General features: G+C 51.5%; 5 protein-coding genes across 9 annotated transcripts; 4 read left to right on the top strand and 1 right to left on the bottom strand.

The window, feature by feature from the left end:
* Nucleotides 10,557-20,342, top strand: HDGF (hepatoma-derived growth factor). The gene is made up of 6 exons (XM_018046307.1): nucleotides 10,557-10,923; nucleotides 17,047-17,123; nucleotides 17,260-17,398; nucleotides 18,089-18,274; nucleotides 18,550-18,773; nucleotides 18,971-20,342. Exons 1-6 carry the CDS (start codon nucleotides 10,837-10,839, stop codon nucleotides 18,975-18,977), a joined length of 720 nt encoding a protein of 239 aa, XP_017901796.1. The 5' UTR covers nucleotides 10,557-10,836; the 3' UTR covers nucleotides 18,978-20,342.
* On the top strand, nucleotides 21,544-26,586 carry MRPL24 (mitochondrial ribosomal protein L24). 3 transcript variants are annotated; one of them, XM_005677334.3, is made up of 6 exons: nucleotides 21,544-21,618; nucleotides 25,130-25,378; nucleotides 25,460-25,555; nucleotides 25,781-25,884; nucleotides 26,122-26,252; nucleotides 26,349-26,586. In XM_005677334.3, exons 2-6 carry the CDS (start codon nucleotides 25,196-25,198, stop codon nucleotides 26,483-26,485), a joined length of 651 nt encoding a protein of 216 aa, XP_005677391.1. In that variant the 5' UTR covers nucleotides 21,544-21,618; nucleotides 25,130-25,195; the 3' UTR covers nucleotides 26,486-26,586. The 3 variants fall into 3 exon arrangements, with proteins under 3 accessions (XP_005677391.1, XP_017901795.1, XP_017901794.1); XM_018046306.1 differs by having other exon boundaries at nucleotides 21,552-21,618; nucleotides 25,173-25,378; XM_018046305.1 differs by having other exon boundaries at nucleotides 21,559-21,618; nucleotides 25,135-25,378.
* RRNAD1 (ribosomal RNA adenine dimethylase domain containing 1) lies at nucleotides 26,888-34,226 on the bottom strand. Of its 3 annotated transcripts, none has more exons than XM_018046301.1 (8): nucleotides 33,461-34,226; nucleotides 30,815-30,939; nucleotides 30,471-30,663; nucleotides 29,942-30,004; nucleotides 29,553-29,696; nucleotides 28,619-29,103; nucleotides 27,661-27,845; nucleotides 26,888-27,228 (listed from the first exon to the last, which is right to left on the bottom strand). In XM_018046301.1, the coding sequence occupies exons 1-8, from the start codon at nucleotides 33,569-33,571 to the stop codon at nucleotides 27,107-27,109; spliced, it is 1,428 nt and encodes a 475-aa protein (XP_017901790.1). In that variant the 5' UTR covers nucleotides 33,572-34,226; the 3' UTR covers nucleotides 26,888-27,106. The 3 variants fall into 3 exon arrangements, with proteins under 3 accessions (XP_017901790.1, XP_017901791.1, XP_017901792.1); XM_018046302.1 differs by having other exon boundaries at nucleotides 30,471-30,623; nucleotides 33,461-33,797; XM_018046303.1 differs by having other exon boundaries at nucleotides 30,471-30,578; nucleotides 33,461-33,796.
* On the top strand, nucleotides 34,170-39,352 carry ISG20L2 (interferon stimulated exonuclease gene 20 like 2). Its single transcript, XM_005677337.3, has 4 exons — nucleotides 34,170-34,282; nucleotides 34,879-35,724; nucleotides 37,542-37,742; nucleotides 38,441-39,352. The coding sequence occupies exons 2-4, from the start codon at nucleotides 34,993-34,995 to the stop codon at nucleotides 38,552-38,554; spliced, it is 1,047 nt and encodes a 348-aa protein (XP_005677394.1). The 5' UTR covers nucleotides 34,170-34,282; nucleotides 34,879-34,992; the 3' UTR covers nucleotides 38,555-39,352.
* CRABP2 (cellular retinoic acid binding protein 2) lies at nucleotides 53,023-58,706 on the top strand. Its single transcript, XM_018046300.1, has 4 exons — nucleotides 53,023-53,303; nucleotides 57,292-57,470; nucleotides 57,674-57,790; nucleotides 58,267-58,706. Exons 1-4 carry the CDS (start codon nucleotides 53,234-53,236, stop codon nucleotides 58,315-58,317), a joined length of 417 nt encoding a protein of 138 aa, XP_017901789.1. The 5' UTR covers nucleotides 53,023-53,233; the 3' UTR covers nucleotides 58,318-58,706.

Here is a 60,369-nt window from a genome sequence, read left to right as displayed (position 1 = left end):
AGATAACTACAAGCCCCATCGGTCACCGCGGTAGTCACGGAGACAGATAGGAGAGCATTTCGGTATTTGAAGTTCTCCAGGGCAGCTGCTTGGGCGCTAAGATTTATGGGAAACGTAGTGCTCTTAGAAACTGCAAGTAATGTCGGGAATGAAAGGGCGTCTGGGAAGGTGGCGGGGGTGGGGGTTGGGTAGGGTAGCTTAAAGAGAAAGTAATCTGTAAATGAGGCTGATGAAGTCTCCTAGTCCACTGAAACCCCAAGTTAGAATAAAACCAAGTTAGAATAAAACACCCCAAGAACAAACAGGGCTCTAGAGACCTGTACGAAATTGGGCTGCGAGCCAGAAAGATTCAAGATCTTAGGCCTAATTAAAAACATCTGAGAGCTGAAATAAATAACGTAAGTGGGTGTAAGTGATCTCGCCTTTACCAAGGTGCACATCCAGGAGCACACCTCGCCCTTCCAGCCGGGGTCCTGACCTCACTCGGCAGTGAAACAGAAAGATGGGCAAGAGCCCTGGAAGGCAGAGCTTGGTACTTCAGGTTAATCCCTTCAACTCAGCCTAGGGGGGATGGGGGGCCAGCTACATCTCAGTCCCCTTCACAGATTTGCGGCATCCCTTAAGTTCACCCCTATCTGCCTGTCCCCCCAGCTATCTATCTGCATATGTCCTTTGTATCTGTCTCTGTGCTTGGTGTTCCTTGTGCCTTGTTGTATGACTTGTCCATTGGTCTCTGTGAGTGCCTTTTATATCCACCCATGTTTATGTGTATCCTTTTCCACCTTTCATGTTTCTGCTTGTGATTCTGCAGCTGTCCTGTGTCCACCGTAATTTCGTGTCCTTTTCTTATATATTCATCTTTGCCCCTTCCTGCTGACTGTGACTGGGTGCCCTCCATTCATCAACTATGTGTGTGTCCTTTATATTCTAAACCACCTCTGTGTGGGCTCCATCTCCCTATTCCCAGAGCAGAAGGCTTTACTGAGCTCAGCCCTGAGAGACTGTTAAGATTTAGGGAGGAAGCTAAAGAGGAAGATGGAAAGGATGACCAACGTGGGTGATGATGATGGCAACGCAAAGAGGGACAGTGGAAGTCTAAGCGTGACTTCTGTATTAGACAAGCCTGCTATGGTCCCCTCCTCCCCACCTTCTCCATGTGTCTAAAGCTCACCCTGCCTTCACCAACAAACTCATATGCTGCTTTCTCCATCTGTTGCTTAAATCTGTCTGCTCCCTGCTCTGGATGCCCAGAGCATTTTTCTGCCCACCAATTCTGAAACTTTAATGTGCCCAAGATCACTGAAAAACTTTTAAAAATGCAAATTTCTGAATTCCAGCCTAAGAGATTCCTCTTCAGTGGGTGGGGCCCAGAAGTGGGACCCATAAGTCTGGATTTTTAAGCAACTCCTCTGTTGATTGCAAAGCAGGTGTACTAAGGACCACACTGAGAAACTAAACTCTCCAGTGTTACCTTGCACCTGGAATGCTTTGCACACTGCTGCCTTCTAATACCAGCTTTTCCAATCTAGGCTCCCCAACCTACTTTCTGGTGAATTTGGACAGTCACTTCTGTGAGTTTCATTTTCCTCCTCTGAAAAATGGAGAGAGTATGACAGGAAAGAGAATGGGAAACTTTCAAAGGGAAATGATTATCCTTATTCCTGGTCACCACATCTGCTACCCTGCAGTGAAGAGACACCACAAAAGGGCAGAGATCTTTTTTTTTTAACAAATATTTTCTAAGCAGGGTCCTCTTACTGTAAACATTAATGATTTCCCTTAATAGGTAGATACCCTGTCCTCAAAGGGCTATTTTCATGCAAGAAATTGGTTAAAGAAATTTGAGGACGAGGATGGGAAGGAGATTTATTTCTCACTGCTAACTCCTTTACACCTTTCGAAATTTGTAACTTGTGCATGTATTACCTATTCAAAAGTAGTAATAACATTAATAAAGTCTTCCATTAAGACAGTAAATTGAATAGACATACCTCATTTGGTTCCCTCCTGAAATTCTACTAAAACTTCAATTAAAGGAATTTTTCTAAGGCATCATCGACTCAATGGGCATGAGTTTGAGCAAGCTCTGGGAGGTGGTGATGGACAGGGAAGCCTGGCATGCTGCAGTCAATGGGGTCGCAAAGAGTGGGACATGACTGAGCAACTGAACTCAACTGAACTGAACTGAACTGAAAGATCATTTTGAAAAGATTTGAACCCACAAAGATGGGGACATGAGAAGAGGAGAGCACAGTGACATTTTGGAAGCCGGAAAGCATCAATGGTACTGATTTGACACATTCAAGAGAGCTGAGAAGCAAGCTGGCCCTGGGGAATGGTGGGACTCAGTCTGAACTATCTGCAGAAACCTCAGAAGGCTCAGGAGTATGGCATCAAGTACCTCCAGAAGGGAAGGGAACAAAAGTGAGAGCTGGTTAAAACCTGGTTAGCAAACATTAGATCCCTGAATCCCCTCCCCCACTTCATACTAATGGAAGACTGCCTCTCTCCAAACCCAGACAAAATAAAGGAAGGTTTTGGGGGTTTTTGTTTGTTTCCCAGAGGAGTGAAACAGAGAGGGTTTCTGCTATGAAGAAAACCAGGCACAGTCAAGGGCATGGGTATTTTATAGACATCAAAGAAATTAAAGCAGTGTGCACACAGAGCGCTGAGACCCCAGATCTGTTTTTCCCAGAAGGTTGGCCAGAAGCCTTTACCCTAAAGGCTAGATACTGGGGGAAATCTCCACAGGAAATGTGTTCAGCCCAAGAGGAAAGATCTATGGAATCCCATATCAGAGATTCCCCCTACAAATTTCCCATCCAGAAAACCCCCACACCGAGTTCTCAAATGAGAAGCTCCAACCACATGCCCATAGGTCCAAGATGCCTTTTTAGTCGCTCACTGTTTTTTAAGTCCCTCACTCAAACATGAGTAGGCACTCTAACACGAATGATAGAGACAAAACAAGTGAAAATGGAGAAACTGCAGGGAGAAGAAAACTTACAAAATCTATCCTCTTTCTCAGATAAGAGAAAATATTGTATACATGAAACAAGAACAGGATGCCATAAAAAAGTAACAAGCAGAAAATACAATAGAATTCTTGAGAAATAAAAATACAAGAGCACAGATAAAATTCTCACTAGAAGAGTTGGAAAAGTTCAGAAAATCAGAGAACCACCCAGAAGGTGTAATATCTGAACAATAAGAGTTCCCCTACCTCAAAAAAAAGAGGGAAGGAAATATCATAGGAATAATTACAAAAAACCTCCCAGAAGTGAAGGACAAGCTTTTTTTTTTTTTTTTTTTTCTGATTGGAGGGGCCCACCCACTGCTCAGCATAGTGGTTACAAATGGCACCAGCATAGTGGCACCAGTATGAAACTTCAGAACACTGAAGACAAAGAGAAGATCTTGAAAGTTCCCAGAGAGAAAAAACAGATCTCTTAAAATGGATCAGGACAGAATGTAACCTAGGTGAAAATGGAACAAGAGCTTCAGAAATCCAAAAGAGGGACTTCTTTGGTGGTCCAGTGGGTAAGAATCCATCTTCCAATTCAGGGGATGAGGGTTTGAGCCCTGGTTGGGGAACTAAGATCCCACATGCTGCTCGATTGCAACTAGAGAAAGCCCACACTTTGCACCAAAGATCCAGCACAGCCAAAAAAAAAAAATTTTTTTAAGAAAAAAACGTAAAAGAAAATCTGAAGGAAAGATTCCAATCTAGAATTCAACACCAAGCCAAACTATCAATCAAGTAAGAGGGTAGAATAAAGACATACTCAAACATGTAAGTTCTCCAATTTTCCATTCCAAGTATTTTTATTCAGGAAGCTACCAGAGGATGTGCTCCATCAAAGAAAAAGGTGGGGGGTGGTGATGTTTAACCATGAAAGGGTTTCTAAACCTAGAGCTTAGAAAATACAGGAGAGGGGTGAAGGAAATCCCTAGGATGCTCAGAAAGGGAGATTCCAGGAGGAAAGTTAGAGACCAGACTACTCACTCCCAGCTACCTGTTCATCTTCAGACCTACCCCTTCCCCCCAACACTCCCCCAGGGCCTGGCACGGCACCTGAAAATGCCCTAGGGGTATATGTGGGAATGAATGAAAGAGGCTTCAGGCCCATGGCAATGTGGCGGCAGAAAAGGCCTTTCACTACCTCCATTGCCATCTGTGCCCACAGAAGCCATAATCAGCCTCCTCCAGCAGGGCCAAAACTGTTACTCTCTCTCCCCCAAGGGGGAGGGGCAGAGAATCCTGGGGCTCAGTCTTATCATTCCAGAAAAGGGCACTTGGCCCTTCCTCACCCATGCACTTCCCAGGCTCTTCTCCTCCCCAGGCCTCCCCACTGTCTCAGCGCAATGCCCTTGATGGGAAGGGGCTGAAGAGAGCAGTCAGACGTGATCAGAGCCAGTTATTCTGTCAGCCTGACTCTGGTTCCCTTTAAGTCTCAGGGACCAAGGGAAAAGCAGACAGACCCGGGGGTTGTGGCCGAACACAGTGGGGGCTCCTCATTCAACCTTAGATGCCTCTGTCTATAAGTAGCAAGGTTACTTCCAGCACTATCTGTTACCAAACTCCTGCAAATAATGTCACTGAATGACCTTTGTGTGTGTGTGCTAAGTTGCTTCAGTTGTGTCTGACTCCATGCGACCGCATGGACTGTAGCCCACCAGGCTCCTTTGTCCATGGGATTCTCCAGGCAAGAATACTGGAGTGGGTTGCCATGCCCTCCTCAGGGGATCTTCCCGACCCAGGGATCGAACCAGTTTCTCTCAGTCTTCTGCGTTGGCAGGTGGGTTCGTTACCACTAGCGCCACCACCAAATGACCTTTTTCATCTTGCAAATTGGAAAGGGAAATGGTGAGGATCCTCACTGCTGAGATGAAATGGTACAGTATTATTCTCTACAGTACTTGTTGCTATTATCAAAAAAAAAGGGAAAAACCTAAACGCCCATCAACAGGGGCTAAATACATCATTTCTGACACAGAAATGTCACGAACTATTATGCAGTCATAAAAATGAATGTGGACTGGCAAATCTTTGTGGACTGAAATGGAAGGAGTTAAGATATATGTTAAGTAAAAGGTAGTAAAGTGTGGAACAGTGTGTATGGGATGCTACAATTTGCTTAAAGGAAACAGCTCTATATTTGCTTGAAATTTATATAGAGAGAATACTACTAGAAGAAGACATATGAAATTGGTAATTTTTTGACTCTAAGAAGAAAATTGGGGTGGCAGGGCATGGGGAGGGGTAACATGAGATGACTTTTCACTAAATTATCTTCTTGAATTTCTAAATTTTGTATCATATGCACATATTAATTCCATATACAAAAATAAGCTGAATTTTAATTTTTTATCTTATTTTTTGGCTTCACGTTTTGTTTTTTTTTAATTAAGCTGATTTTTTAAAATGGCATCTACAACTCATGGGGATCTTGAGGTGTTCCAACTCCCTCCTGGGTTATTTTGTTTGTTTGACTCATGCCTCTCGGAATGCAGAATCTTAATTCCCCAACCAGGGATTGCTTCCCTGCAGTGGAAGCGTGGACTTTTAAGCCGTGGATTGCCAGAAAGTCCCTCCTTCCTGTTCTATGAAGGCTGAAGTTCTCTCCCCTGAGGGCTAAGGAGCTACTGCCACCATAATTCTTGGAAGAGCAGAGAAGAGAACCCAGGAATGCAGCTCCCGAGCCCCTTCCACATGTGGGGTCGTACGCCCCTCAGCAGAGACCACTGCAGTACCTTTCTGTGACCTGGCAAGTCTAAGCCCCTCCACATCCATGCTGCCTTCAGATGAAGCTTCTGGAAGTTCACCTCTGCTCATGCTTCTCTCCTACCTAAACCCTTTAATAGCTTCCACTGTCAACCAATTAAATTTAAACTCTGAGGAGTTGGGCCCAGGGATTAGTATTTTTTTAATTCTTCAAGTGACGCTAATGTACAGCTCAAGTGGGAAGCCATGGCCTTGGAACAGCGCTGTCCTTGGACTGCTGTGATAATGAAAATGTTCTATATTTGTGTTGTCCGGTACAGCCAGCAATAGCCATATGAGGCCACTGAACACTTAAAGAGGGCCTCATATGACTGAGGAAGGGAACATTTAATTTTAATCAAAGTTTAAATAGATATGTTAGAAGAATAGCTTTAGAGAATGAATCCGATGATTTTCACTTTCAAAAAAACAGAATCCAGGCGTTCCCTGGAGGTCTAGTGGTTAGGATCTGGGCTTTCACTGCCGTGGCCCAGATTCAATCCCTGGTTGGGGCACTGAGATCCTGCAAACTGCATGATGGCCAAAAAAATAAAAATAAACAACAAAAAACAACCCTTAAAAAAATATTTTTATTATTCAAGATATTATATGTATGGAAGAGTTATACAACATAAGCATTTTTTTAAAATAGCTAATATAAATATATTAACAGCTAATGTCTGGGATACCTGAATATTCATTGGAAGGACTGATGCTGAAGCTGAAACTCCAATACTTTGGCCACCTGATGGGAAGAACTGACTCACTGGAAAAGACCCTGACCCTGGGAAAGATTAAAGGCAGGAGAAGGGGACGACAGAGGATGAGATGGCTGGATGGCATCACTGACTCAATGGACATGAGTTTGAGTCAACTCTGGGATTTGGTGATGGACAGGGAGGCCTGGCATGCTGCAGTCCATGGGGCTGCAAAGAGTTGGACAAGATTGAGCGACTGAACTAAATACCTGGGAATTCCCTGGTGGTTCAGCAGTTAGGACTCTGCACTGTCACTGTTGAGGGCAGGGCTTCAATCCCTGGTAGGGGAACTAAGATCTCTGTCCTAAGCCTGTCCTAAGCACTTATGAATATCAACGTATTAATTGATTTATCAACATCCCCCTTTACAGATGTGAAAACTGAGGCACAGAAGGGTTGAGTAACTTGTGGCAGGTCACGCAGTAAGTGAATGGTGGAGTGGGACTCAAATCCAGGTAAACGGGTTTCCAAGCCCGTGTGAACACGTACACTCATTGTAGTAGTGCCAGTTTTACCAGTGCATAAGGCTGGTACCTAGAAGCTCACTGCAAAGGAACCCATTTTCTTGAACTAAATATTATTCAAAATCTAATATAAATACAGTGATAGGTGATTTTATCAAGCACTTACCATGTTCCTGGGCTCTATTCAAAGCACTTTAAAATACATTCAATTCATTCACTCTACACCACAACTCCTTTTTTTTTTTCACCACAACTCCTTTTTACAGACCATTTTACAAAAATGCAAGCTGAGACTGGGGGCAGTTAAGTAGTTTTCCTAAAGAGACATAGTGTGTCACAATGGTGAAGCAGGTACTTAGACTTTGTTATCTCAGACTCTTAACCACTCTGACTCATTGTAAAATGCATAAAAGCATGGGTTGGTTTTTTTTTTTTTTTTTTTTACTTTGGGTGGCACCAGTGAGAAGGGGCAACGGAGGCAGTTTTGAAAACTATTGGTCTAAACTATTTATCATCCTCGCCTCCATTTTCCAGAAGGGGTAACCAGGGCCAAGAAGAGGTAATGGGAGCAGGTCACACGGTGTTGAGGGCTGGGACAGAAGCCAAATCCCTCGACTCTCTCTTAGGAGTTAAAGGGAAGGAAACTGACATTTCCTTTGAACCTAATGAACAGGTAAGGTTTTCGCTCAGATGATCTCCGTTTCTTTTCACAACCACCCCATAAGGGTAGCTGTTTGTATTAGTATTTTTGGAGTAGAAGAACATTGTCTTTAGAAATTCTAGTTAAGTCAATTGTTAAAAGCAAATCTCAAACCCAGGTCCCTTGACATGCAAACACAGTTTCCCCTAGACCACATTACCTTCCTCTAGTATTCTAAGCTTCACAACCCTACTGCGGTGCCAGTTCCTCCTTCTGTCTGACATGGTCAGAAATAAGTCCCTCACCATCTCTCCCTGACCTTGCCCCTCCAGACTCACTTCAGAACTCTAGAGCCAGATCAGCACCCACAAGTCTTCTCTGCCCTAGGGCCCCAAGTCCACTGACTTCTTTCTTGACCTTCCTCCCACACAAATGTAGAACCAACACCAGCGTCAAAGGAACCATTTCACAGAGACATCTGTGAACTAGCTCCAAGCTGAGCTAGCCATCTGGGGGCCGTGACCCTGTGTTTTGGACCTTACTAATCAAACGGAGGTTTAAATCAGCAGCAGGACCTGGGATGATGAAACAGAAATGCAGGCGACCCCAAACCTACTGAGTTAGAATCTGCTTTTTAAGAGGCTCCCCAGGTGATTCATTTGCACATTGAATTCTGCAAAGCACTAAGTTAGACCGGAATCCCAGGGGATGCAGGCTTACACCCGCCCCTGTAACTGACCCTCTTCAGCTCTTGGCTTGGTTGTTAGAGGCAGCTGTGAATTGGTTGATGATGTTATTGTAAGGAGAACTTGGATATTAAATTGCAACCAAGGCCTGGGAGATTACTGCAACAAAGGGAACTCTGGTTGTTTTATTTCAACCAGCATCTGCATGGTGGGCTGAATAACAGGCCCAAGAGATTTGCTGCAAAATAAGAATTTAAGAAGCCTTATTGCCATCTCCACGCAATAAAGTGGAAAAATGGATAGGAGTCTGGCTTGAACTAAATTGGGGTGTGCTAAATTGGAAAATAGTTTAAAAACACATTGGTTGCACTGAAGCAGCATATTTATAATACTGGCCTGGACACTAAAAGGGAACCAACTGTGACACTGGATTTACTGAAATATCTCTAAGAACTTGTGACAAGATTCTCTCCTAATAACAATAAGAACAACAAAGAAAGGTATTAGACTGACAGAATCTGGACTATCACACTGACTGCATTTCAAACTGGAATGCATGGTAGAGTAAACACTAACTGGGACCTAGCTGCTCTGTTGCAACAAGTTTGGATTTGCTATTGAAACAAATCGGCAAGTCTGTGGCTGAGGGCATGCATGAGGACCTTACAGTGTGTCCTGCTGTGCCAGCAGCCCAAGCCCTGGAATGCCTGTGGACAGGGCCAGAGGGACTCCTATCACAAGGTTGGATTATGCTGAGGCCATACTTTTTAAAGGCAAAACTTGTGAAATGCATTGCCATGGACATAAGGACAACCAACTGATATGAAGGACCATAGGAAACAAGCTCAGGCCTTGGCTAGCGATAAGCAGCCATTCCATGTCTGTGATGTTGGCAGGAGTGATCCCATCTCAAGCTGAGCAAACTGAGGCTCAGGGAGATGTTCAGAGGGTAGCACAATTCTCACTGCTAGTGAACAGCATGAAAGGATGTGGCCCTGGACCTGGGCCTATTGGCTTCATCTTGCAGTTCTTTATCAGGGAGACTCTGCATATGCTTTGAAGTAGGATCAGGAAATTGTGGGAAGAAACACACATATTTTCTCTCTTCAAACCTAGAATATTTTGTTGCAAAATTTTAAGAAACTAGACAATACTTTAAGATCCAAATATCTTATTTCTAAGTTTCCACAGGTGTCTGGAATTTCGGCAAATCCAAGACCAATACAGTAACAGCAAAATAAAGATATAATTATGGCAAAGTTTTGTTTGGTTTAATGGTAAAACCCGAATCCAAGTTTTGGCTCTATCATTTCTTAATATATAACTTAAAGCTGAAATGTGGTCTCTGGAATCCAGCAAAATCACACTCTTGTCCTTTAAGGCCCAACTCAAAGTCTACACCTTTGTAAAACCTTCGCAAATTCTCCCAGACTCTCACCTCCACCTGCGCCTCCCCAAGAGAGGTAGTGACTTCACGCTCCATCGAAATGGGATTGGGATTTATTGGCATTCTACTGTCTATTCCCACTAGAATGGAGCTCATCTTTGCAGGTTTAGCTGGTGGTGAAGCCCAGATCTCTTTTGCCAGAAAGTACAGAGAGAAGAGAGTTCTATCTAATGCACACGGAACGTGGCCACTTTGTGCCACAAGCACTCCGAAATCTCCTTGCTAACAAATCTCACAAAGGCCGTGGTAGGGCGTAATGCTCGACATTTCAGGGAACACCCGGCTGACTCTAAGCACGTCGAGGCCCAGGCCGAACCTCTGTGTGCTCAGTGGCGCCGTACCTAGCCCTCGCCCCAGAGCCCAGCACGCAGCCACGCACCGGGTACGGAGCTAACATTCACCGATAGGGATGGAGCCGAGGGCAAAGAGGCACGACGCCTAAACTTCGACACTTGGCTGCGCTGAAGCCGCGGTTGGGAGCGCCCCGTGGGCCCGGGGGAGGGGCGCCAGGCCGCTCCGTCCAGCCGGGCGCCAGCTCCTCCCGGGCGCGCGGGCGGGCCGGCACCCACCGACAGCGGGCACACAAAGCCTACTCGGCTCGCTCGGCGATCGGCTCCTCACGCCTGTGTCGCCGCGCGCCGCCAGGCGGCTCTAGGTTGGGCGGCGGGCAGTGGCAGGCACAGGGCGTCAATAAGCTGCACGCATCAAACCGCCGCGGGAGGGAGCGCGGAGGGGGGAGGAGGAGGAGTGGGAAAAGGAGGAGGGAGGAGTGGGGACCGGGCGGGGGGTGGAGGAAGAGGCCTCGCGCAGCGGAGGGAGCAATTGAATTTCAAACACAAACAACTGCACAAGCGCGCACCCATCGTACCGGAGCTTTGCCCCAGATCCGCGCCCGCCCCGTCCGTGCGGCGCGCGGGCGGAGTCGCCGTGGCCGCGCCGGAGCCCGGGCCGGGGGCCACCATCGAGGCGGGGGCCGCGCGAGGGCCGGAGCGGAGCGGCGCCGCTACCGCCGCACGCGCAAACTTGGGCTCGCGCTTTCCGGCCCGGCGCGGAGCCCGGGGCGCCCGGAGCCCCGCCATGTCGCGATCCAACCGGCAGAAGGAGTACAAATGCGGGGACCTGGTGTTCGCCAAGATGAAGGGCTACCCACACTGGCCGGCCCGGGTGAGCAGCGCGGCCCGCCGCCTCCTATCCACCAGGCTTGGGTTGCATAACACCCGGGAGGGCACGAGCGCTCCGCGCGGAGGGGTTGGGAGTGGGGGCGGGGGGCGTCTGAGTCCCCGAGTCTTAGCCAAGCGACTCCAAACCCACCCGCCGGTTATATAATGGTGGAGGCGGGGTGGTGGGGCGGCGGCGGCGGCGGCGAACACCTGGCCACACGGCGTCCGCGCGTAGTGGCGTGTGCGCGGCGTGGGGAACAGAGAGCGCCGGTCACTTTCCGGCCCCCGGCTCCGCGTGCTCAGTTCCGCCCCCAGCCCCCATACTCCCAGCGGTTTCAGGCGCGCTGCACGGGCACGGGCCAGTCGTGTAACTCCTCCCACCCCCCCAAGCGCCACCGCTACCCCCCTCAGGGACCCCCTTAGAGACCCCCAGTTTCTTCACTGATTGTTACCCCTGGTTCAAACTCTCCTCTTCCTAGATGAGACGGTTAAGCAGGAACTCAGCCCAGAAAGGGATAAATGGAGGCGGAGTTCGCTTCTACAAAACTTTGGTTTGGGGCATCCGTAAGAGATCAGAAGCTGGGAGGGTCGAGGAATCGTTGTGAGGGGACGGAAGAAGAGGGAATCTGTCTGGTTTGGAAATCACCCGCTAGTACCCTTCACTCCTCAACCCCACAAAAATACTCCTTCGTGTGCTGCCAACTCAGACTTGGGGCTGAGGGTGGCAGGGCCCTTGTGGGATTGAGAAGTCCAGTCCTGGCTGCCCTCCCTGTGGGTGGAGGTGGAGGGAACCCGAGTTGCTTCTCCTCCCCATTTCTTAAGCCTCTCCCGCCAGAACGGTCCAGTCTGCCATGTGGTTGATTGAGCCCGCCAATATGAGGCGCCCCACCACCACCTCCACCCAGCACCTGGCCAGGTGGGAGGGTGGGGCCCAAAAGCCCAGCCTGTAGCATTGGTCGTGTTTCCCCTAAGAACTGAGACAGGTGAAGTAACAGTATGGGAGGTTGCCAGAGGTTGTTGGAGGAGGTTGGGGGTGTCACAAGGGACAGTGCCCCTGGCAACTTATTTCAAAGATGGTGTAGGGCCTTTGGGTTTGGCCCTGGAATCTAGAGTGAAATCCAAGGGCAGAGAGAAGTAGAGGGAAGGAGTCTTCTGGGCGAGGGGGCCAAGTGCAGAACTGCGTTATTGGCTGTGGGTTGTTCTTTTCCATGTGAGTCTGTGTCTTCATCTGGGCCAGACCCTGCTCTGAGGAAAGTTGGTCCAGGCCCCCTGCCTGGGTCCTGTTCAGAGTGTGCAGACCAACTTTGGGGCCCACCTGAGAAAATCCAGGAGACCCTCACTCTGTACCCTCTCCTCAGGAATGTGCCTAATCCCATATGCCTTGAGCTCCTTGTTCCTGGAAACTTCTAGATGTTTGGCCTCTGGAGTGGGAGTGAAGTCTAGAGTGAAGCAGGGCTCTCCCAACTTTCAAGGCCTCCTAGGGGACTTGGGTGGTGGTGGCGGCGAGGGGCAGTGTGAGCAAGCAGCCATGGTCAGCTGTGTGTGTTCATGTCTGTGGGTGGTGTGTGGACACTTGTGTACTTTACCCTGCACCTTTGATCCATCTGGCTTCTTGGTTCAGATGCCAAGGTCCTGGTGGGCAGGGCAAGAACTGAATCCAGGTCTTTACTGCTCCTACCTCCTGGGGGTGGGAGAAAGCCGAGAGACTGGGGAGGGGGCTCACTGGAATGTGGGTTGCGGAGGACCCCTTCGGGCTGCAGAGAGGGGAGGGCCCCATATGGACGTATTCTGGCTCATATGAAGAAGACCTTCGGGTTTCTGGTGGCCTTGGAGTAAGGGCAGCACCTGGGGCTGGGAATACTGTTTATTTCTTCTTCATCCCAGGCCTCTAGGACAGGGGGGCAGTCTGTTGCTTGTTTGAGGGCTGGACCCTTTAGATAAAGTTAGAGTTGGGGGAGGGGGACCAGACTGGATCCCAAAGAGATAGGACCCCACCCTTTGCCTGCACTCTGGGTCTTGATTATGAAAATTAGAGGGAGTGGTACACCCAAGGTTGTTATGTTCCGAATACATTCTGCTTGAATGCCAAAAGAGCAAACAAATTGGGGTCTCCTTACCGTCCTTGGATGCTCTCTCAGTTTATAGAGTGGCAGAGCCTGAAGAGGGTCTGGCTCTTCCTGAGATGGAGGAGGACTCAGAGGAGCCTTGCTAACTGTTCCATATAATAGGCAACCAGAGCCCTCAGCCTTGGTGAAGGCAACTTTGTGGGCTTTTCTTCCTTAGGCCCTACTTCTGGGGAGGGTGACTGACTCTGGGTGAGACTGGAACAGTCCAGTGCTTTCAGAGTCCAGCCAGAGGGACCACGTGGTAGGCAAGACCTGCCTGGAAGGACAGTGTGACTCCATCTTAATCTTCTCCTTTCCTCTTCCCTCTGCCTAACTTCCCCGGGGGATCTCCAAGCACTTAACAATTAACCTGCAAGACTCAGGGATTTTTCCCCTTCGGTTCCTTCCTCCTTTCTCCACTTCCTGTTTCACAGTCCCAGAAAACCTGCGCAGCCAGAGGGCCTCACCCATCTTTCCTCCCTCTGCCCCTCCCCCACACCCAGGCACCACCTTTTCTGCCTCTCCAGCTTGCCACACTTTCCTGGCCCCAACTGTCTCCTGCCCCAGATTTTCCAGTTCCTGGGTCAGGTCAGGCCTGGGCCCTGGGTGTGGTGGTCAGAACCCTGGCTGGCAGTCAGTGTGGGCTTAGCCTTCTGGGCTGCCTTCCTGTATGCTGAGCCAGGCGCCCCTGGGCCTGGATTGGGTATGAGGCTGGGGAGGGGTGTTTAATCTTCTCTCACCACTCCTCATCTGGGAACTTAAGACCTTAGAAGGTGTCCATGGGCTCTGGCAGGATGGGACTTCCTGTGCCCCGGCCTGTCTGAAGGAGCCAGGCAAAGGCAGTAGGCAGGCGTGGGAGTGGAAGAGCCCCAGCCAGGGGGAAGTAACTTGCCAGGATTCCTAAAATGGCTGGGAAGGAGCAGAGCCCCCTCCCCTGTTGGCCAGTGGAGGAGGTGCAGTGGGGTCTCCAGTACTTCTCTGGCCGCACCCTGACCCACTTAGCCTTGACTCACTTGTTCTGAGTCACAGTCTGGATATAAAGGCACCGCCTGGGAGACACATGTCTGTACTGGGGGTACAGGCCTCCCCTGAGACCTCATATCCTCTATGTCGTTGATGAAGAACCTCCTTTCACTTCCAAATGCAAGATAAGACATTTCCTTTGTGGCTTGAAGGATGAAGAGTCCACTGGAGAAGGAATGTCTCCCCTTTTAGGGGTGAGGGGTTAGGAATTCCATTAAGTGAAAAGAGCACTTGCTCTTCTGGCCCTTCCCCCACAGGTGCCTACTCTCAAGGTCAGATGGGGTGGGGGTGGCATTACCCTTTTGGGGGTAGATGCTCATCTGCCCAGGTCCTTGGCCTCCCTCTTTGCTCTCGACCCAGCCTTTATTTTGCTAGAAGTCAGCAGGGTGGGTATATCTGGTGTGTCTTGTTCTATTTTTAATTCCCATCCATTCTTTTGTTTCTCCCCCGCCCCTGAGGCTGGGCAGCTGGTGGCCTCCTGGATCCCTTCACAGTGTTCAGCCACCTCTCTCTCTGAGTTTGTTTCCCACGGGAAGGAGACTGAAGGCCGGAGCGCCGCTTTGCCTGGTCTCAGCTCCTTGAGAGAACCTCGTGCGTGTCTCCTGTTTCTGACCCCTTTGCTCACCCTACCCCGTTTCCTGGGCCTCAGTTTCTGCCCTTGCATCACATATTTCCTACAAGCCTGTTACTGCTTGGCTCAAGTGTGGCACTGAAAACATGGAGCCCATATGAGTTCCTAACTGGGACCCTTAGATATCCCCCCACCCCCCACCCCCCACCCCCAGTTCTCTTTCCTGGTGCACAAAGATCCACCGAGAAGAGGCCTAGGAAAGGCCTTCTGCTATTATTGTCTTATGCCTGTCTCCTGGGATTTCTGAGCCCTGGAGCTTCTCATTTTATTTTTTGTTCCCCCCTCTGAGAGGAGGGTGGGGAACTAGCTGGCAACAGGACCCAGGTGTCCTAGTGGAGGCTGCTCCTCCTCTGCCCGCACCCCAGCTCTGGCTTCCTGAGCAGGGCCCCGGCCCTCAGCCCTGGCTGGGGTTTCAGGCACAGCCTGGGACCCAGGTGCCAGACTCCAGGCCTGGGGGTGGGGTGTGAGTTAGTGTCCCCTCCTCCCCAATCTGGAGAGAGGGCCTTGGTGGGGGGGGGGGAGGAGCAGTCACATTCCTGGTTGCTGAGTGGCCCTGGGGGCGGGGTTGGGTTGTCATGGCGATGGGGATTGAGCTGGGGTGGGGGGACAGCATGCCTTTCCACCCCCTGCTCTCACACCCAGTGTCTCTGGGTGGTGAGGAGGGCGCAGTTTGTGCTGGGCCTTCCTGGGGGGGAGGGGCTGGACCTCTGTCCCCAGAGGCCACAGGGCAAGGGGGGAGGTGCTCAGGAGCCTAAAGACTCCATATCTGGAGCAAGATGCCCCTCAGATTCTTACCCAGGTTCCACCCCCTCTCCTGGGTGTATGTCAGCTTATTTCCATCCACCCAGCCTCCCTGTCTCCCCAGGTCCCTAGTCAGACACACTGTTCTACTCTCTGTGTGTTTAATCACTGCTTTGGCCTGTCTCTTTCCTATCTGCGCCTGGGGCCCCAGTCAACATGGCCACCTGGCCTCTGTCCGGCGGGAAGCCAGGCCGCTGGGGGCCGCTGCAAGTGTTGCTGGGAGTTGTAGTTCTCCTCCCCTAATTCAGCTTGGCCTGGGCTTCTGGGGCCTGATCTGGGAGAAGCTGTGTAGGCCACTACATCTCACTATTTCCCTGGCCTCAGACCTCTGCACCTTCTCCATCACAGCATCCCTCACCCCCGAGGGACATTTGAGGCAGAGGATCAAGTCAGGAGCTGTTTCTGAAATCTGGCCCTCCCTAACTTGTCCTGTCATTTGGGGTAAATCACTTTTCTTTTCTGAGCTGCAGTTTCCTTGTCTGTAAGATGAGAGTCTGTATCACACGACTTTCAAAAAGAGTTTCCCAAAATTCTTTCGGGGAGCTGCTACTGCTGGGTAATACTAAATAGGCAGCCTCTTGGCCTCGCCTCTTCACTTTCAGTGAGAGCAGTCTGCTTTTGTCTGTTGCATAGTCATCCAGTGACTCTTATTGTGTACCCACTGTGTGCTAGGCACTGTGCTGGACATATAAACAGACTTCTCTGATCTTGGGGACGGTATAGTCAACATAGATATTAATACTGGAATTGTAAAAAGCACTGTGAAGGAGATGTGCTGAGAGTTTTATCTGGGAAGCCGATCAGATTGGGAGAGATGGGGAAGCTTTCTGGAGGAAGTGATGATGGGCCTGAGGTCGGAAGGCTGATCAGGAGTTAGTGAGTATAGAAGACTGAGATCAGTGTGGCTGGAGCAGAGAGCAGGACAGTGTACTGGGGGAAGATGATAGCGAGCATATATGTGGGATGGACCACGTTATGATCGTTTAAGCCTTACAACCCTTGGACTGTGACATTCTCCATTTTACAGATGAGAAAACTGAGGTTCTGTAAGTTGCCCAAGGTCATACAAATGCTAGTGGCAGCGCTGGAATTCAGACCTTGACATTATGGATAGTGGCGAATGGGTGGTCCCTAGACTCCTGAAAAGCCACTAGCAAGGAGAAAGAATGCTCAGACCTGCACTTGGAAAGGCTCCCCCTGGTGGCAGCATGGAGAATGGGTTGTAGTGAGACAAGAATGGAGGCTGGTTTCAGTCCAGGCAAGAGGCGGGACAGTGGGTGGACCGGCCAGGGTGATGGCGGAGACATGGAGCCTTGTGGATGGGATCTGTTTAGGGATGCTGTTTGGTTTGTGAAGGAGAGGGAGGATTTCTGCTGGGCTTTTGTGTCTGACTTCCTTTGAACAAAGTCCCACTGCTAAAAATGGTTTAGAAAAACTCCTGGGTCCCTCCAGTCTGATTTTCCAGGTATGTGCCTTAGAGGTCAGCCCCTGCAGCACCTATCATCTGGCCTCCAGTTCATGACCTTAGGACTCCAGCTCATGCTCCCTTTCCTAATTTTGCTCTCAGATTGACGAGATGCCGGAGGCTGCCGTGAAATCAACAGCCAACAAATACCAAGTCTTTTTTTTCGGGACCCACGAGACGTGAGTGAGGGGGCAGAAGTGGGAGGGAGGGCCGGCTGTGGGGGAAGAGCGGTGGTGCCAGCACCCCTTGCCTGTGGGGCTGCGCAGCTCAGATGCAGTGAGGGGCTTGAGAGCACAGTCTCCCATCTCTCACCAGGGCATTCCTGGGCCCCAAAGACCTCTTCCCTTACGAGGAGTCCAAGGAGAAGTTTGGCAAGCCCAACAAGAGGAAAGGGTTCAGCGAGGGGCTGTGGGAGATCGAGAACAACCCCACCGTCAAGGCTTCTGGCTACCAGGTGAGCTGCCAGCTGCCCCCAGAGACCCCCCACCTTTGGAAAGCAGGTGTGGCCATAGGTGTGATCACACAGGGCCCACGTGTGATGCTTAGTCTTCATGAACAGGGTGGGGCTCAGAAACCAACTCCAGGGCTTTCAGAGTAGGAGCTCATGGGGTGAGGGGTGGGGGGCTTCCTGCAAGAGGGCATGGTGCTCTGGGTGAGCAGTGTAGCTGTGGTGAGGGGCCACTTGTTAGACAGCACCTGGGAGGGGCAAGAACAGGACCGAGGCGGTAAGTGGGGGCAGGTCTTTGGTGGGCCCAGAGTGAATAGAAGATGTGGCCTCAACTCTTTCCACAAAGGCTTCCAGGAGGAGGTGCTCGTGAGCCGGGCAGGATGAGGCGGGAGGGTGGGGGGCGGGGGTTGGCGGGGAAAGGGTCCCAGCTCCCTTTGGGAGAAGTTGACCCGAGGTTTTGCCTCCTGCTCCAGCCCTCCCCCCTCCTGCACAGAGCCCTGCCTGCCCGGCCAGTGGGTTTACCCCGGGGCTAATCCGACAGAGGTGGGTCTCAAATCACTTGTGAGACTGGGCACCTGGGTGGGGGCGGGGGAGAGGTGGGCGAAGGAAGGAGTGAGTGGCCGAGGGAGGGGTCTGGGGAGGGGGCCCTGCGCGGCAGCCGCTGGTGCCACTCAGCCTCCGCTGTCTCCACCGCAGTCCTCCCAGAAAAAGAGCAGTGTGGAAGAGCCCGAACCCGAGCCCGAAGCCACCGAGGGTGATGGCGACAAGAAGGGGAATGCCGAGGGAAGCAGTGATGAGGAAGGGAAGCTAGTCATTGACGAGCCAGCCAAGGAAAAGAATGAGAAGGGAGCGCTGAAGAGGAGAGCGGGGGACCTGCTGGAGGTAACCGTCCTCTGCCTGGGCTCCCAGAAGCAAGGCCCCTAGTCTTGAGGAGAGAAGTTACTACTTTTTCAGGGAGTGTCTGGTCTGAGAGGCTCAGCCACTAGTCCTGGGGGGTGGTCCCTCCTGAGAAGATGGGCCACAGGAGACAGTTGAGCTGGCAGAGGGCTGGAAGAGCGCTGGGCTGCCTGGGAAGGAGCCTCTGGGGAAAGGAGGGGGAGGCGGGCGTTCTCCCCGTCCTGCCTCAGCCATGCCTCATCTCTGCCCAACCGGCACAGGACTCCCCCAAACGCCCCAAGGAAGCAGAAGACCCTGAAGGGGAGGAGAAGGAGGGGGCCACCTTGGAGGGTGAGAGGCCCCTTCCAGTGGAGGCGGAGAAGAACAGTACCCCGTCTGAGCCCGGCTCTGGCCGGGGGCCTCCTCAGGAGGAAGAAGAGGAGGAAGAAGAGGAAGAGGCTGCCAAGGAAGATGCCGAGGCCCCGGGCCTGAGAGATCACGAGAGGTGAGTGAGCCCCCTGCCCCTTGGCAGTTGAGCTGGGAGGGCCCAGCCCTCTGCTGAGAGGAGGAGGAGGAGGAGGAGGAGGGCCTGCAGCAATCGGGGGGGCAAGGGGGGCTCTCCCAGAAGAATGGCGCTGGCTGGGGCCTGGCCAGGCCAAGGCCACACCATTAACCCTTCTCCCCTCCAACCCTCCCCCGCAGCCTGTAGCCACCAATGTTTCAAGAGGAGCCCCCGCCCCGTTCCGGCTGCTGTCTGGGTGCTACTGGGGAAACTGGCCATGGCCTCCAAACTGGGAACCCTTCCCTACCCCAACCCACTCCCCTTTTCCCACTCACTCTCCCCTCTGAGCTCAGACCCTGGAGATTGACCCTGACGGGGCAGGCCACGTGGCCCTCACCTCCGTGTCCCCACACACCTGTGACCTGAGTCAGGTCCGTGTCTTCTGCTCTGTGGGATGAGATGAGGCCATTGTGTCCCTCCCTGCCTGGAGTTGTTTCCCAGTGTACTTGTTAGGGCCTGGACCGGCTATTTGCATCTCCTGACACCCCTCGCCCCCTTCCAGGCATTCTAGACGTCTAGGTTGGCTGGGATCCGGGCTATGAATGGAAGGGGTGGAGAATGAATAGCAGGGTAGGCTTCTGGGGTCTGGGAGGGGCAATCTTCAAACTGGGGTGGGGGGATGGGTAAGAGGATGACATCTCCCTGAGCTCCTGTCCCTTCCTCCCACACCTATTATCCCAGCTGCCTGGATTCAGGGAAAGTGGGACAGCTGGGGTGGGGGCAGCGTGGGGAGGGGGAGAGGTGCTCCCTTCCATAAATCTTTGATGATCGACAGTGCCCAATTGTCTCACTTATGCAGATCCCAGGTGTCATGGGAGTTATAGTTTATCATCAAAAGATTTGGGGTCTTCCAAGTTCTTTGGGTCAAGGACCTGAGATCTGAAGGGCTGACTTCACCCAGCTTGGGTGGGAGTGTTGAGGAGTATCCATCCACCTTTAGATCTCAGGCCAGAGATGGGATGCCCTGGGGAGACCCTTAGCTACCCTTTTCCCTCTTCTCACAGTGCTCAAGGCCAGCCTACAGTCACACACGTCACCCAGACATAAAGGAAAAGACACATTTTTTAGGAAATGTTTTTAATAAAAGAAAATTACAAAAAAAAATTTTAAAGAACCCCCCCATCCCTTTGTGTGCCCCCCACTCTTGCCCCCATTTCTGAGGTGCACTGGGAGGCTCCCCTTCTGTTTGGGGCTTGATGACTTTTCTTGTTGTAGTTGGAGCTTTGGTGTTCCTGCTGATGTCATTTCCCATCCACATACCCCGACCTGGTCCACTCAGTGTTGTCACCAGATCCAATTTGTAACCCACTGAGAGGCCAGAGGGAAATAATCGCCCTCTCCCAACCTCTTTCTAGTGGTCTATTTGCCTCTTCAGTTTCTTGTCTCTATCACCCTTGCCCCTCTCCCTTGGGCTCTGATGAAAAATTGCTGACTGTAGCTTTGGAAGTTTAGCTCTGAAAACCGTAGATGATTTCAGTTATAGGAAAATAAAACCCATTGATTACTACATTGGATTTTGACTGATTCTTCGGAGGTGTGTTGGTTAACTGATGGTGCAGGGGAGTGGGGAAAGAGACTACAAATGATTTCCAAATTCACTTCTCAGATTCAAGTAAGGAGTGCCAGCTTCCTCCATTCTCAGTCTGTTAGAAATACCTAAAATTCCACATAGAATTTCACTCTTGAGAGTCTGGAGATCAAACCAGTCAATCCTAAAGAAAATCAATCCTGAATATTCATTGGAAAAGACCCTGATGCTGGGAGAGATTGAAGGCAAAAGGAGAAGGGCACGGCAGAGTATGAGATGGTTAGGTAGCATCACTGACTCAATGAACATGTGTTTGAGCAAACTCTGGGAGAAAGTGGAGGATAGAGGATCCTGGCATGCTACAGTCCATGGGGTCGCAGACTCAGACATGACTGAAAGACTGAACAACAGCGAAATTTCCACATGAGGGCAAAGTCACTGAATACTGCACCCAATACTCTGGTTCTGCCCAGCCAGTTTAACATAGCTTCCCCTTAAGCACCTGGGAAAGTTTTTTTTAAGTCTGCACAAGAAGTAGGTTCACAATGGCCAGGAAAGAGAGGGTTGGGTCTGGTTGTAGAAACAAATTGGATGCTCAAGGGCAAAGCTAGGGATGCCTGCTACTGATAACTGTTGGAGGATGAGGCGGTCCATAGCATGGAATCCTCAATACTCCTGAATTAAGTGGAATTGTTGGATTTCACCCTCTCTGAGGTTTCTTCCAGTCTGACATTTTGTGACTAGTTCATCCACTCGCACCGAAAGGCCCAGGTTTGAACCTTTTAGAAAGCCTATGACACTGGTCATCTGCCTTGGGCAGATGAGGCAGCAGAGAAGGGCGGACGAGGAGAGTACTGACTGGTCTCACTAGAAGGGAAGGCCTGCTTTGAAGAAGCCGCAATAACCTAGAAAATGGAGCCATGGACCCTGGTAACTACAATTCCCAGCGGCCTCCACGTAGAGCACGTGCAGGAATGTGCCTGGCGCCGCAGCCTATCCGACTTTGCCTTCAACTCCCGACGTGCTTCACGGTGCTCTTACGCTTCCTCGATTTCCGACCCGGTCAAATTTCCTGCTTCCCGCTTGCTTCGTAGCGGCGGACTACAACTCCCAGTATGCAGAGAGGCCAGGTTCGTTGTTGAGCGTCCATTGTACAATTAGACTACATTTCCCAGAAATCTGAGGGATGGGGTTGGGCGGGGCGTGGGTCCCAAGTGCCTACGGGACCCGCGGAGGTCGGCGGATCAGCGGGAAGCTGAGGTGAGGATTTCGTGAACCAGAGATTTCGGGATCTCTGGGCTGGTCGGGGAGGTGAGAACGGGAAGGTCTTTTACCCCGGCATGGCTCAATTGCTTCGTCTGGGGTCTCCAAGCATCGGAAGCTCGGAGTGGCTGGGTACTGAAGACCGCTGGGGGCTGATCATTACCCGCACCTAGGATGGGACTGGCGGTGGAAGGAGCCTTTGGCGCTGGGGCCTGGGGGATCATTACCTACACAACAGTTCCCCTAGAGCGTGCAACGGAAACCCCACAGCGGAAGGTCACCAGCCTCCCCAGGGCTTGGAGAGAAAAGAAAAAGACCTAAGCGGGGTGGCTTCTGGGATCGCCTGTCTGAGCTTCAGATCTAGAACGGCTGAGATTAAGGAGAGTCTTAGGGCAATCGCGCGGGAGACTCAGGTCTTGAGATTCGCGCTGTTACTATCAAGCTGTATGAACTAGGGCAAGTCACCAGCTCTCAGGGCCTTGGTTTCCTCGTCTCTTGTCAACCTACCCCCAAATAGCAGTGTGACCATCAAATGCCGGGAATGGTAAGGTTCCTGACCTTAGATCTGTCACATAGTAGTGCTCCCTAAGCATTTTTTGATTCTGAATGAACGAACACTGAGGCCCTAAGCCTCAGTCGTGTCCGACTCTTTGCGACCCCATGAACCATAGCACGCCAGGCCTCCCTGTCCATCTCCAACTCTTGGAGTTTACTCAAACTCACGTCCATCGAGTCAGTGATGCCATCTAACCATCTCATCCTCTGTCATCCCTTTCTCCTCCTGTCTTCAATCTTTCCCAACATCAGGGTCTTTTCAAATGAGTCGGCTCTTCGCATCAGGTGGCCAGAATATTGGAGTTTCAGCTTCAACATCAGTCCTTCCAATGAACACCCAGGACTGATCTCCTTTAGGATGGACTGGTTGGATCTCCTTGCAGTCCAAGGGACTCTCAAGAGTCTTCTCCAACACCACAGTTCAAAAGCACCAATTCTTCTGCGCTCAGCTTACTTTATAGTCCAACTCTCACATCCATACATGACCACTGGAAAAACCATAGCCTCGACTAGACAGACATTTGTTGACAAAGTAATGTCTCTGCTTTTTAATATGCTCTCTAGGTTGGTCATAACTTTCCTTCCAAGGAGTAAGCGTCTTTTAATTTCATGGCTGCAATCACTATCTGCAGTGATTTTGGAGCCCCCCAAAATAAAGTCAGCCAGTGTTTCCACTGTTTTCCCATCTAATTGCCATGAAGTGATGGGACCGGATGCCATGATCTTCGTTTTCTGAATGTCGAGCTTTAAGCCAACTTTTTCACTCTCCTCTTTCACTTTCATCAAGAGGCTCTTTAGTCTTCACTTTCTGCCATAAGGGTGGTGTCATCTGCATACCTGAGGTTATTGATATTTCTCACAGCAAGCTTGATTCCAGCTTGTGCTTCTTCCAGCCCAGCGTTTCTCTTGATGTACTCTGCATATAACTTAAATAAGCAGGGTGACAATATACAGCCTTGATGAACTCCTTTTCCTATTTGGAACCAGTCTGTTGTTCTATGTCCAGTTCTAACTGTTGCTTCCTGACCTGCATACAGATTTCTCAAGAGGCAGGTCAGGTGGTCTGGTATTCCCATCTCTCATAATTTTCCACAGTTGATTGTGATCCACACAGTCAAAGGCTTTGGCATAGTCAATAAAGCAGAAATAGATGTTTTTCTGGAACTGTCTTGCTTTTTCGATGATCCAGGGGATGTTGGCAATTTGATCTCTGCTTCCTCTGCCTTTTCTAAATCCAACTTTAACATCTGGAAGTTCACGGTTCACATATTGCTGAAGCCTGGCTTGGAGAATTTTGAGCATTACTTTACTAGTGTGTGAGATGAGTGCAATTGTGCAGTGGTTTGAGCATTCTTTGGCATTGCCTTTCTTTGGGATTGGAATGAAAACTGACCTTTTCCAGTCCTGTGGCCACATCTTCATCCAGCATTAATTTAAAATAGTACTAGGTCTTTTGTTTACCATTTTGAGAAGTATAGAGAAGAAAAATGACCCAATATCTCAGTGTTCAGATAAACCAGTTGATATATATTTTTAAATGTATGTAGTTAGAAAATGCAAATGTTATGGAAAGGAACAGCTCTCCCAAACTTCCTCTTCCCCAAAACAAGTACTTTAGTTGGTCCCTGTTTCCTTCTGGTAAATATTTATGCCTATGACAGAATATGTATTTTTAAACTTACCCAGAAAGGATAGTACTATCCACATAATTCTGTCTTGCTTTGTTAAAATATTAGAAATAACTTAAATGACAGAAACAGCTCTGTAAAATTTTATGGATAATGGAACTGAGCTCAGAAGACAAGGGTCACAGAATGAGTTGATGGTGGAGCAGAGACTAGATCTCAGGTCCTCTGACTACCCAGTCCAGAGCTTTTAATGTCATCATAGTGAACTTTAATTGTTCTTTGAATTAGGTTTCATTCTTAGCTATGGAGCAAGGTGAATGGTGCCTCTTTCGTCAGTTGTCCTTGGGGTTAAATGAGATGACACAGGAGCGCACTTAGCATGGCCGCTGGAAGGTAGCAAGTGCCCATTGGATTAGTCCATTTTCCTTCAGGAACTGGGAAGCTTAGAGTACATACTTAGTTTGGAATTGTAGGTCTCTGTAATCCGACAGTCTTGCTCTGGATGATTTTCCTTTAGAAAAGAAACTATCTCAGGGGGAAGTGATCGTTTCCTGATGGAGATTAGGAATTGGAAGTCTTATAGGGCCAGGGGAGCCCGGCAGGCTACAGTCTATGGGGTTGCAAAGAGTTTGGACATGACTGAGCAACTGTGCGTGCACATAGGGACATCCTAATCCCAGTTTTTATCTCTGCTACCTGTTTGTCTTACCTTGTAATTGCCTGGCTTGGGGACTTAACGCCAGTGTTTTCTTTACATCTTGCAATTGGTGTATTTATTGAAAGACTTTTTTTTGAGTACCTAATACATGACAAGGGTTTCCCAGGTGGTTCAGTGGTAAAGAATCCACCTGCCAATGCAGGAGACTCGGGTTCAATCCCCCTGGGTCAGGAAGATCCCCTGGAGAAGGAAATGGCAACCCACTCCAGTATTCTTACCTGGGAAATCCCATGGACAGAGGATCTTGGCTGGCTACAATCCATGGGGTCACAAAAGAGTCAGACACAACTGAGCGACTAAACAATACGTGCCAGACCCTACTAGGATCTTCTAGATTCAGAGGCAATCTAGATAACATGGTCTTGGCCTCACTGAACTTTTTTGGACTTTGAAGTCAGGTATCTATGGGTTTGAATGCCGATCCTCCCACATGGTAACTTTATGACGATTGACAAGTCACTTAAATTCTCTGAGTCTGTATCATCATCTGTAATAGTGAAGACAGTGTCTTATGAGGATTCAGTAGGAGGGAGTCCCTTGAGCCATGGAGCAGGTGCTTAAAAAGGTGTTTCTTCCCTTGTTTCTTTGCCCTCTTGTTTCTGTCTAGCTCAGAGCTGACTAGGAAGATTTCTGGGTCTTTCACTGTCCAGGGGACTTCTCATAGCCTCCAGCCATGCGGCTCTCTGCTCTGCTGGCCTTGGCATCTAAGGTCACCCTGCCTCCCAACTACCGCTATGGGATGAGCCGCCCAGGCTCCTTGGCAGATAAGAAGAAGAACCCTCCAGGGACCAGGCGGCGCCGGGTGGCTGTGGAACCCATCCCTGAGGAAGACTGGCATCTGTTCTGTGGGGACAGGGTGAGAGTCTCAGACAGGGTTGGGTGGTGGAGTGCTCCCAGGCAAGGATCGCCCTCCCTGACGCTCGCTATCTTCCCACAGGTAGAGATCCTAGAAGGCAAGGATGCCGGGAAGCAAGGCAAAGTGGTTCAAGTTATCCGGCAGCGAAACTGGGTGGTTGTCGAGGGACTGAATACAGTAAGTAAAGAGTGAGGTGGTGATGCTCAGGAAGCCTGTGCCATCCGTCCCTGTCTATGAAGGACGGCACGGGGAAGAAGGAGACTGGCTGAGGGGATGGTGCGGCAGCCGAGCCTCCAAACCTTTCACTTTTCAGCGTGGACTGAATGCTCTGAGTTGCGGTAGACAAGCCGCCTTCACACCCTTTGGTTTCTGATAGCCACCATCCCCCCTTCTTTTGGACAGCATTACCGCTATGTTGGCAAGACTGTGGATTTCCGAGGAACCATGGTCCCCAGCGAAGCACCCTTGCTCCACAACCAAGTCAAACTTGTGGATCCTATGGACAGGCAAGCCTAAGGGGCTCTGGTCAGAGGGTTTCCTGCCTTCTGTTGGAAAGTTGTTGACCATATTTATCCAAAGGGAATGGTGGGTTGGATGTGCTGGAAACTGAGAGGGGCCATCTCATGGACATGACCTCCTGTAGGAAGCCCCAATCCAGGGGTAGCAGAGAAATAAGATGGTGACTTTTGGGCTGAAAGATAGCAGGGAGACTGCTCCCTGGAGGTCTCGCTTCTATCTACTAGGAAACCCACTGAAGTGGAGTGGAGATTCACCGAGGCAGGAGAGCGAGTACGAGTGTCCACAAGGTCAGGAAGGATCATCCCGAAACCTGATGTTCCCAGAGCTGATGGCATCGTCCCTGAAACATGGATTGGTGAGGCTGGGTGAGGGGCAGGAACAAAAGTGGGGGTGGGGGAGTAAGAGATGTTAAGAAGCCCTCCCACCCATCTTCCTTCCTCTGGTTCAATAGATGGCCCCAAAGACACATCAGTGGAAGATGCTCTAGAAAAAACCTATGTGCCTCGTCTAAAGACATTGGAGGAGGAGGTGATGGAGGCGATGGGGATCCAGGAGACTCGGAGACACAAGAAAGTCTATTGGTATTGAGTCTGGGGGAGCCACTTCTCTCCTCGTCTTAGCCTTGAAGGTTGCGGCCACCTCTTCTTCAGACGCTAATAAAGAGCCTTGGGTCCTCTGTCTTCTGGTAAGACTTGCACCCTGACCCGTTTCAGGGGCTGAGGGAGGGCCCACCTGTCCTGATGTTATGACAAAACCTGGATGGAAGTTAACAATCTTAAGGGGGTCCTCCCACAGGGCAGGGCCTGAAGATTTCTCAGATGGAGGTCAAAGGGAGAGAGCTTCCCCTCACAGTGACCTCTGAATAACAGGGCACTGCCTGTTAGGAAGACCGCAGGGACTGGGAGTACGAGGCCTAAATTAGAACCTCAGCAGGACTCAGTAGGGAGGGTGCTGGTCTGTCCTTTATACCTAATAGAAATGGTAGACCAGTAAAGATTTCAATTTTTTAATAAATTGAAAATAAACTTCTGCATAACATTATATAACATACACAGGGAGAGAAAGGGTTTGACGCTGGTTTGCAGGGAACCCAGACGCCAGGGAGGATGCAGGATGCTGGTTCTCTGGCTGAGGAGGCAAAGACTGCCTCCTAGTGTGGTGCCTGGCAGTTTCAGATGGGGGCTGAGCTGCGCCCTTCCTCTGCCTGCGTCAGCTGTCTTCAGTCTCCAGAAGAGAGAGGGCCTCACCCAGAGGCCCTTTGGTGGCCACCAGAACCAGGTTTCTTGGAGAGAGTTCGGGACTGAAGATGGGTAGGAGCTCAGCATGGAAGCCTGTGAGAAAGGCAGGGCTACTCAGGAGAGAAATGAAACAAACTCGTAGCCACTTCCTGCCTGACCTCTAGGCATAGCTCCTCTCCGCACAGGAGAGGCCCAAGGGGATCTAAGGAAACCCCGCTTTCTACCAGGAACATGAGTGCCCGAGACGCTGACTTGGGAGGAGGTAAGCCTCAGCACGTTGGAGGGATGCTGGCTTAAGATGCACCTCAGGGATGTTTCACCTATCCTATGGTGACAGGCATCCAGGTTCAGCAGGAATTTGCATTAACAGGCCCCCCCAACCCCCATCTGATGCTGAAACAGCTATTGGTCCTAGAATCACCATGGTGATGGGCCAAGTCCCAGCAGGTGTAGGGGCAGGGACCTGAAGGAGACCCCTAGAGCTCTAGCCCCTCTAGCCCCGGGTCCCTGGTGTGGCCCCCTCACCCTGCTCCTGAAGGTAGAGTAGCCGGTCCAGTAGAATCAGAGTCTCCACCAGTGGGGCCAGCAGCAGGGCCAGGCTGAAGAAGGCCACCACACGGTTCTCCTGGGCCTGGTGAGCTTGAAGGGCAGCCACGTTCAGTGGCAGGTGGGGGTCCAGCCCCACCCGCTGTAGCCCCCGCTGCACGTATCTGTTGGGTCAGTCAAAGACAGCACTCAGCTTAGAAAGTCACTCCATTCAAACTGTTTCTAATTCAATTCCAGCTCTGCTTTTCTACCTTAAGGTGTATTTAAATATACATGTTTATTTGGCTGTGCTGCGTCTTGGTTGTGGCATGTGGGGTCTAGTTTCCTGACCAGGGATCGAACCTGGGACCCCTGAGGGAGTGCCACTGGAACACCAAAGGAGTCCCTTAAGACACATTTTTATTTAAAGAGTTTTCTGGCTGTGATCTGTCCATTCAATAGCAAATCAATCCAAAAATTTATTTTTAGACAAACCTGTCCAATTATTTGGGCTTCCCAGGTGGCGCTAATGGTAAAGAACCCACCTGCCAATGCAGGAAACTAAGAGATGTGGGGTTCGATCCCTGGGTCGGGAAGATCCCCTGGAGGATGGCGTGGCAACCCACTCCAGTATTCTTGCCTGGAGAATCCCATGGACAGGAGCCTGGTGGGCTACAGTCCATAGCATGGCAAAAAGTCAGACATGAGGCAACTTAGCACGCACACGTCCAATTACTTAGCCGTATTTTATCATTCCAAAAATTTGATAAGAGTGACAACTGCCTTTTAAAGAAAATCTGAAGCTGTCTCAGAACTCAATCACTACCCACTCCCCCACCCCAGCACATCTAGATTTTCTTTAGGACACGCTAACAAGTGAGGGTGGGAGGGGAATCATACCCCCAGTAGGTGATGCCCCCCATCTCACCACCACCCCCTCCCCATCCCCCAGCCTCACTCTTCAATCTTGAGCTCGTGGACCCTGGGAATCCCCTGCACGCCTGGCCGCCGGAGCTCAGGCTGGGCACACCGGATGACGGTCTCCAGTGCCGCGCGGTAGCAGTGGGTTCGGAGGCTGGGGCCTGCTTTCTGTAGCCGCTCAGCATACTCCTCCAGGGCATGGCAGGCCCCCTCCCGAAGCCTGTAGGGCAGTTCATAGCCGGGCAGCCCAGCCACCCACTGACTCAGTGGGTAGCCACCAGGGTCACTCAACTTCATGTAGCAGCAGCCCACTGAAGCCAGGGCCACCACCTCAGGGCAGCAGGAGAAGTGCCTCAGCAAGGCCACACTCAGGTCCCCACAGGCGTGGAGGCCCGTCAGCAGCAGGCGGGCCCCGCTCTGAGGGGAGGTCTCCAGCGGAAGCAGGAGCTCTTCACACAGGGTCGTGGGGTCCACCCACCTAACCACGTGGTGTGGGGGGTGGCGAGGGCCAGTCTGGACCACCTGTGGAGGTAGGACAGAACAAAGGCAGATGGGAGGCCTGTTTCCTGTCCATACGCCACCTCAGGCCATAGGAAGGGATCTGTCCTGAGTTCCTTACCAAGGAGGAAGGTGGGAGAGCAGCTGGGGCAGAGGAAATGGGATAGATTCTGCGTCTGTCATTACTAACTGCAAATCTTTTCATCTCTGAGTACCAGCTGCCTCATTTGTAATGAGGCTGATATCTGATTGGCCACTTTGTACAGGTGGCTGTGAGAAGGATGTATCGGTGTAGAAAGCACTTTTTAACTAGAAAGTGCCTTTAAGATGAGGCTTTGGTGAAGGAGGTAGCAGAAACAGGGACACACCACCTCGAGCTGAGACACTTAAAAGAGAGAATTCAGCCTTGGTGCCTAGTTTCAGCCAAGTCAGTCCTGGTCTCATGGTCCTGGCTGCAGGAAGGGCTGGTCTACCTTTGGGTTCCTCTTCTCCTCTTTCTCCAGAGTCTGTAGGAGCTCCTGGTCTAGGCGCTGGGCTCTCTCCACCAGTCTCTGATCCCCTTCAATGCTCTTTACCATCAGCCCCAGCCCCAGGGACATGAAGCGGGAGAGATGGCCCTGGAGTCAAGAGAAGGGGGTTAAAGACAGTCCTGTTCAGGGTCCCCTACATAGTCCCCATCCCTATCTATGGTTTGGACACTTGGGTACCAGGCCCCCAGAGGCTTAAATTCTGCCCAGCTTACTTCCTGCGCTCCTTATTACCTGCACCTCTGGGCACGTGGCCTGACAACCCACCTTCTAGTCTATCCCCATGACCAAAAAAACACAAAAAACAAAAGCAGACTATTATGGGTCTGGCTCACCTGGCCTGAGCCTACATCCACAACCTGGGTGCAGCCTGTGAGGTCACTCAGCTTCTTCACCAGCTGAAAGCAGAGGGAACAAAGGCCCCTGGCCATTGGTTGTTGGCTCCCGGGGCAAACACTCATAAGGAGAGCAGGGAGCAGCTGAGGATGGCAGAGGAAGACGGGTAGGGGGTGCCATGGGAGAGACAAGAGACATGGAAACCAAAACAGGGTGTGCTGACCCCAGGCTCAGGCTACTGTCTTTGCTCCTCTCAGGACAGTGATTCAGTCCCCACAGAACAAGAGCCCTGGGTGACACCATCAGCAGATTGTGAAGATTATCAGAACAAGAATAAGATAATGATTCAACTATAGCCACCACCAACCCAGCAAAAGGATGAAGATAGGATTATAGTACACCTGCAAGGAAGGGACCTTCCAGGGCTTCTGGTCCTCTAGGTGATAAAAGGTGCCCAAACCTTTGTAACCCATAGGCTTAAGGAGTCCCCAAGGCCCCCAGATACTACCTGAACCCCAGCCATCTCACCTCTCCCAGCCTCCGAATCTCATGCTGCTTCTTGGGCCTGACATGTTTCCGGAATGGAGCTGTCAGTCGGGAACTCTGGCTGGGATTCTCCAGGAACTCTGAGGGGGTCTGAAACCCAGGCGTCCGGGTAAAGGCCAGGGCATAGGCTGTGGACTTCAGGGCCAGCAGGGTGAGTGGCCACACCGACCTGTACCTGAGATAGCCCGCCCAGGCCCCCAGTGAATAGTCCCATTGCATCCTGAGTGTGCCAGCCTACAACCCAGGAAGCCCTCGTGAGACTGAGCGATGGCTCCCTGCAGGGCTCAGCTCCGAGTCCCCCGGCACAGGGTCCCTCTTGCCCATACCTGGCCACTTCCCCTTCCCTGGGCATCCCCAGCAGCAGCGTGGCCAGCTGTGGCGGGTTCAGTCCATCCAGGGCTTCCTGCCATGAGCAAGGGAGTGTGCCCCACAGGTTGTCTGTGAAAAATTCCTGGAGGGGAAAGGGAGAAGCAATCAACAGGCTACTCCCCCTCCCATTCTTCCCCACCCACACAACACACGGCCACCAGCTGCAACTAGCAGGAACCTCTCCTCATCAGAGTTACTTCTCTGAAGGCTGCTCTAGCCTTCCCCTCCTTCCTGAGCCCAAATTGCAATCTGGACACATTTCTCCTTTTAGCAGTGTCCCCCTTATTTATATGTGTGTCTGCCACTCAACTGAACTGAAGGCTGTATGTGGTTGCTTTGCACCTGCCTCCTTAACACAGCAGTGACTAACACACACTATCAGTATGTTACCATCTAGTAACCTACTGTTACATGTGCCAGACACCACAGATGCCAGACATTATATATGCCAAAATGTTGGTTTTTCTTTTTGGTCATCACATGTGACATGTGGGATCCTAGTTCCCTGACCAGGGGCTGAACCTGGGCTCTCTGCAGTGAAACTGCCAAGTCCTAACCACTGGACCACCAGGGATTCCCCGCCAGAATGTATTTTTATTCATTTATTTGTTCAACACAAATTCTGGAGCTTTGCTTAGGCATCAGGTTCTATCCTAAGCTCAGGGGATACAAGCAACAAAACAGACAGACAAGATCCCTGCTCTTGCAGAGTTTACACTTAAAGAAATTATTTCAAGTAACATCAAGTGCCACATAGACAATAAAACACTAATGAGACAGTACCATAATGGAGAGTTTGAGTGTACTCTTAGAGTAATACAGCACATGTGAAACACTGCATGCTTTGGTTGCCCAGAGGCAGGGGTGGGGGTAAATAAAATAGGTGAGGAGGGTCAAAAAGTACAAACCTCCAGTTACAATGTAAATGTCATGGAGATGTATAGTATGGTGACTGTTGTAAATACTACTATATTGTATGTCTGAAAGTTGCTGAGAGTAGATCTTAAAAGTTCTCATCATAAGAAAAAAATTACAGCAATGGGATATTAACTGATGCAAGAGATGGGTAGATAGCATCACTGATTCAGTGGACATGAATTTGAACAAACTCTGGGAGATAGTGGTGGACAGGGAAGCCTGATGTGCTGCAGTCCATGGGGTCACACAGACTCAGACACAACTCAGCCACTGAACAACAATTATTTCATAATATCTACAAATAGGAATCATTACATTACACACCTGAAACTAAAATGTTACATGTCAGTTCTATCTCCCCTTTTAAAAATTCAGGTAGCAGTAACCACAGAATACTTTAACATGCCAGATACTGTCTGAAACATTTTATATATGTTAATGCATTTCATTAATCTGTCCAGGTCAAGAAGCTAGTAAGTAGTACAGCTGGAATCTGAAACCAATTCAACCCTAGAGTTTTGCTGTTAACCACCCTACTCAATTGCCTTTCTGTTGAGAAAAAAAACATTCCAGGAAGATCAGTAAGTGCAAAGGCCCTGATCAAGCCAGTGTAGATGTAGTATAGTGAATGTGGGAGAGAATGAAATGTGATCAGGTTTTAAAGGGAGCTTGTAGGGTTTTATAGGTAATGGTAACTACCATTACCTATAATTAGGATCCAGGCAAGAATACTGGAGTGGGTTGCCATTTCCTACTCCAGGGGATCTTGTCAGCCTAGGAATTGAACCCACAACTCGGGTCTCCTGCTTTGGCAGACGAATTCTTTACCACTAGCGCCACCTGGGAAATCCCAGAGTACCTAGGAAGCAAGAAAAGTCACGATCAGATTTACATTTTTAGAACAGTCTGCCTGTTTTGTGAAGAAATGGGAATGGAAGGGAGGAAGCAAATACAGAAATCAGTTAGGAAGCAGTCCAGAAGAGAGATGATGTTGGCTTGGCCTAGGGTGGTAGCAGTGTCAATGGAGACACATGGGTGAATTTGGTATCTATTCTGGAGGTTGAATCAACAGACTTGTTGAAAGAGCTGAATCAAGAATGGCTTCTGGGTTTGGGAATTGAATAATTCAGTGGATGCTGGTGGCATTTATACATCATCTCATTTATTTTTCACAATGATCCTTCAAAATGGGATCTATTTTACAGCTGAGGATCTGGGGCTAGGAGGAATTTTTATGCCTAATGTTAACACGATAAGGAAGGCGGGACTCTAGTCCGACTCAGTCGACTTCAAAGTTGGAATTGTCCATTACACGGCAAAACCAGGAACTTATTCAAAACCTGAATGAACGATCATGTGTGTTCTTGAAAACACCTCACATATTCCTGGGAAAGTTCAACATTGCCGCAGCAGCATGGCTCAAATGTCCATGCGCTTTATTACTGGACGCGAGAATTAGAAAAACAACCTAGATGCTAGAAATATTAATATTTAGGTCATCAGGAAAAAAAAAAAAGAATCGGGGTTTTTGCCCCAGCTTTAACCCTTTCTTGTACAGACAAAAAACTGAAAAAAACCTATTAGAAAAAAAGATCAGACGCTAACTCTCCAGATTCTCCCCTAGTCGTGGCTAGGTAGCCAATCACACAAGCAGGAGCACCCCACCCACATCCCTGTGGCCTCACGATGATGTAGGCGTCCAGGATGGAACGGTAGAGCGTCACGACCCGGGTGAGGTTCACCGCTAGCTGTCTCCTCTCTTCGTGAGAGAGGCGCCGGGCGGAGACCCCGGGCATTCCGGGGCCAAGACGGTGGCGCGGGAAGCGAGAAAGCAATGAGGAGAGGACCAGGGTGAGAACCACGCGGGTCTGGGACCCGGGCTGGGCTCAGCACTTCAGGTGGTCTCAGAAGAAAAAGTGTTCGGAATCTGGTGCCCGATGCTGCCTTTCCGGGATTCCAGGCTCGGGACGAAGACTTCAGGCGCACCCCTGACGTCACAGGTCGCGACGCCCCACAGCGCCAAGGTGTCTACGTCTGAGACTAGCGGGGCGGGGGTGCCAGCGCAGTGACGCCACAGAGGCATCGCGCAGTGCGCTGCTCACGAATAGGGGTGGGCGAAGTCCGAGGTCCCGCCTCCAGATCCCGCCCCTTCCCGTACACTTCTCTCCTCTCCGGAAGTGAGGCCGCGGGTTGTCCCGCGCGTTTCAGTTCCCGTTTGTCGCAGCTTCCCCACACCTTCGAGTTGTACCTCCACGGGGCTAGAGGGGCCGGGGAGCGCCTCCCGCCCCCGCCCCCACCCACACCGCCCCCGCCGCCGCCGCCGCTGCCGCTGCCCACACACTCCGAATCCCTGGCCTCGCTCCCGGAGGCAGGGGCCGTGCGGGTACGCGGGCGCCGGCCTCCAGCGCGTTCCAACCCGCGGGCCTGCCGGCCTGGGCATCGCCGACGCGCGCCAACTTCCGCATCCGGCTCTTGGCGCTTCCGGTCTTAGCGGACCCATCTAGGAGGTAGGTGAGAGAGCGTGCGAGGTTGGCTCCGCCGCGTGCATGGCACCTGTTCCTTAGACTCGGTTCCTTCCCCTACCAATGTGTGTTGTCAAAGGTCCTTTCGTGGCACAAAGACTTGAGTGAGATGCATGTGGAGATTTCCCCCACCTGGAAACGAGGGAGATGAGTGCCTGAATTTGTATCTCCACTCGTGAGACCCGCGTGAGGATGCTAGGGTAATCCAGAGATCAGCTTTGCCAAACCTGTCACTGCCTTTGAGCATACCTAGACGTTCCCTCCATGGGTAGATGATAGAGTTCACCTATTCTGGCGTTGTAGATCGCTGTTTCAGCTAGTTGGCCCTGCGACCCCCTAAGTTTACAAATGTGACTGAGATCTAGAGAGGAGACCTGGCCTTCCTAATACCATACAGCTGGTGAATTGTGGAGCTCTCTAGAATCCAGGCTTCCTGGTTCAGAATGAAGTTCTCCTTCCGTCATATCACATTATTTGAGAGGTTACTCTGATGTCTTTCCCCTCTCTTAAGTCCTGCAAAGATGGGTCTTATTGATTCCCAAGCCTATGGGCTCCGTTATCAGGATCGTTTTCTTCCCTAGGGTATGCTGCAAACCTCCAAATGCTGGTCTGTGGGATTCAGCAGATGAATCTTCTATCTTCCTCTCATCTGTAAGCTGTTCTTCCCGACTGTTCTCTCACCATCCAGTGTCATCATGTCTACCTTACTCCTCAATCTGGATTTTGGCGAGCCTCCCCCCAAAAAGGCATTAGAGGGAAATGCCAAGCACCGAAAATTTGTCAAGAAGCGGCGACTCTTGGAACGGAAAGGCTTCCTCAATAAGAAGAAGCAGCCCCCTAGCAAGGTGCCTAAGCTGCACTCAGAACCTTCAAAGAAAGGGGAAACTCCCAGGGTAGATGGCACTTGGAAGGCCACTCCCCTTCCAAAGAAGACAACAGCTGCCTCCAGCAGTGGGTCAGAGCAGTCCCTGGACAAGAAAGCTGCAGTGCCTTGGCTGACTCCTGCCCCTTCACAGAAGGCTGGTTCTGTTGTGGCTAAAGTAGATTTGCTGGGGGAGTTCCAGAGCGCCCTACCAAAGATTAAGAGCCACCCAACTCGCCCCCAGAAGAAGGGCTCCCAGAAGAATCCTCCACCCAAGAATGGCCCACAGAACTCCACCCAAACACATTCAGAGAATAAATACTCTGGGGCATCCCAGAAGATACCGGGGAAGATGGTGGCAATTGACTGTGAGATGGTGGGTACTGGACCCAAGGGGCATGTCAGTTCCTTGGCTCGATGTAGCATTGTCAGCTATGACGGAGATGTGCTTTATGATGAGTACATCCTGCCCCCTTGCCACATTGTGGACTACCGGACCAGATGGAGTGGTATCCGGAAGCAGCACATGGTGAATGCTACGCCCTTCAAGATTGCTCGGAACCAGGTAAGAGGCGTGAGGGATGGTGGTAGCAGCGAAGCAGATAGGGTGAAGTCCAAATCATTTTTCAGCAAAGGATATCACTCTGGGAAGGCACCAAAGGATTGTGGAGGGAGAGTTGGAGTGGATGGAGTAGCAGATAAAGAAGGCTTTTCTTTGGGGATGAAGAGTGGTAAGCACCTGGAAACTTAAAAATAGCTGGTGTAATAAACTGTATTAGACCCTGTTTTAGATCCCAAGTGGAATCCTCATCTGGATAATTGGGACTCTGCTAGAAAAACAGCAACCCATGATGGACAGAGTAGCAGGCATGAATGCCAGGGGGAAAGGGTTCAACTTGAGAATACCTTGTAGAGGTGGGTCTAGGGTTGAGAACAGAGAGGTGGAGGGCGCTTCCCAAGCAAGAAGTGGTCTGTGGCAGTGTGGAAAGTTGGTGGAGAACTGGAACAGGCAGCCTGCAATGAAGGGGGTAAAAGACACAGGGCTGATATGTTGGGGTTCTCATCTCATTCACTGAGCAATCCTAGCCACTGTAAGCTCTATGCTGGAAACTGGAGGCACGCTGAATGAACAGGGGAAGGGGAAAGGAGCTGCTGGTCTTGGAAGGCCTCCAGAGGGCACCCTTGGTCCACTTTGTAATTTCAGCTCTACATTCTTTGTCTTGTCTAGACACACTGTTCCAGTAATCTCTCATATGCCAGAGCAGTCATTTGGAGGAATTTCATCAGAGGTAGAACAGCTAGATTTTAGAAAGAACATGAAGAGTGAAGAACATCCTGTGCACCCTCAGGGGCATAGCTGAGCAAAGGCTTGGGAGAGTCAGAAGATCAGGTGGCTCTGAAACAGCACATCCACTTAGCTTTAATGAAGGCTGTGTGTTGAAATTAATGCATAGTAAAGGTGTTAGTGGTCAGCAAACTGTAGGGGCAACTAAATACCAAGTTGATTAGACTATATCTGGTTTTCATCATAAAAATCAGTGCCCAAGCTGGGGTATGAGACCAAGGTACATTCAAATGAGTCTGTACCCTTCCAAAGGGTCCCATTGGGAGGCCAGGCATTGATTCCAGGCCTGTTAACTCTTTTGCAGTCTGTTTGGAACCCCATTTTGGTAATGGCCCTCCAAGTTCATGGCATATTCTTTATCGTCCTCACTGAAAGTGAGTCTTTATCTTTTTTTACGGGGTGGGGCATACCTCAAGGCTTGTGAGATCTTTGTTCTGTAACCGGGGATCAAACCTGGTCCCCCTGGCAGTGAGAGTGCTGAGTCCTAACCACTGGACTGCCAATTCTTAATTCCCAATTTTTAATTTTTTATAGCTTGTAGGCCCTTTGAGAGTCTGATGAAAGCCATAGATTCCCTCCCAAAAAACAAACACAGAAACATATGCATATCAATTTGCATATAATTTGGGGCTTCCATTATCTCCCTGGAGCCCATCTTTACAGTATTTGTCCCAGCCTGTATCTAAGGCCCAACATAACAATTATCATGGTTAAAGAACTTCAAGTATCAAGCCAGGACTGAACTAGGTAATTATATGAACATCACATTGAGGTAGAAATTAATGTGACGATAAGGAACCACTGGCTAGGTATGTCCAAACGGTTACACCATGAAAAATGCCTACTTTTACCTCGGGGAGAGGAGATGGATTTCAGGTGAAAGAAAACTTGGGGGAGAAGGCATTTCAAGGATGAGGCAAGTGAGCAAGTGGTGAAAAGAGCCTAGAAGGACTTAGAGCCGTGTTGGGCTTTTAGAATGCAGAGGCTGCATCTGTGGATCGTGCTCCTCACCACCTCCTCTTCCGTGTCTGTTTCAGATCTTGAAGATTCTCACAGGGAAGATAGTGGTGGGGCATGCCATCCACAACGACTTCAAAGCCCTTCAGTACGTTCATCCCAAGTCCCTCACCCGAGACACCTCTCATATCCCCCTCCTCAACCGTAAGGCTGACTGCCCAGAGAATGCCACCATGTCTCTGAAGAGTCTCACCAAGAAGCTGTTGAACCGGGACATCCAGGTAGCGTCTCCCCAAAAGCTGCCAGACCTCTGGCTTGGACGGGAAAGGCCGGCTGCTGCCTCTCTCCAGGCGCTGACACTCAGATTGCTCTGATTGCAGAGAGATCCAGGGGGAGGTGCTCTGATGGGAAGAGCTTTAGGCAGAGAGGCCCCCCTCTACATAGGCATAACAGTTCTTGTTTCCTACCTCCCAGAGTGTTCCACAGGGTACTTGGAAAAGGAAAAAAGCCTAAAAGTGGGACTAAAACCCTAAGTAAGAAAAGAGAGAAGCAGGTAGTTGTGGTGGCCTAAATGACCATAAAGTGGCTTCAGGGGCCTCTTATGTATTTCATATGTTTGGCAGTCGAAGAGGGGGTGGTCTGCCTGTCATGAGGGTATAGATACATGTCATACATTAGTTAAAGAACTAGGGAAGATGGAAGACTCAGAAGGTCTGTCTGTGATCTGGTCTGTTCTGCTTCTACAGAAGAATGTAGAACAATATGGTGTGTACTTGTTGCCACAGAAAGGACTGAGGCAGACCATAGTGTAGGAGTTGAACCCCTGAAATCAGATGATGAGCGGGGCCCAACCAGAGGTCTGCCTTTGCAGCCCGCTAACTGCACAAGCAGCAGCATCATTGAGGTTGGAGAGCACCAGTTGGGAAGGGAGGAAACGGTCTCTTGTAGCCTCATGCTCTTTTCTTCCTCCCTTGTTCAGGCTGGGAAAAGTGGACATTCCTCAGTGGAAGATGCTCAGGCCACCATGGAGCTGTACAAGTTGGTTGAAGTTGAATGGGAACAGCACCTGGCCCAGAATCCCCCTAAAGACTAGTGCCAGCGGGGACACCGGCGATGTAGGCAGGCGGAAGCAGCACCACACCCAGGACGGGGCAGTGGGCCACGGACCGCTCCACCAGCTCTACGCCTTTGCAAGCTAGGGGGTTTGGGGAGAGGGAGGCCACACCCCAGACTTAACATCCATTGAGGTCCACTTCAGGTGTTGTGTGTCTTGTTAACTGTTACTTGGAAGGAGGACACTTCCATGTCAGAACCCACCCCTAGGCCGTTTACCTCTTAAATGGTGCTAACCGTGTGTCCCAAGGTGCTTTGCTTCTGGGAAAGTCTTTTGACTTTCAAAGGGCACAGCAAACCGGGAAATGTCTTTTCCCAAACTGCCTTATCACTAGGGTGGCTATGTGTCCCATCATGCCTTTCCTTTCAGGCAATTAACAGCACCCTCTTTCACTCTCAGAAGTATCCTGTTGGATGATAACTTGTACAATCACAATGCATCTCTCAGACTCTGCTTTCTGCTCAGAGTCTACATATGGTTTGTGTTGGGGTATCACCTGTTCTTTCCGCCTTGAATTCCGGAGAAGCCATTCCTGGTGAGGTTTAGTTCTCCTTAGGGTTATGGGCAGGACAGGTAAGAGAGTGACTTGGAAATCAATTTTTCTGATTTAGGAAAGCAGTCTCCTAAAGTAATAGAGAATTTATTTAATTTAAACCCCACTTGCTAGGTTAAAGAAGAATTTTTAAATGTTTCAATGAGTTTTAGTCTTTTACTTTGCTAAACCAAGCCTCTGAAAATGCAAATTATTCCCTTGATAAATTTTTTATAAAGGAAAAACAATTGTGTGGTGTTTTCCTTATAACTTCACATTAAATAGCTCTGTCACAGACTCCTTAGCGCTGTAATTCTGTTAGGGGGGCTAGAGTCTCTGTGGATGACGCTGAATGGACCCTGGTTTGTTGGAAGTCATCAAGAAGCGCTGACGAAGCCTTTGTCTGTGGCCCGTGTGCTCTGTTGCCTTCTTGCCCCACCACAAATCAACAAGCACACCAAAAATGACACTTGAAGCTGTGCGGACACCCTCACACAGGATATGTGACCTGGAGAGTGACTCAGAGTGGGCATGTGGGAGGGATGGAGCGGGAGAGAGTGGGTGCTCAGTGACGCCAGCCTGGTTGCTCCTGCCAGCTCTTCCTTGGTGGTACACACCCTGATGTTGGGAAAGTGAGTCACAGGTCTGACCTTGTGGCTGGAATCACTGTCTGCGCTCTGTCTTGAGAGAATGCAGACTCCGTGTATACACCGAGACTCATGCCCTCTCGAGTGGCTATTTTGGCTCCAGAGGCCAGAGTCACAGTTGTGGCTGCCTATAGAAGGGAATTTGCTGCAGCCAAATGAGAGCTCAGACGTGGTCTTGCTGCGGTGTCCTGCACTACGGCATCTGCTTGAACAGGCAGCTGTTGAGCTCTGAGCAAGTTGGTTCCTGTTGAACCCAACATAAGCAATGTCCATGACACTTCACAAAGAAGCGCTAGGCGTTCTTACACACCTCTAAGTGGGAATAACACAGGAAGGCCACACCAAAAACTGGGGTTACAAGTCTTAATTGAAATGAATGTGCGTCTTAATTGCATTGCAATCAGGAAACTAGAAGCTAAGTGGAAAATTCTTTGAGTTCAGGTTTTAGGGTACCTGGCTTAGTAATTTATTTTATGAAGTACACTGTTGATTTACAATATTGTTTCTGATGTACAACAAAGTGACTCAGTTATATGTAACAATCATATAGTCTTTTCCATGTTATTTTTCCATTGTGATTTATCATACGATGTTGAATGTAGTTCCCCATGCTCCACAGTAGGACCTTGTTCACTCTGCATCTAATGGTTTACAGCTGCTAACCCCGCACTCCCGATCCATCCCTCCCCGCCTCCCTCCTTGGCAGCCACACATCTGTCCTTGGTGAGTCTGTTTCTGTTTCACAGATAAGTTCATTTGCATCATATTCTAGATTCCACATATAAGTGATATCATATGGTATTTGTCTTTCTCTTACTGACTTACTTCACTTAATAAGATAATCTCTAGCTGCAGTTGGCTTTTATGCTCTACTTCACCCCCCAACTCAGACACCCTCAGTCCAGCATTGGGAAGGGCTAAGTCTCACTTTTGCTCACCAAAAAGAATCTGGAGACCAGAGGACCTTGCAACCATTTTCTTGCTCTTTTCTCGTATGATACTTCCTGGTCAGAGCCCAGCTCACCCTTCAGGGAGCCTGGGGATCCCTGTACTTTAATCCCCTTCTTTCTCTGCCCCTTTGTTTGCAGGCTTCATCCAGTTGATGACAGATAAGCCCCATTGCAGATTTCTACCTAAATACCAGTCAGCAAGTCCTGGTTTGCCTTAAGTTTGAGGCCCTTTAGAGCATATGCACAAAAAACCAAATGTTCTTCCGATAATACTGTTTCCATGTCTTGATATTTTCTAATGCTGAACCCCCTTCTGCAGGTGAGAATGATAAAGGGCAAAAGAATGTGAGAAGTATATCCTGCCAAACACTGATCTTCTGAAATTTCATATAGTAAAGTGATTCTTGGAAGGGGAAGTGTATTTGGAAATTTCAGGTCATAGCGCTGCCATTCTCTGTACCCTTAAAAGCCACTGATTGAGGGAATTCCTTGGGAATCCAGTGGTTAGGACTCCATAGTCTCACTGTAGAGGGCCCAGGTTCAATCCCGGGTCAGGGAACTAAGATCCCACAAGCCGCATGGTACAGCCAAAAAAAAAACAACACTGATTGAATCAAGACTCTAACAAGGAATCATTTGATTCCCAGTTTAACGATGATTACAGCTGACAGCAGGAAAGATGAACAGTACTGTAATTATGAACTTGCCCCGAGGCACATTAGCCCAAGTCCAAGTTTAGAGACAGATTCCCATGTGGGCAAGTGCATTTATGAATATCCTGCATTACACTCTGTGTATTGTTCACAATGCACTTTCATTTACCCTGTAACTTAGGGCAAGTCCACCAAACAGTTGATAGCAGAACAGCATTTTGTTGCTATGTAGATACCAGGCATCAGTTTTGATTTTGCCACTTACTCAACTTGTGCTGGTAAATCAGTTTGCTTCTTAGGAGCCTCAGTGGTCCTAGCGTTAAAATCCTGGGCTTCTCTTCTATCTTTGAAGCCTAGCTAATGGTTGCTATCATCAATAATAGTAATGGCAGCCATTTGTTGAGTGCTTCTCTGTGTCAGGTGCTGTGCTGAGTCTTCAGGAACGTGGTCCTATTCTCTGTAAGGGAGATGGTAGTATTCCAATGGAACAGTTGAGGAAACTGAGGCTGACAAAAAGTAAGAAGTCTTCCCTAGGCTAAATGGCTGGAAGTTGGCAGTGCTGGCACACAGACCTGCCAGGTCTGTGTCTGGAGCCTCAGCTCTTAACCACTCTCCGACTCGGTTGGTAACACAGCCAGGCAGCATCTGATGAGGTTGGAATCCTGCCACTCATATGTTTATTATTAAACACTTGCTATGTGCCAGGCATTGTGCTAGGCACACAGAAATGGCATGTCCCCCCAGTTGCTTACAGTAACCTGAAGCAGAGAAACCAGTAAATTAATATCAATGCCCTGTGGCAAGCACTGTCTAGAGTCACTGAAGAATTTAAAACAGGGGAGTGATGTGATCAGATTTCGGTTTTAGGAAGACAGTGCTGGCAGCCAAATGGAAGCAGGATTGAGTAGGGCCAGAACATGAGTTCTTCTGTTTGAGTAATCTGATGAGCAATGATGTAGTCCTGAATTAATGAAGTGGGAAGGTGCATATGAGCATCACTGAGGGGGTAGAGTCAATAAGATTTAGAGATCAGAGCAAGGTTGCCTTGATACTTCTGAACTACAGTGAATAGACAGCAGTGTGTTAACCAAGACAGAGTGTATGGCAGGCAGGAGAGCAGGTTTTTGAGGAAGATGGCTTGGTATTGATTGGGTTGACTTTGAACTTCTTGAAGATACCCAAGTGTAGATGTCCAGCCAACAGCTGGATGTACCAGACTGGAGTTTAAAAGAGTAAATGAGATCTGGGGCTGGGAACTAAGACCTGAGAGATAAGAGTATAACAGTGAGATAAAAGCCTTGGATTGGAAAGGTGTATAAAGAGCAGGTCAAAATCGGAGTCTCAGGAAGTACCTGTCCTTAGAGGCTGCTGGAGGAAGAGAGATCTGAGAGAGGACCATCAGGTAAGAGGACAGCTAAGGAGACTCCTCCCAGGAGGGAGGAGGTAGCATTAACAGCATGGACAGCCAGTCCGCTGAGAGCGAACAAAAGGGTCTATTTTGCAGCAATTCAGTGCCCTTCATCTGAGCAATGTCTGAGGAGGGCAGCAGCAGCTCAGCCGAGGAGGGCTGGAGAATAAACGAGGCGAGGAAGGAGTGGCTGTGGGCTGTTCTTTCTCGGCTCTGAGGAGAAGCAGATGAGGGTTGCTGTGGGAGTGTGAGGCCTGAAGGCGCCAATATACAAAGCCAGCAGAGCATAACTTGGCTCGCGAAAGGGCAGGTGAATTAAGCTATAGTGGATCCTGAAAGAGGAGAGGGGAGGGATGCCAAGCTTAGCCTTGGCCAGCAATCAGGATCCCTCGTCTGCTGGGTCAGAAAGGAAAGAGGAAACGGTAAGGCAGATGGCAGATGGAGATGGCTGGGTTTTTGTTTTGTTTTGGGGGGTGCTTTTTGGCAACGTGGCAGCTTGTGCAGTCCTAGTTCCCTGAGCAGGGATTGAACCCAGGCCCTTGGTGTTTAGAGCGCAGAGTCCTAACCACTTTACTGCAAGGTAATTCTTGGAGCTGATTTGGGAGGATGGTGGAATAAAGTGATTAGGACCTGGTGACCTTGCTTGCTCATTAAATTGGAGGCAGAGTGGTCGGCTGAGTATGAGAGGGAAGCCAAGGGACAGAAACTTAGAATAAAGATGATGTGGAGCAGCCACTAAGAAGACAGGAGAGTGAGCTGACTGAGAACACAAGGAAGGGCCTCTGAGCAGCGGCAGAGTTCCTGACTGAGGGCAGAAAGTGAGTTTGCAGGGCCCTTGCAAACTGCTCGTCACATTTTTTTCTAGCATCATTCAGCAACCCAAACAGAAAAGTAAGATTAAATGCTCACAGCTAACAGTGTGTGGTCCCCAAGGCAAGTGCCTAAACCTAGATGGAGACGAGGTTGATGGAGTCTGTGGAGTCAAGGACCTGAGCGGCTGACCTGTTGAGTAGGTGTTAGAAGCCCCCAGGGGGCCACAGGATTTCACACACACACACACATATATATATAGTTGGGGGGAAAGTTGGGGGATTGTGCACAGTGTGTGGGGATCTTAGTTCCCTGATTAGGGATGGAACCCATGTGCCCTGCAGTGGGAGCCTGGAGTCTTAACCACTGGACCACCAGGGAATGCCCCAGGACTAGAAACAAGAGGATGGGGAGCTTGAGCTAGATCCTCAGGGACCTGAGGTGGACAGATGCTGCAAACAAGGAGTTGAAGATGCAATAAACACGGCGTGAACCTTAATGAGCTGGGTTGTGATTTCTAAGAGGGCAGCTGAGGCATCATGTAAAGTTCTGAACTCTCCCAGCCAGTGGGCGTGGCCTCCGCCATGGCTGTATCCCTCTCATTTTCAGACCTGATTTTTATCAGAGTACCTCTTTCATGCACCTATCAGTTCAGTTCAGTCGCTCAGTCTTGTCCGACTCTTTGCAATCCCATGGCCCACAGCACGCCAAGCCAACTCTCACAGTTTACCCAAACTCATGTCCACTGAGTCGGTGATGCCATCCAACCATCTCATCCTCTGTCGTCCCCTTCTCCTCTTGCCTTCAGTCTTCAAGGAGAGTTAAATAAGTGATTAAATCAAGAACAAGTGTACTAATGAAAGACAGACATTTTTGTCAGCCTTAGCCGTCATTGATTTTGGCCAAAGTCATTCACTTTTCATCCATTTGTTCAAGAAATATTTACTAAGCACAACCCAAGTGCTGCCGTGGGCCAATGAAGTCTGCACAGACCTCCCTTGTAGTGGGGATGATGAGTGATATGAAGAAAAGCAAGGGGATAAGGCAGATATGTGTACATAAGATTTTAGATGGTTTGTTTAGAGGAGGCATTTTTGAGGAAGTGACATTTGAGCAGACCTGAAAGAAGTAAAGGAGCAAGTCAGGTAAGTATCTGGGGGAAGAATATTCCAGAGAGAGAGATCAGTGCAAAGGCAGTAGTAATGCTTGATATATTTAGGCAGCAGCATGGCTGGAACAGGGGAAGCCAAGGGGAAGGGGGTAGGGGCTGGGGGGTCAGTGAGCAGGGGGAGATATAGGCCCATAATATAGACCCTTGTAGGCCACTGTAAGAACTGGGACTTACTGTCTGCATGAAACGGGCCCCAGGGCAGGGTTTTGATCAATGGTGTGAACTGACTCAGGATTTAAAGGACTCCCCCTGGGTGCTGAGACTGGAAGAGACTGGGAACAGAAAACCAAAGCGGAGGTTCTTGCTGTAATCTACGCAAGAGATGACAGGGGTTGAGGCCAAGGAGGTGGTAAGTAGCCTTATCTGAAACTGATTAACTTTGCACACACAGATGATCTCTTGTGTGGTTGATGCTGAACAGACGTTCAAGCCAAGACTGGGATCTTTGGCCTTTCAACTCTCACCCAAGTTCCTGTTCATACTAGCCCACCAGATAGCTCAGGACGTACACGCACCCTCACCAGCAGGGGACCCGTGTGTTGTCAGGGGTGGAGGTTTGCCACCGTTTCTGGGTGGACAGTCAGGGTTGGACCATCTCCTCCAGGCAGTGACTGAATGGGTAAGTGACATCTAGCAGTGCTGCTGAGCTCAGGGAGGGGTCCTGGTGAGCCCTTGCCACCCCTGCCCCTGGTCTCTTGGAATTACTGCACAGGTTTTTTTCCCCCGCTCTGCTCTCTGCCCTCCTACCGCTTCACTGTGCTGACTTTGCTGGTTTTGTTTTTTTCTTTAATATGTGAAGCTCCTAGCCTTATTTAGGGATGCCATCAACTCTGTGCTTTCTTTGAAAGAGTGTATATAATGCATAGGATTTTGAGAGATGTGGGGGTGGAGGGAGAGGCAGAGAAAGAAGATATTTTTAAGAATTTGGCATGGAAAGACAAGCACATCTTAATCCTCTCCCAGGCTTAACCAGATTCCATTCTGAAGTGTTTAAGAGAGCTTTGGGATCAGACCCCAGGCAGCGTATAGGAAGTTCTGGCACAGTGGTGGGTTCAGAGCCACTCTTCTCCCAGACCTGGGCACTGAGGGTTGGGCCCTCGCCCGTGACCCTGACCCTCCTGTCCCATTGCAGCACCAGGAATCTAAACTGTCTGGCATCCCCAGACCAGAGGCAGCTTCACCGAAAGGCCAGGTCCTTCACTCCCTTCTATCTTGCGGAATCCTACTCAGTCCCTTCTTTGGAAAGACTCTGTGAGATGGATCCAAACCACAACCAAAGGAGGCAGAAGACAGACTGCCCCTGCCCTGGGAGCTGAGGAGGGAAATGGAGCCCACACCCAGGACCAACGGGAAGTCAGAGGCAGATAATCCAACCTTGGCAGCTTGAGACCTCAGGCTGGGGCTGGGATGTTGGGCTAGGCTGGCAGAGTGGGTGGATCTGGGAAGCTTTCCTGAAGGGTGGGAGGGTGGATCTGGGGTCGGATCAAAGAAGCCTGGGTAGAGTGTTCTGTTGCCTTCCTGCTAGGTTAGAAGCCACCCCCATGCCCACTCTCCACTCCAAGGCAGGAACTGCCTCCTCCCAGCTTTGGAATCAATTCCCTGGGACTCCCAGGAACCTGGTACCAGGGGGTCTGGGAGCTCATCAGAGGAGACTTGGCCCATGGAGACCACACTGTCCCCAGGCAGGGAGAAAGGCACACCCTGTGTGTCCTCCACTCAGGATGGCACCCTCTCTATGCCAGCTGCTGCAAGCTCAGCTGGAAGGCTAACAGGAAATACAGATCATCTGGAAACCTGGAAATGTGTAGCCAACAGTCCCAGAGCGCTGGGAATCAAGAGGCGTGAGACCGTGGCGAGGAAGTTGGCAATTGTGAAATCCAGGATCTGCTGGCTCTTTTGACCCCCCAGGGACATGTTCCTGAGGATCCCCAAGTGCCAAAGTTCCCGTCTGGATGTCTTTCCCAGGTTGGTGGAAAAGACGTAGGCAGGGAGAGATGGGGGCTTTGTCCAGACAGTGTGTGTCCTCAGCCTAATGAACTGAAATTCACAGGCACTAGCCAGCCCGGTGCCCCCTGGGAATCTGGGCAGGCAGTGGGAGGGGGGTGCTGGTGGATGGGGAGGGGTGAAGGGGTACTGGGTTGAGGGAGGCAGGGGGACTGACTATACAGTCTCTCTTTGACAGCTAACATTTTCCAGAGCTGGCGCCCGCAGGGGAAAGGAAATCAGAGCTTCCCACCTCACACATCTTTTTCCCATTTTGTTCATGCTGCCCAGGGAAAGCCATTAGGGCTAGGTCAGTCTGGGGCCTCCCCTACCCGCCAGTGTCTCCAGCCCTAATTTAAGGAGGGGTAGGTTGGTGGGGTCACTGGAAGGACAAGGCCCTAGCCTGGTGAAGGGGCCAGACTCTGAACTCTTGTATCCCTTCTTAATTCCCTCCCTACTCAAGATGGGAGGATGGGGGCAGGGACTAGGAATCTGGGCTCCTGGGGCCCGCCCTTACTCTGCTCAAATCCCCCTGCAGCTCTGATTTTGTCTCTGGGGAGTCTGGCCCACTGTCCTGGGCCTGGTCTGCAGCAAGAAGGGACCTGGGGTTGGGAAAGCTGGTCCTTATGACCCAGCTCATGGGGTTCCAGCCTCCTCCCTGGAGCCATTAGCACAACCAGCTTCCATAGGAGCCCGGCTGGGGGCCAAACTACCAGGTCTTATCTGGAGAAAGTAGCTGCATTTGAGGGGTTAGAGAAGGAGGGAAATGGGAGCGCTAAGGAGCTTTGAAGAGGTGTTCCCCCCAAGCTGGCCAATGTTCCTGAATCTGATCCATCAGTCCCACTTACCCTGTGCCCCAGGGACAGTGGGTCCAATACTCTCTTTCTATCTCCATACAGAACCTCAAAGCCTAGGCCTAGGGCCCCCTCTGTCTCTTCTCTGGGATCTCACCCTTCTCCCCCACCACTCCCTACTTCTTTCCTCTGCAATCTCAGAGTCTGATTATCTGGCCCAGTGCCCACCTTCCGCAGTTCAGGCCAGAGAAGGAATGTAGCCCTGAATCAGCCTGCAGCCCTATCGACTTCTTTCTTCCTCCAAAAACTCCAGATCGTCTCAATGGACAGAGGGGTTCTGTGGAGCCTTGGTTCTTCTTCCATTTCTCATCCCCAGAGAGTGGGAGAAGAGATATCTGGGAGGGGGCTTGAACTCCCTAGAAAAAGTCTTGGGCTGGACCGCAGGCTGTTCATCTTTTCCAAGGTTGGCCACTGTCCCCAGGTACCATGCAAACCCAAGGTCCACTCTGGGTTTATCATAGCTACAGCCTTCTCCCTCCTGCCTTGGGCTTCCAGGGGTTAAGGGGCCAGTGCCGAGAGTGGAAATGGCAGAGGGGTCTGGCCCTAGTCACTGCATCGTAAAAGCCAGGAGTTTAACAGCAGGTCCCAGGGCTGACTGGTTTCTTCATCCAGCAGTGCTGCCCTGGGGGGATTCCTTCCGGAGAGAGGAAGGGGCCATGGCTGGCCAGAGTCAGGCCCAGGGCCATGTGGCTTCAGATGTTGGCAGCTGCCACCAACAATCCCGGCCACACTGAATCCCCACCTCAGCCTGGAGGTTCTCTGAGAAGCAAGGAGGCTCTAGAGGAAGGGGGGTCAGCAGGAGAGAAAACGGAGCAGGGGCCTACGTGGGGGAAGGGACTGAGCTACCGTCTGGGTGGTGGAGGCAGGGTAGAGAAACAGAAGAACAAAGAGCCCAGGCCTTGTGCAGGGGTTCTCCAGGCTCTTCGATGACTGCCCACACCTCTGCGCCTGCCCCTGAAGAGGCGAACAGAGCCAGGGGCCTCTCTCAGAGGACAGAGATTCGATCTCCGGACACTTCCGCCAGTGCACCCCCAGCTCCTCCTTCCCCCTCCACTGCTCAGCCTGCCCGGCTCACTGCACCCAGCCCAGCCCTGAGGAGAGCGTTGGCAGATGGAGCTGGGAACCAGGTAGCAGAGCCAAAAACAACAGAGGAGCCGCCTGGCTGCCCGGGTGCCTGCAGATTCCCCTGGTCTCACTGTGATCCCTCCTGTCACAGGCAGCCCCCTCCTCGCATTCTGTGCTTCTGACCCCACCTGCCTCCCCCTTTGCCAGGGCCCCAGGGCTGGCTCCGGAGCGCTCGCTGTCGTACCCTTCCTTTGAGTCTGGCTGCCCCTGCCCCCATCACTCAGATTCTCTGAGCACACCTTCCCTAGTTCCCAGGATCTCTCTCCTGCGCCCAGATGTTCCTGGGAATGAGTTGCCTCCTTGCTACTCTCTGACTCCCAGCTTGCACTTTAGCTTGCTGGAAGCTCTTTTTTGGTCTTGCATCTATCCCGTTGCAATGGCGATTTCATTTGGGGAGGATCAGAGCCGGACCTTAACCGATTCGAAAAAGGCTGGGTCCTTAAGCCCAGGGAGACACACGAATGGAACATTTCCTTCAATGTTGAGGATTAGAGCAGCCCTGGAGGCAGGATGCTTAAGTCTCTGCTCGGTGCTGCCCGGAATCCTGAGGGCTCAGGGAGGCCAGGAGATACAGCTGTCCTGCCCAGGGGAAGGCCCAGCACCCTCTGTAGAATTCCTGCTTCCTTTGCCGCCCCTACCCTCTTATGGCAGAGACCTAGGTGTCCAGCCCCACCTGGGTTTAATTTCTACATGACTCTCCGCCAACAAATTCTCTGATCCAGCAGATGCAAAAACACTGCGCAGGGTGAGGCCCTTCTACAAGTGCTGCATTTGGCTGGAGAATCTCCCCGTCCCCGTTGGGGGTGAGGGGTTCACAACACTCCCATTCTTGCCATCACTCCTCCCCCACTCAGCCTCTAGGGAATGATGGAGAGAGGTGGGGCAGCCTCCTCTTCCCAAGCCCCCAGACCCCTCAATCATGCATACATCTACATCCACTCACACCCATACTCTTGCAACCATTCAGGAGCCTGCCCATCTGCATTCCTTCTGCAAAACCAGCCATTTTCCACATAGCCACACTGCAATGGGAACAAAGCTCCAGAATGTTTCTTTCCTAACTCTAGCTTGTCTGTTTCTTCCTCACCCCTATCCTGCCTCTGCTCCCCCACCTTTTCTCACCAATCTGGCACCCCCCAACTTGAGTCTCCAAATTCCTGGGGGAGCCCCAAGAGAGGTATGACCCAGGCTCCTAGAAAGGGGAACGCATTGCCCCAGGCAGATCTGCAGCAGATTTGGTAATAATTAAAAGGCCAGCGACACTAGGAAATTCCTTCTCCTTATGGATCCCAGCGGGAAATTAAAGCCAGTTGTTTGTGACTGAGTGACTGATGTTGGCTAAGCTCCTCCCCATCACCTGGTTCCAGGGCTCTAGCCACTACCCCTTGCCCCTAGGTTCCCCCAGCCTCCTCTGTTAGCCCCCTTTCCCAGTCCCCCAGGCCTCTCATCCCACTACTCCCCAACCTCATGCCCCTCAACGCCCTTCCCCTGCATTTTTTCCTAAGTACCCCTTACATGTGTGCCTCCATGCTCCTATGGTAACAGGGCTGCTGGAGGCTGAAACCTCCAGCCTGGCTGTTCAGCACCATGCTCTGGACCCTCTGCCCAAACTCTCTCAGCCAGGGTTGGGGTGCAGGGGCTGGAGCTCAGGCCCAGAGCTGCCAAACCACAAACACTCACATCTGGAAAAAATTCTCCTCCCAGCCCAACTTCCCTTTGTCTTACTTCTGTCTCTTTGGTAATTCTGGCTGCCTGGCCAGTGGGGGTGGGGGTGGGGGTGGGGTGGGGTGGGGGGAGTGAGGAAGTGGAGGGAGGGGAGTGGGCCCAGGCTGGCCTGCCTCCACCCCAGGGAGCCCCCACCTCCAACCCATCTAGTTCCCTCAGCCAGACCACATCCCTCCTCTGTGCTCCTGTAGGTCCAGGCCCCCCTCATCCTGCTGACCATCTTTTGGGTGAGGTTTCTACATCCTTGGTCACAAGCTTGCGGAGGAGAGGGTCAGCCCTGGCCCTTCTTTTCTGCAGTAGGAGAGATGCCTACTGAGGAGGAGACTGGACTCTTCTGGCTGGAGGCTCAAGAAGGCTGGAGGGGAGAGGGACAGGCGACCTGGATGTAAGAGGCAGGGGGCAGTGAGGGGGCAGGAGAGGCAGCAGGAGTCTGGTTTCTGCCCTGTTCCCTCCCCCAGTCTTTCCTCATCCCCTTGGCTGGGAGCCTGATTTCACTGTCAAAACCTAATCCCCCTCCCTTTACCTACAGCGAAGCTGCAGAGGAATGATGGGGGAGGAGCAGTGCCTCAAGCACCCCCCAGGGACCACCCCTTCCCTCCACCATCTCTGCTTTTGTCTACCCATCTTCCCAGAGCCCGCTGCCCCCTCACTTGCAGAAGACCAGGCCAACCCCCACCCAGCTCCCCACAATTAAAGTCTCCTACACAAAACCTGGAACCCTAAAACCAGGCTGAAGCCTCCAGCTCCTTTTTCAGAATTGACATTGGTTTTTGAGGGGTGTGGGGGGCGTCAAAAAGCCCTTTCTACAGTCTAATCTCCATCCTTCCTGCGCCAGAGTCACTCTAGCGGCATGATCTTCCCCAGCTGCTGCTGCTACCGCTAAGTCGCTTCAGTCGCGTCTGACTCTGTGCGACCCCATAGACGGCAGCCCACCAGGCTCCCCCGTCCCTGGGATTCTCCAGGCAAGAACACTGGAGTGGGTTGCCGTTTCCTTCTCCCCTACACACCCGTTATTCAGAGGTTTTCCTCTTTACAGCACAGAGGCTGGACCTCCAGAATGTTCTCCAGCCTTTGGTAAATCCTCCAGCCCCTTTCCGCTGGCTCTCCTCCACGGGGGTCCTCCCCAACTAAGGCCCCTAACTTCCTAGACTGTTCCAGAGCTCTAAAGGAAAGGGCCCAGAATTTCGCAGAGCTGGTCCTCTGCTCCACCCTTGGCCACGCTGGCAGGGTGGGGCCAGGGCTGGGACCAGATGTGGGGATTTTTCTCCCCGCCTCGGAAGAAGCTGGAAGGACAGCTCCGGGAGGGTGGCGGGGCTGGGGGTGCGTTAAGGGCATCGGGACCACGTGCACCGATCCGCCGAGGGCAGCGGGGCCGCAGCTTCCCTCAACTCGGAACAGGCCCCCGGGTTCCGCTCGCTCAGGAGTACCGTATTCCCCACGCCCGACCCCGCTCCTCTGCGGTCGGCGGTCTACGGCCTCCTGGCCTGTCTCCGAAGCTCCCTGCCTGACTTCCATTTCTGTTTGTCTCCCGGCCCTCTCCCTCTTGTGTCGCCCACTCCCACTTGGGTCTCCGCGTGGAGCCGTGCCCTACCCCCCTCCTTTGATCTCCCACTTCAAAGCCGCTCGCCGAGGGGCGGCCGCTCCTTCCGCCGTTTTACGGCTCAGAACGGTGACACCTGAGACCCTGCTCCTCCCCTTCCCGGGGCACCCAGCCCCCGCTCTCCCGCCCTCTCACCCGGAGGTGGCAGCTCGGCGCGCCGGGGGCTCAGCGCCTCTGTCCCCGCCTCCCCTCCCTGCCACGCACTGCGATCCCCTCGGGGGTCTGGGGAGCAGAGCGACAGAGAAAGCGTCTTAATAAAGAGCTCGTGTCAAGTGATTGGCTGTGACCTCTGCCCTCCGCAGGCTCGCGCTCAAGGCTCCTGTTTAACCCTTCGACGCCCGCCCAATTCTTTAAAAGGAATGAGTCTCCCTGCGCCAACTTTCAGCCCACCAGGCATTGCTGGAGCCCGAGACCCGGGTGGGGAGTCTCGGGCGGCGGGCGGGGGTGAACCCCCTCCCAGCGTCTTCGAGTTGTTCCAGCAGGGGGTGCCGTTGCCTCACTTAGGTGCCTGGTCCCTGAACCCCAGGACTCCCCAGCCTCTCTCGAGTTCGGAGCGGTCACCCTGGATCCAGCTTCAGCGGAGCGGAGCTCGGCCGCCCCAGCTCCGACTCGCGAGGAGTGGTTTACCAGCTGGTGGTGTCGCCGGGTGTCCGGCGCCAAGAAGCAGAGTGCACAGTGTCAGGTTGGGGACGGATGGGGAACAGGCGAGATGCGACCCTGCGCCTCGGACTGCAGACGTGAGACCCTAGCCTCTGTGCCCCGGACCCGGCGCCCTCTCTTCTCGGTGGAGAGCCCAATCCTAGGGCTCGGCCCCCATCCGCCTCCTCGTCCACCCACTGGCACGGGAGCCAGCAATCTCGGGCCCCCTCGGCGAATTTTGGACCAGCCCATGGGTCTAGATCCAGGGGCCGTAGTGGGGGTGGGGGTGGGACGGTAATGAAGGGACCGGGCTCAAGGCCCCCACAGGTGGGGAGGCGGGCGGGACGGGAGGCGGGGCCACCTCGTTTTTTGGGCAAGGGCGGGTCAGCGAAGGGTATAAAAGCTGTCCGCACAGGAGCTCAGGCCGGCTTTAGTGTTGTCCTCGGACGTTCGCATTTCCTGAGTCCCGCAAGGCGGCGGAGACATCTCTTTTGAGTAAAAGTCTCAGCGTCCAGTGCTCCAGTGGAAAGATCTAAGGGGCCCGCCACTAGCGCCGCCACCATGCCCAACTTCTCTGGTAACTGGAAAATCATCCGATCGGAGAACTTCGAGGATTTGCTCAAAGTGCTGGGTAAGGAGATTTTTGATCGCCGGAGAGAGGAGAGGGGGTGCCAAGGCATCGGAGGTGGGTATGAGAAAGAAAGGGAAGCTGGAACCAGGGCGTGGGAAGCTGGGCGCCTACATCCCCAAGAATAGGGGACAGACGCCTGGGTCCTGGGGCGCTGGGCCGGACGGAATACCTAAATCCTTCTTTCTCCGGCGGGACGCCCACCGGTGCCAGCTGCTGCGGTGACTCAGCCTCTGAATCAAGTAGAAACCAGAAGCACGAGGTCGGTATCTCTTGGGGTGAGGCAAGGGGGTTCTCCGCTGTTCAGAAGCTGCACACACTGCGTCCAGGCTGAGTGCCTGGGTCTCTACCCAACCGAACCCCCGGGAGGCATTCCTGCCTCCTTCTCCTTTGCCCCCTGCAGGTAACCCAATCTCCGGGGGCAGATTCCTTACCTCTTTGCCTTGGGTTCTGCCTACTAGGTGATCCGTCACAGCAGGGCCCCCAGATTCCCTTTTCTTCCCCTTTCAGAACTTTTCCACTGTGCTCCCCCCACCCTCCATCTGTGAGACAAATATTTTCCTACAGCGAGCAACTAGAGTCCTAAAATCGCTCTGGATAATTATCACTTTCTTAGATTTCAACAAATGGCTTCGTGTGAAACCCCAGCCACCCCCTCCTTTTCGGAAAATCCGAGTTCTCCTCTCCCTCCCTCCCTCCCTCCCTGGAGAGCCGGGCTGCAGCCCAGCTGGTTAAAGGTGGAAGAAGCTGAATCTACCCAGACTGCCTGTCCCAACTCCTATGTGCCCTCCAGTGTCTGGGGTTTGGGTGGCGGGGGGAGTGGGGGTCAGAGAAAGCCTGGACTCGCTGGGGAGAGGGTTTTGAAGAAAGACGGAGATGAGTCAAGAATTCAGCGACTCAGAAGCCACCTGGAAACCCTGGAGCCCTCCATTTCTGGCCCGAACAGACTCTGGCTGGACTGGGCAGAGGGCACCCTGCGTGGGGCAGGGAGCTGTAGAAATGAGTTAGGAATGAGGAAAGGTCTGGAATGCTGTGAGGAAGGCGAGGATTTCTCCACCCTTCCTCACTGTTAGTTCTTCTTGCAATCTGACCACATATTTCTCGGAGTCCTGTCAACTTTTCTTGCTCTACCCTTGTTGAAATGAAAGGAGAAAAGTTTTCCCTTCGGAAAGCCTGGATGCCATTCCCTCCCCCATCGTCTCTGGATGCTGGCCCCTCTCCCTAGTGAACGAAGCAGTGGACTGAGCACCCCCAGGCCCCGGCTGGAGGATTAGATCCCAAGCCCAACCCTGTTGTCTGTCTTCAGTCTGTTTGTACTCCCTGTGGGGTCTCTCAGAGCCACGTGCCCTCCTCAGGGCTTGCTGAGAGGACAGATTGAAAACAGACCCATTAGACAAACACAGTCCTGAATCAGCCAAGGTCAGCTGAGCCTGGCCCCAGCACCACAGGCCCCAGAGGCCACAGGAGGGGTGTCCCCTCTGAACCTAGCCTTGCTTCCGCAGGAACCTCAGTCCCTTCTCACTCCTCTTTGTCCTATTCAAGGGTCTCTCTCCTGGGGAGGGATGCTCAGGTATTTGGAGGATACCCGTCCCTTCCCTTGTGGCTCAGCTGGTAAAGAATCTGCCCGCAATGCAGGAGACCCTGGTTCAATTCCTGGGTCAGGAAGATCCTCTGGAGAAGGGATAGGCTACCCACTTCAGTATTCTTGGGCTTCCCTTGTGGCTCAGCTGGGAAAGAATCCTGCGATGCGGGAGACCTGGGTTTGATCCCTGGGTTGGGAAGATCCCCTGGAGAAGGGAAAGGCTACCCACTCTAGTATTCTGGCCTGGAGAATTCCATGGACTATATAGTCCATGGGGTCACAGAGAGTCTGACACGACTGAGCGACTTTCACTTCTAACTGACTCCACTTCTTCGTCCCATCCAATATGATGGTCAGGGCACATAGCTTCCCAGGTGGCACTAGTGGTGAAGAACCTGACTGCCAATGCAAGAGGTGTGAGAGATGCAGGTTGGATCCCTGGGTTGGGAGGATCCCTGGAGGAGGGCATGGCAACCCACTCCAGTGTTCTTGCCTAGAGAATCTTGTGGACAGAGGAGCCTGCGGGTTATGATCCATAGGGTCACAAAGAGTTGGACACGACTGAAGTGACTTAGCATACATGCATAGCACATAGCTCGCAGCTCCTGTTTCTGTAACGGGAAAGCTAATTGCTAGATAGCAGGATGGACTTCCCAGGTAGCACCAGAGAGTGAAGCAGTCTGTTTGTTCAAGGAGTTGGAGCAGGATGTGTCTCTTTTACCAGATCAATTTGTCTTAGGAACCTCAGTCATTGCTCCCTGGTCCCAAGAGATCAGCAACCAAGAAGTGGGCCCCTGGGCTCCTGAGGGACAGGCCTTCCTCCTACTCCCTTCTGCCTGCAGGAGAGTGGGTCTGTGCTGGTGCCAAGGGGAAAGGGGATTTGTTTCTCTAGGGATCCAAGTCTGGAGGAGAGCAGGGGGTCTGGCCCGCATCAGGGGAATCCCAGGCCACTCACCTGGCCCCGCCCAGTTTGGTCCCTCATCCTTACCCATTGTTTCCAGGAATGGTTCTGCTCCAGTTCAGGGTTGGAGGCCAGGCCAGGTGAAGCGGTTCAGGGCTTGGACCTAGGCCCCAGCTAGAGGTGCCTCCCGGCCTGCTTGACTTCCTGGCAGAGGGCTGCTCTCTCCGGCTACCCCATTCCTTTTAAATAAGTAGGGAGAGGAGAGAAGGGGTCCAGTCTGGGAAAGGACAGGGGGACAGGCACAGGGGCTCAGCTGAATGAGAAGACCTGGGCCCTGAAGTAGGGTGGGTGATCCTGGAGTCGGGGTACATCACGGGAGGGGAGGGGAGTGTCCCTTTCTGTCCCTTGAGGGGAGAGGGACGTAGATGTCTTCCAGGAGGGCAGGTGAACAGGAAGGAGTCTGATGCATGGAACTTTGAGCCCCAACTCTGGCTTTTTCTTTGCCTTCCTTTAATCAGTAAAAACAACAACAATAAGCGTAGCTGCTGCTGCTAAGTCACGTCAGTCATGTCTGACTCTGTGTAACCCCATAGACGGCACCCAACAGGCTCCTCTGTCCCTAGGATTCTCCAGGCAAGAACACTAGAGTGGGTTGCCATTTCCTTTGAAAACTTACAGATGTGCCTGGCACTGTGTGTGCTCCAGCCTAAACACACATTGTCCCATTTGATGGGCTCTTGAATAAGCTGTTGTCTCCATTTTACAACTGAGAAATCTAAGCCTTAGAGAGGTTAAGCCATTAGCCCAGGGTCACCCAGCCTGAAGGGAGGGTGAGCCAGGTGGAAATCATGGCCTAATGGATCTTATTTCACAGCCTGTGGTTTCCCCAGGCTACAGACCATTCTGTAGGGGGACACAGCTGCCACACCCCCTCCCCTGTTGAGAATCCCTGTTCCTTCTCATTCTGGAGGGACAGAGACTCAGCAAATCAAGGCCACCAGACAGGGGAGATGAGTAGGCACAGAGGGAAGTGGCCCCTACTTCAGGACATGAGTAGTGAGGGCTGGCTGAGGAGGGTCTGCCCTGCACATGAGTCGGGGTGTGGACACAGTGATTCTGATGAGCCCACCCCAGCAGATGGTCTCAAGCAAGGTGGACAAAGGACCTAAAGTGAGGTGAATGGAGCCAAAGGGAGCTGTAGCAGGCTGAAGGGACCGGGGAGAACTGACTGCAAAGCTGAGACTTGGGGATCCCAATCCAGGGCTGCTGACTCATCCAGGTGGAAGCTAGAAGCAGAAATCCCAAGGGAGGGCACTGCCTCTCTGCCCCTCCTCGCTGAACCAACCAGCTATCAGGGCTGCACCACCTGCCCTCCCTTCAAGGCGCTTTTCGGACACCCAGGAAGCCTCCCTCTCTTCACAGTCGACTCAATTCAGCTTGCTCCTGCTGTCTCTTGGGGAGGGTGTGAGGCAGGTACCTGGACTGTCCATCCTCTCCCCTCCCTGCAGGGGTGAATGTGATGCTGAGAAAGATCGCCGTGGCTGCAGCATCCAAGCCAGCAGTGGAGATCAAACAGGAGGGGGACACTTTCTACATCAAAACCTCCACCACCGTGCGTACCACAGAGATCAACTTCAAGGTCGGAGAGGAGTTTGAAGAGCAGACTGTGGACGGGAGGCCCTGTAAGGTGCGTGCAGGGATGGGGTCCCCAGGGTCGTGGGATCCCTTGCCAGTGGATCTTTTCCCATCTTTCCCTTGAGTCTCTCCTCCATTTCCAGTGGGGAGAGTCCCTAGGTAGTGTTGGTGGGTAGAAAGGTGGCGCTTCCTCTGTCCCTCTCACGGCCTTGTCCCGGCTGTGGGCCCAACTCACCTGGCCGCCCTCTCGTACAGAGCCTGGTGAAATGGGAGAGTGAGAACAAAATGGTCTGCGAGCAGAGGCTGTTGAAGGGAGAGGGTCCCAAGACCTCCTGGACCAGAGAACTGACCAACGATGGAGAGCTGATCCTGGTAAGGCTTTTTCCTGCTTTTCTCCAAGCTCAGACAGAGCAAGCCCAGTGCTACCTTCAGAGATTTTCCAGGACATCCCACAGTACAGGAAATTTAAGAACAACGGTGGCTGGTCTCTCTGTCTCCTAATGGAGCTGCTGGGGCAGAAGTAGGCTGTCTGTGTCCCAGGCAGTACCCTTGTGCAAATGCAAAAGGGTGTCCCTTCCACGTGGAGCAAAGGACTTGCTCTGAAAGGCCGCAGCAGATCTCTGGGGCGGGGGGTGGGGGATCTTCCTGGCTTGGGGAGGGAGATGTAGAATGGACCCTGGGCCTCTATTGTCCTCCATCACATGATGCCGAGGCATTTTGTGAACCGTCCTGAGCCAAGAAGTAAGTTTGGACCTGGAGGCCAAGCAGAGTATTTCCACGCAACCTTCCTGCTCCCAAGCACAGGAACCAGGGGCCTCCCAGGCTAACAATGACTTCTCTCCCTTCAGACCATGACGGCGGATGACATCGTGTGCACCAGGGTCTATGTCCGAGAGTAAGCGGCTGCACCCCCAGAGCCGCCACCGGCCCATGCTCCCTGCCTCCTGCCCCACCCCTTCGTCTAGGCTAGCTCTCCCCTCACCCCAGTCACTTCTGGGGGTTCTGGGTTGCCTTCTGCAGGGGCTCTCCTTTTATTGACCCCTCCTCTCCTCCCATATATCAACACGATGGATGGAGCCCAGATCACCGATTCCAGGATCACTCCCCCCACCCCCGCCCTAGTCCTAGCCCCAAACCAGCCCATAGCACCCTCTCTCTCCTTTTCTGCAAGGGGACCCGAGGGCCTAAGTAGGAAAGACCGGCCCTCTGTCTTCCACTCTGTCCCTGTAGCCCATACAGTGTAGAATATTTATTGGTTAATTTTATTAAAATGTTTTAGGAAATAAAACCTGTCTCTGGCTCACTGGGAAGGGGCTGGGTAAGTCACCTGAGTCCAACTTCGCCTTTGAAAGGCAGTGTGAGAGAGTCTGATGTTTCAGCAGCACAGGTGTACAGTTCACAAAGGGGAGGGAACCACCTGGCCTCCACCCTCCTCATCACCATCCCTTCCTTTGCTGCAGAATCCATGACCATCACCTTCACTCCCCCTCCTCCAGCCTCCTTTGTCCCCAGCTCTGGCTTCCAAAGTTACTAAGGCTTCATCCTCTGACTCTCAGCAGGTGCTGAGGAACTGACTCCCACCTTCTCCTGCGATGGTGACATAGCTCCCTCCTCCTCCTCCGACTGTTCCTTCTCTCTCTTCTAACCCCAATCTGTGGGCAACCCCAGGCCTGGCCTTGGCCTCCCACGTGGCTCCAGATGACTCATCGCCGCCCACAGGATGGCCTTGCTCTTGCCCGTGTCTCTTTGTGTCTGAGACAAGCCCATCTCTGCCCTGTCTGCCCCATCTCGTGGGTCTTCCAGGCCCCTGAGGTCCTCCCCCGCACCTCCCTGAGCCTCCACACTCAGTTCTGTGTCTTCCCAAATCCCATCAGAATCTCTTTCACACGCCACTGCGCTAGACCCTGCTTTCTCATTGCTCACCTGGTTTATCAGCAGCAGCTCCTAACTGGTTTGCCTGTTTGCAATTCATGTTATCACGATGTGATTGGGGCCAAGTGAGCACAAGTGATAAGAGAGGTTCAAATCCTGGTTCTTCCATTTGCTAGCTGTGACTTCAGAAAAGTTACCTAGTTTCCCTGCGCCTCAGTCATCTGGGTCGTTGTTTTTAGTTGAAGTATAGTTGACTTTGGCACTGGCAGGAAGATTCTTTACCGCTGCGCTTGGGAAGATCCCCTGAAGTAGGAAATGACAACCCACTCCAGTATTTCTGGAAAATTCTGTGGATAGAGGAGCCTGGTGGGCTACAGTTCATGGGGTCGCAAAGAGCTGGACGCAACTTTGCACACACACACGTAGTTGATTTACAATATTGTGTTACTTTCAGGTATATAGCAAAGTGATTCTTTTCAATTCTTTTCCATTACATGCTATTACAAGATACTGAATATACAGTAAATCCTTGTTTATTTTCTATATGTTAGTGTATATCTATTAACATCATTGGAGAAGGAAATGGCAACCCACTCCAGTATTCTGGCCTGGAGAATCCCATGCACAGAAGAGCCTGGTGGGCTACAGTCCATGGGGTCACAGAGAGTCGGACACGACTGAGCGACTAACACACGTTAATATAACACACTAGTAATTTATCCCTCTCCCACCCCTTTCCCCTTTGGTGACCATAAATTTGTTTTCCATGTCTGTGAGTCTATTTCTGTTTTGTAAACAAGTTCGTCTGTTTTTGTTTGCTTGTTGCCACACTTTGTGGCTTACGGATCTTAGTTCCCCAACCAACCAGGGATCTAACTCTGGCCCCTGCCGAAGTGCCGAGTCCTAACCACTGGACCACCAGGAAATGTCCTATACTACTGTTTAGATTCCACATAGAAGTGATATATAACATTTGTCTTTGTCTGACTTACTTAGAAGCATAATCTCCATCCATCCATGTTGCTACAAATAACAATACTTCACTCTTTTCTGTGGCTGAGTAATGTTCCAGCACATAT

The sequence above is a fragment of the Capra hircus genome, chromosome 3, assembly GCF_001704415.2.
Source record: "Capra hircus breed San Clemente chromosome 3, ASM170441v1, whole genome shotgun sequence".
In the NCBI taxonomy this organism is placed as follows: domain Eukaryota; kingdom Metazoa; phylum Chordata; class Mammalia; order Artiodactyla; family Bovidae; genus Capra; species Capra hircus.
This window is presented reverse-complemented; position numbering and strand designations above follow the sequence as displayed.

Excerpts from the sequence above, each read along its gene's own strand:
- MRPL24 (XM_005677334.3), top strand. The coding sequence starts at position 25,196 with ATGCGGCTCTCTGCTCTGCTGGCCTTGGCATCTAAGGTCACCCTGCCT. Across the intron at positions 25,379-25,459 it reads ATCTGTTCTGTGGGGACAGG|GTAGAGATCCTAGAAGGCAA; the intron begins GTGAGAGTCTCA and ends ATCTTCCCACAG. Across the intron at positions 25,885-26,121 it reads CTTGTGGATCCTATGGACAG|GAAACCCACTGAAGTGGAGT; the intron begins GCAAGCCTAAGG and ends TCTATCTACTAG.
- HDGF (XM_018046307.1), top strand. The coding sequence starts at position 10,837 with ATGTCGCGATCCAACCGGCAGAAGGAGTACAAATGCGGGGACCTGGTG. Across the intron at positions 10,924-17,046 it reads ACCCACACTGGCCGGCCCGG|ATTGACGAGATGCCGGAGGC; the intron begins GTGAGCAGCGCG and ends TTTTGCTCTCAG. Across the intron at positions 17,399-18,088 it reads TCAAGGCTTCTGGCTACCAG|TCCTCCCAGAAAAAGAGCAG; the intron begins GTGAGCTGCCAG and ends TCTCCACCGCAG.
- ISG20L2 (XM_005677337.3), top strand. The coding sequence starts at position 34,993 with ATGTCTACCTTACTCCTCAATCTGGATTTTGGCGAGCCTCCCCCCAAA. Across the intron at positions 35,725-37,541 it reads TCAAGATTGCTCGGAACCAG|ATCTTGAAGATTCTCACAGG; the intron begins GTAAGAGGCGTG and ends TGTCTGTTTCAG. Across the intron at positions 37,743-38,440 it reads TGTTGAACCGGGACATCCAG|GCTGGGAAAAGTGGACATTC; the intron begins GTAGCGTCTCCC and ends TCCCTTGTTCAG.
- RRNAD1 (XM_018046301.1), bottom strand. The coding sequence starts at position 33,571 with ATGCCCGGGGTCTCCGCCCGGCGCCTCTCTCACGAAGAGAGGAGACAG. Across the intron at positions 30,664-30,814 it reads AGGGAAGGGGAAGTGGCCAG|GTACAGGTCGGTGTGGCCAC; the intron begins GTATGGGCAAGA and ends GGGCTATCTCAG. Across the intron at positions 30,005-30,470 it reads AGATTCGGAGGCTGGGAGAG|CTGGTGAAGAAGCTGAGTGA; the intron begins GTGAGATGGCTG and ends CTCTGCTTTCAG.
- CRABP2 (XM_018046300.1), top strand. The coding sequence starts at position 53,234 with ATGCCCAACTTCTCTGGTAACTGGAAAATCATCCGATCGGAGAACTTC. Across the intron at positions 53,304-57,291 it reads GGATTTGCTCAAAGTGCTGG|GGGTGAATGTGATGCTGAGA; the intron begins GTAAGGAGATTT and ends CCCTCCCTGCAG. Across the intron at positions 57,471-57,673 it reads TGGACGGGAGGCCCTGTAAG|AGCCTGGTGAAATGGGAGAG; the intron begins GTGCGTGCAGGG and ends CCTCTCGTACAG.